This window comes from Arachis hypogaea, chromosome 3, assembly GCF_003086295.3.
Source record: "Arachis hypogaea cultivar Tifrunner chromosome 3, arahy.Tifrunner.gnm2.J5K5, whole genome shotgun sequence".
Lineage (NCBI taxonomy): Eukaryota > Viridiplantae > Streptophyta > Magnoliopsida > Fabales > Fabaceae > Arachis > Arachis hypogaea.
Window position 1 is genome coordinate 18,426,038 of NC_092038.1, and position 72,089 is coordinate 18,498,126.

The 72,089-nt window shown below is 32.6% G+C and overlaps 4 protein-coding genes, 2 non-coding genes and 1 pseudogene across 7 annotated transcripts; 3 read left to right on the forward strand and 4 right to left on the reverse strand.

The window, feature by feature from the left end:
* Positions 1-4,545: 4,545 nt before the first annotated feature.
* On the reverse strand, positions 4,546-6,792 carry LOC112773553 (uncharacterized). The gene is made up of 3 exons (XM_025818422.1): positions 6,617-6,792; positions 4,907-6,504; positions 4,546-4,817 (listed from the first exon to the last, which is right to left on the reverse strand). Exons 1-3 carry the CDS (start codon positions 6,790-6,792, stop codon positions 4,546-4,548), a joined length of 2,046 nt encoding a protein of 681 aa, XP_025674207.1.
* A 5,316-nt stretch (positions 6,793-12,108) lies between these two features.
* On the forward strand, positions 12,109-12,198 carry TRNAY-GUA (transfer RNA tyrosine (anticodon GUA)). The gene is given in 2 exon segments: positions 12,109-12,145; positions 12,163-12,198. It is a non-coding gene; the product is annotated as a tRNA-Tyr (tRNA).
* An 18,334-nt stretch (positions 12,199-30,532) lies between these two features.
* On the reverse strand, positions 30,533-30,713 carry LOC112793606 (small nucleolar RNA U3; annotated as a pseudogene).
* Positions 30,714-38,540: 7,827 nt separating this feature from the next.
* Positions 38,541-40,356, forward strand: LOC112789695 (protein VASCULATURE COMPLEXITY AND CONNECTIVITY). The gene is made up of 3 exons (XM_025831709.2): positions 38,541-38,863; positions 38,992-39,197; positions 39,967-40,356. The coding sequence occupies exons 1-3, from the start codon at positions 38,765-38,767 to the stop codon at positions 40,142-40,144; spliced, it is 483 nt and encodes a 160-aa protein (XP_025687494.1). The 5' UTR covers positions 38,541-38,764; the 3' UTR covers positions 40,145-40,356.
* Positions 40,357-50,663: 10,307 nt separating this feature from the next.
* Positions 50,664-50,771, forward strand: LOC112792820 (small nucleolar RNA R71). Its single transcript, XR_003197542.1, has one exon. It is a non-coding gene; the product is annotated as a small nucleolar RNA R71 (small nucleolar RNA).
* An 8,637-nt stretch (positions 50,772-59,408) lies between these two features.
* LOC112789696 (formin-like protein 10) lies at positions 59,409-65,156 on the reverse strand. Its single transcript, XM_025831711.3, has 6 exons — positions 64,413-65,156; positions 63,234-63,663; positions 62,295-62,859; positions 61,690-61,883; positions 61,149-61,384; positions 59,409-60,813 (listed from the first exon to the last, which is right to left on the reverse strand). Exons 1-6 carry the CDS (start codon positions 64,548-64,550, stop codon positions 59,857-59,859), a joined length of 2,520 nt encoding a protein of 839 aa, XP_025687496.1. The 5' UTR covers positions 64,551-65,156; the 3' UTR covers positions 59,409-59,856.
* Positions 65,157-67,812: 2,656 nt separating this feature from the next.
* Positions 67,813-71,192, reverse strand: LOC112789697 (beta-amylase). 2 transcript variants are annotated; one of them, XM_025831712.3, is made up of 7 exons: positions 71,010-71,192; positions 70,143-70,541; positions 69,514-69,678; positions 69,041-69,304; positions 68,588-68,797; positions 68,267-68,506; positions 67,813-68,180 (listed from the first exon to the last, which is right to left on the reverse strand). In XM_025831712.3, exons 1-7 carry the CDS (start codon positions 71,175-71,177, stop codon positions 68,028-68,030), a joined length of 1,599 nt encoding a protein of 532 aa, XP_025687497.1. In that variant the 5' UTR covers positions 71,178-71,192; the 3' UTR covers positions 67,813-68,027. The 2 variants fall into 2 exon arrangements, with proteins under 2 accessions (XP_025687497.1, XP_072088580.1); XM_072232479.1 differs by having other exon boundaries at positions 71,066-71,162.
* Between the last annotated feature and the right edge of the window lie 897 nt (positions 71,193-72,089).

The following is a 72,089-nucleotide window of genomic DNA, read 5'->3' on the forward strand; positions in this document are numbered from 1 at the left end:
TTGTGGTTAAAAAATCTGGTTTTAAAATTTGATGTCAAAAATATAACCAGGTTTTAAATTTGGATATTTTAAAACCAGATTTAAAATCAAATTTTTAATTTCGAAATTAAAAAACTAGATTTAACATCTGGTTAAAAAATACAGACCAGATTTAAATATTAAAGCCGCTATAAAATAGGTTTTTGTTTCTTCAAACCCGTTTTAAACCAGTGTCTCCTTTTAATCCGATTCCAGTTTGGTTTCACGAACACCAAAATTGGTTCTAAAGTGGATCCTGTTTGGATTTTTGAAAATCCAAACCATGACAACCCCTACCCAAATATTATGATACTGAATTTTTCTATTTAACTACTTCTCTAATGCTCGATTTGCTAAGGTGTCATAAATTTCTCATTTTACTTACACAAATATTTGTTGAGGATGAATAGTTTTTGCCATATCGTCTTTGACACCACAGAGTTTGTCTCCTTTATTAGCACCTTTGAAAGTTGATAACAAACTTTGAATTGATTATTTAATTTCATTTATTTATTATTATTCAGCAACAAAATTGCTATATAATGTCTTAAATGTTGTTTGAAACTTGATTGATATAATTGGTATAGTCATTGTGCACTATTTGGTATTCCATTGTTGTTTTATTGCTGATTCTCTAATGACCTTGTGTTGTGTAAAGGAATAATCAAATGCCAAAGAAACTTCGGTACACCATTAGTAATGTAGCCAGAATTGTAGCTGGCCCTAATAGTCAAACTCACGTTAATCCGGTGAGTTATTTAATGCAAGAGTTATTTAAAATGTTCATTTGCCTTTTAGTGTATACACCTTTTTAAAAAATAATTTGTGGGAAAATCAAATAAAATAAAATGATGTTCTAACTGCTTTGGTTTTAGCAAATGGATGGAACGCATGATACGGGAGCAGATACTTCAATTGCACAGCGACGTGCAAGAGCCCCTCCACCTCCGCGTTCAGGCCACGGTGCTCGACAATCCCGTGTTAACGCTGTACCCTTTCGACCACCTCGCAATGAAACACGGCTGGATTCGTTAGGTGACATTGGGGACGCTCGAGCTCCGACAAATAGAAAGCATCCACCGGATTCACATGAAGGTGTAGATGACCATTCAGAAGACGCAGACTATGACCCGGAGGCGGATGAGATCGAGTCATTTGATGACCATCTAGACAACATGTTTGCCGCACATGAAGTTGAACGTCAAGGCAATGCAAACAGAAAAAAAGGACACTGATTATTGGCTTGTTGATGTCATAGGTATTCTTCTGATGCTTGCTTCTTAATAAATGTAATGATTCTTTTCATGCATTATATTCTCTTAGTAAAATAGCATTTGAAGTTTGTTCATTGCTGTTAGAAAATGGTGTGATCTCTTCTATGGAGATGACTGTTAAGGAGGCATTAACACTTCTTCCTGGAAAGAAGATCGTTCTACACCATAACAGAGAGTTGCAACAAGTTGGTCAGGCAGCGGGCTTATTGAGCGGGTTCTTGGAAACATTGGGGTCTGATTTTCAACAGTTACCGATTTGTGCAAAGAGTTGGAAGACAATGAGCAAGGCTTCCAAGGAGCATGCGTATGACCAGGTTAAGGTAATGTTTACTCTTTTGTTTGATAAAGTAAGGCGCTACCAATGCTCGGTGTAAATTGCTGTTTTTTGACATATTAAATGAACAATAGAAGGAAAGATTAAGATGCACACACATGATATCGACCATACAAATTTTTATAGAATATTCGATAAATTTCTAAGAAATTTTTTGTATAGTTTAAATTGCAGTATATAATTATACAACTTAATCCCCAATTAATCTGATCCTTAGTATATAGCAATGTAACTAATAACTGTAGTAATAATACTAACAATAATAATGATAAAACTTATAAACCTCATGAGAATGTTAAAGCTGCTCGTATTGCTATTAATTAAAGAGTGACTAGCTATTATTTATGATTTTCGGTTAGATGAAAATGTCTGGGGAAAATAAATTTGGACCACATTTGCACAAGTTGCTTATGTTAGCATCCAACGTTTGATATTTTGAATGTTTATGTGGTTTTAATTTTGTCTTGAGAGATTATTTCATTGTTTCCTTTTTATGGGGATGCTGTTTTTTTGGTGATGCAAGTCTCCTTTAGTAGGTGGATTTCTTTGGTTTTCTATTTTATTTGTTTTAGTCTGGTAAATTAGAGAAGGATAGTGCATGTTGGGTTTCTTGTAGTTGACTACTGTGGATTTTGTTGTCAAGATTTGTTGATTTCATAAAGTATGTCTTTTGATAATACATAAGTCTGTTTGAGGTGGTTAATTATTATATGTTGTCTTTTGATCTGAACTTCTTGTAGCGAGTCTTCCACTATGAGGACGATAAAAGAGGGTGGATAAAGCGGGGAATTGTACAAAGAATAGGAAGCTGCTGAAGGAATTCAAGAAATCATTTGTTCCATAAGGTTTATGACGAAGAACTAACTTTTGAGGAAAACATCAGGCGCAAGCCAGCAAGAATAGAGGCAAATCACTGGAAAAAGTTTCTTAAATATCGGTTGGACGATGACACAAAGGTAACAAATATTTAGTTGAAATGTCATTGTATGCGATTTTAAATGGTAATGAATTACTCCTAACTATGCTGAATTTATTTTGATAGTGGAAAAACTACTACCCAAAAGTTCATCACCTTATCATTTTTTTGTTTCCTGAAGTTGTACCCTCAAAACTGATTTGGCAAATCATTAACAGAGTCTTAATTTATCCCGATAACATTTATTTTTCTTCGTTTTGTGTGTAGGAGAAGTGTAGAATAAATGCCGTTAATCGTTCAAAGCAACAATACACACACACAGGAGGTTCTAAAACGATGGCAAGAAAGAGACACAAAGAAGTAATTAATTTAACTTTAGTTTAAGAATATTGACGTGTCTCTGGTAATACAGTGTTGTCTTTAATAAAAATGTGTGTTGATGATGGTTATAGGAGCAACGACAGGGAAGGCCTATTGGGAGAGGAGAAGGATGGACCATGAGTCATAAAAAAAGAATGGAAATTATATGAATGAAGAAGCGCGTTTGGTTGGGGTAAATTATGTTCATTACTTTTTTCAAATTTCCCTTTGAAATTACTATCATTGAATTTAGATTAGTGTAAATCTGGACCTCACATGTTTGCAGGAAGCAATTGAACTTATTGAGAGCCAAGACCCCTCTAGCAAGGAATTTTCACAGAATGATTCCCTTACACAAGTGCTTGGCAAGGACCACCCAGGAAGAGTTCATGGACTCGGTATTGGTACATGTTCGAGTCGGTGTTTTCGTAACATTCCAGAGCAGTCGGACTACGGTGTACAGATTGAGGAGTATCAGATGGAGATTTTGAAACTCAAGGCGGAGGCAGCAGAACTCAAGGCGGAGGCAGCAGAACTCAAGACAGCAGCAGCAGAAAAAAAGGCAAAGAGACAAAGAATGAAGACAGAGGCAGCTGAAGGGAAGGCAAAAATACAGACAATGGAGACAGAGGCAGCTGAAGGGAAGGCAAAAATACAGACAATGGGAAATTTGTTGACATACGTAATCCAGCAGCAAGGAGGTAATTTGCCACCTGAAATAGCTGCGGATTTGGATTCGTTGAGAGGTGCACCAACCTCATCCCATTCAAGATGATGTGTGGGCACTAATGATTTAACTTATCAGTGTAGGAAGCGGAATACCCTTTTATTATTTACTTTCATTATGACTTTTGAGATATTTATTTGTAGTTTTTTATTTTGTTGGTTTTATTTGTAATTTACAGTAATGGATGCACTGGATGCAAATTATCATTATAATCAAGGTTGCGAGAACCGGACCGGTCAATAAACCGGTGAGGTCACTGGTTCAATGGTTTACTGGTTCGACCGGGGTTCAACCGGGGTTCAACCGGTTTAATTAAATATTAAATAAAATTATTAAAAAACTTAAAATAATCTTAAGTACATAAATTCAATGATCTCTAACTTAATAAAATTTAATATTTCACATAATAAATTATCCATTACTTAATATTAGAGGTTCACAAACAACTTCAAACATCAAAGTTTATAAGTAAACAAAAAATAAAAGTACATAATGACAAACCCATAATGTTCTACATTCAAAAGATACAATTACTAGCAAGTTTTCAACTAATCAAAGGTGCAACTCATCAAAAATCATAATTATCATTAAGTGTTCCAACATCTCCATCATAAACAGGTAATCCAAAGCCACCATCATCAGAAGTACCACCAAAAGAAGCTGTATTTGAAGAATCAGCAACATTAGGAAAATCCACATCAAGTTCCACATCTCCTCCATCTAATAAAATAAAATAGAAAACCAAGAAAAAATTAAAGTTACAACTTTACATCAGATATTGAGAGGAAATGAAACAAGTTTTGCTATTTCAATCACCTGTAGGATATGAAGGCATAGCATTATCCGTATAAATTAAATTTTCAATGCCTTCGATGTCTCCATTAGTAAATTCAGGATCACCTTCATCCGGCATTACTCAAAAATCTACTGTGTCAATGCTTTGAATGTCAATTGGATCATAATTCTTCTTCTTCCGATGCATTCTAGATTGAAGGCGTAGATTATAAGTGACATAAACAATGTCACTTAGCCTTTGATGCTCTAATCGGTTCCTCCTCTTTGAATGGATTTGTTCAAAGAGGCTCCAGTTCCTCTCGCAGCCGGATGATGAAGATGTTTGATGAAGAAGACGAATTGCCATTTTTTGCAAGTTAGGAGCACTCCCACCATGTAGCCTCCACCATTCACCTACCAGAATATGTAATTCAACCATCAATTCTCATTCAATATTTAAAAAACATTCAAAGTAAATTAAACATAGAAATATAAATACTTACTAGGTTCAAGTCTCTTAATTGCTTTCAATGCACTTTCCCTTCCAAAACTTCCTTTTCGATCTCGATACAACTGTATCTCTTGCATTGCAGCAACCGAGTCATCGCAAAGAGTTTCAATATCAAATAAATCAAGCAAAGACCTCAAGATATTTGCCTTCTCAACAAACCCCTCACTATAGAAGTAATCTGGATTCAAAAAGTATGCTGCTGAATGGAGGTCACGCTTCAAATGCTTATCCCACCGCATTTTCAAGATACTTGTATAAGGTGTGTATGCAGATTTCCTATTTCTAAACATTGTCTTGATATTAATTTTGGCTCTTTGCATGCCCGCATACACAATACCCAGAGAAGGTTTCTCATCAGCATCAACAAGCCTCAATAACTTAATTAGAGGACCAACAAGCATAACAGTAGTAAAACAATCCTCCCAAAACTTACTATCCAAGATAATTGAACTAACCATCTTCCCATTGACACTCTTGGATAATTTATGAGAAGTGAAATATTTGTCAATCACCAATGCTTGCAAGTCTTGTTTATGATCATATATACTTTTCAAAGTAATGAAAACAGTAGCAAAACGTGTTACTCCTGGTCGAACAATTTCTTTCCAATCTTTTCTTTTTCTAAGCCATGACAAGAAAATCATATGACTGTAAACAAAGACAGTCACTTTTGAAGCACGAGAGGCAAGGTCAGCTATGTGAGGAAGACTTGCTATGTCTTTCAAGATAAGATTGATGCAATGAGCAGCACAAGGAGACCAAAAAATATTTGGATACTTTTCATGAATGAGTTTTCCAGCAGATACATAATTCGCAGCATTATCAGTAACCACATGCACAATGTTACTAGACCCAACCCACTCAATAACCTCAGCAAACAATTTAAACAAGGTATCAGCAGTTTTTATCATATCAGAAGCATCAACAGACTTAACAAATGACATACCAGCAGGACAATAAACTAGAAAATTAATTAACGTACGCTGCCTTTGATCAGTCCAGCCATCTGCCATCAGTGTACAACCAGTCCTTTTCCACGAGCTTCTATAACCTTCAACAAGCAACTGACACTCCTTCTTAAGATCGGCCAGCAAATGAACTCTCATTTCATCATACGACGGTCCCTTGAAACCAGGTCCAATTGCAGCAACGCCGTCCAAGGCAGGTTGAAAGTAAGGCGATTGAATTGCATTGAATGGAATCCGTGCATCAATGATCCATCTTGCAAGCCCCAACTTAACCTTGTGTTTAACTTCTTTACTGGCCATGACACTTTTCAAAGCTGGTTGAGAGCCTGGCGTAGTCCTTTCCTTAAAATAACTTCCAATTGGAGTAGCAGCAATCACTTTTCTCTTTCCTTTGTCTCCCATTGTTGCAGGAGCCGGAGGTTGTACAGGATTAGGCGCTTCACCCTCTTCTTCCGCTTGTATTTCACTTTCCACATCATAACAATCATCTGTATATTTTCTTTTTTCTGCCTTATTTTTTTTGTTTTCCTCCAGAAGCCTTTTGAATTGAAGTTCAACATCTTCAGTTACTTTGTTACAAACTTTAATTTGTCCAGGGATCTTTGCAAGATGATATTTCATTCTATATATCCCCCCTCCATTGTAAGTATTCAAGCAGAAAATACATGTATATTGAGCCATGTTATTTTTGTCATACTTTACTGTAAAATACTGCCAAGCTGGATCGGATTTACCTCTGGATGAACCATTGAACCGCAAAAAAATCGGACAGTTTTTCCGGTTCGCCGGTTAACCGCCGGTTCGACCGGTTTTTTGGCCAATTTTTTGTCAGGCGGTTATTAGCGTTACCCGGACCGGTTCCCGGTTTTTCCGGTTGAACCGGCCGGACCGGTCCGGTTTTCAAAACCATGATTATAATGATTCACCTTTGCAAAATTAATTATGTTTTGTATCGTGTGTTGTTTTTGGATTGGTTGTTGCTTATTTTAATAAATTCACGCAATTGAGTGGATGAACATATAAAGAATAAAAGAGGTGTCATATTTTATTATAAATTCTGGTTTTTTTTAGAAAAAAAGTTTTACTCGACATTTGGCAGTGGTTTTAAATCCGCTGCTATATTCATAATAGGATTAGTAAATGTATGGCATTTTGCAGCGGTTGACAACTGCTGCAATCTCCCTTAAATCATATTTTCACGATTTAGTAGCGGATGAAACCGCTGCAAAATAATTCCGCTGCAAAATAATTTCACTGCAAAATACCATCTAACAGCGGTTGTACCAGCGGTTACTAAAAACCGCTGCTAAGGGTTTAGCCGCACACTATCTTTTAGCGAATTTATCAACCGCTACTAGACGTTTTGCAGTAGTTAAAAATTGCTACAAATTCTACACATAACCGCTGCTATCTGCCGGATGTGGTGTAGTGCCTGCAGCACCGTACCGCACACAAATATTACTTCCTTTTTTTCGCATTATTACTACTAATAGTTAGAGGGACATCGTGCCTAGGTTGGGAAATAAATTGTCGGTAAGTAATTATTGTATATGAAAAAATTGCTAACATATATGTAGAAGAATGATAGTTTGGAACATGAATATTTGAACGTAAGCTGATATCGTATTAAAATTAAAATTTAGGGTAAAGTATTAAATTGGTTCCCTATATTTAGACGTAATTTTATTTTGATTCTTAAGGTTTAAAGTGTCCTATTTGAATCCAAAAAAGTTTCATTTAGCATCAATTTAGACCCATAGTAGGGCTAAAGTTAAATAATTAACGGAATATCCTACATAACAACCGTAAAAGACAAAATTGATAATCTGGAGAACAAGTACCAGCTTCAGAGACACAAAATCAACCGTTGATGCATCAATACATTTATTTATCATTATCTTTAGTTCTATAAAAAAATATTTTATTTATATTATAAGAAAAATAATAAATAAATGTATTGATGCATCAACGGTTGATTTTGTGCGTCTGAAACTTGTACTTGTTCTCCAGATTATCGATTTTATTCTTGTACTATTGTTATGTAGGATATTCCGTTAATTATTTAACTTTGACCTCACTGTGGGACTAAATTGATGCTAAATGAAACTTTTTTGGATTCAAATAGAACACTTTAAACCTTAAGGATTAAAACAGAATTATGCCCAAACATAAATGATCAATTTAATACTTTACCCTAAAATTTAATAAATCTAATTTTATTTTAAAAATTAGCTTATGAAATGAAAAAAAATCCAAGTGCAAATTCTTATTCCCTTAAGGTCCAAATCGTAATTTTGACTTATTGCTTTTAATATTTAAAGAATAATACTAGGATGAAGAGTAAAATTTTGATGAAAAGTGAATATTACTTTTTAAGTAAATAAAATTTTATAAAAAAATATTTATCATGTACAATGCACGTTTTTTTTAAATATAGTAAAAAATTTTATTCTTTATCTAATTTTATTCTTCACCAAATTTTTTTTATTTAATACCACCGTATATAAATCCTAAACAAAATAACTAATGTAAGTATACTTATTTAAATATATATGTATACAGTTTACAAAATAGACAAAAAATTAATAAATTTTCCTCCTAACAATAATATATCTCTTTTAAGTACAAACGTTTCACTTAACTATGATGTGATTTAATTTAGAATAATAAACCAGCACATGATTGGGTATATATACTGCTATAAGTATATTGATGATGAAATCTGCATAAATTGTTGATAAACATGACAATATGCAACTGTATGATAATAAAATTAATTCAGCATCCATGAACTCGTGACTGCTATCAAGCTAAGATTGTGATGAAAATGATGAAATGATCAAAATAGCATCGCATACTTAATTCACAAACTTGCATAATGAGTTCTGAATTTAAGATCTCATATACATATTATCCAAAATCTCATTACAAATAAATCATTCCTAACAGTTTGTTCACGTAACAGCTTTATAACCATGCTAAAGGCAATCCAGTGAGTCAATGCAAAATAATGCATCATGCTACAATTCAAGAAAGAATAAAAAGAAAATTACTAATAAGTATAGTGCAGTTATCTTCATATAAAATTTTTAGTAAAAAATAGTTAGATAATTTAATATATTTAATTAAATTATTATTTAATAATTCTCAGTTATTAACTTCATGTGAAGATAATTGTATTTAAATATTCACCAACAAATATTACGTATGTTATTTTGACTCTAGGAAAAAAATTTTTAATAGAAAGTGTAACTATTTTAATTTTTCTATGCATTGACCAAATATATCAGAAAATAAAGAAAACTTCATTTTTATTCTCTTAACAAACACTTCTAAAACATTTTTTTAGCTAAATCAACTTCATTGTTGCACTAATTTTATTTTTATTAATCACTAATATATATATATATATATATATATATATATATATATATATATATATATATAGCCTACTCGACCTTGAGCCTATTAATCGAAATTTGAATATTCTAAAATGGAGAAATATATAAAATGATAAAATGAAAAATAAAGTAATAAAATATATATATTCATATTTAAATACCCTATATAAAAAATATATATCTAATCCTACTATCATATATATACAAATTAGTGGTTATTAAATGAACCAACATGCGGATCAGAATCTGAAAACCGAACGCTAACTAAAATACATTATCCTCCTTTATATTCATTCAATATCTGAGTGAACAGAGATTTTTCTTTGTGGGAAGGGGTTCGTTCAAGGTTTTCCCGTGAACCCATATAATCAAACAACGACAAACTCATCCTTCTACCTACATAATAACTCAATCAAATCATTGACTCCATGAAATGCTTCTATGGTAATGAATTTGATATATATTCCTTGTATTCGGTGGATCAATAATTATACTCGATTGAATACTATATATCTTACTTTTATTTATTTTTCTATCATCACCATCACACATTTCTGTGAGAGATCAGAATACTTAATTATGGGATTGATTCCGGGAAGGGCCGGGGAAGAAAAAAGCTTATGGTGGAAATTAAAGTATGTATATGTGAGCTTGATTTTTATTATAATATATATAAGCTTTTAATTAGGATCATACGATTTTTTATATATGGATCCACGTTCATGATTGTGTTGGATAACCAGCATATAGATTATGCCCGCTATGATGCAACTTGTAACCTTTAACGAATTAATAAAGTTGGAATACTATTTTTAGGAGGAGAATGCAGATTAGATCGGATATGACTAAAATTTCGATTCGATGCGCACTAAAATCATTGGATTGGATCGGATCCAATATCCAATTTAATCCACACATTTATAAATTAGATCAGATTTCGAATATATCCGCAAAACATATAAATATTTTAAAAAAGTTATTTTTATTAAAAAATATTAATAAAAGTCTTTTTTTTTATTCTTTTAAACATATTTATTCTTAAAATATTATTAAATATACTTTCTTAAATAATAAAAATAAAATAACACAAAAATATATGATAATTATTAGTTGAAAAAAAACATAAAAAAATATTTATTTATTTATTTTTGCGAATATAGATCAGATATGTGAATACTTACATGAAATTCACAATCCAATCCTATTAATATGTAAATTAGATTGATATCCATAATTTTTAGATTGAATTCAGATAAATACTACAAATATACATATTGAATCCAATCTATAAACCCTAACTATTTTATTGATAAATGGTAAGAATTACATGTGATAAGTATCTTAAAAAATTGTATTTAATACTTAAATATTAATACCGTTTTTTAGGATACTTATAAATAAGAGGACCTCTTGATCGTAATGAAAAAAATAGAAAAAAAAAATCTACAAATACTTATATCAAAATGAAATTATGGAATTACTACGATATATATTACAGAGTAAATGTTCTTTTTTTGTTTTTGAGTATTTGTTCGAAGAACAAAGTATTGTTTTATTATTTGAAATTTTTAATTCCCATCCATTTAAAAACCAAGTTTGAGTGCCCTTTATTATTGATCTAAATAGTTCCGACACATATGTAGATTATTGTTTATAAGGACCGATTAAATTTTTTACTTAATTAGATAGTTTAAAATCGATTGAAAATTTTTAAATTATGGAAAGACACTTTTCCTTTTTGATAAATGACCAAAAACCAGCGAAATTAAAAGAATGTTTACTCCATGTAATAACATAATCAATAATTAATTTGAGTTGATTGAGTGATTAGCTTATTTGTTCAAAAGTTTGAATTTTGTTTTTTGTATAGAGTAATTCATTATCTAGTGACATATTCTTAAATAAAATCCAAATTCGTAACAAATTAATTTTTAATCTATCAAACAAAAGGATATTATAGAAAAAAAATAACAAATATAATTAAATTATATATATATATATATATATATATATATATATATATAATCCGCATTCTCTCTACTTTTTTTTCACCATAATTCTCGTTATTAACATGGTCCAATTCACATGCATGCATAAAAAGTCCTAAGATCGAGAGATAAAGATCATATATTTTTGGGTTAATTAAAGGCAGAAGTTTGCATGTGACAAAGACCATACGAAAGGGTTGACAAAACCACAACCCTAAAAAGAGGGAACAATAATATAATGAGGATGAGATTAGTCTATGTATAAGGTCAGAATTTTTAACCTTTTTCCCTTAGCATTATGAAAAACCGAACCCATTTGTCAGGTCAAAGTGGACCCATCTGACAACACGTGAGGCCCATATATTACCACTTCTATGTCAAACAAGCTTATTTTTAAGGATTGAAGAGTTTCTTATCCAACTATAGGTTAATACTTAATACAAAGCTGATGCCATTTCATTATTGTAGTATTATATCCTAATGATTTTTCATTTTTCTCATCACTACTGATGTTCTTTTCATTTGTAAAGTTAAATATAATTATTTACGAAAAAAAACTATAATCTGATTAATATAATATCACACGATACATAATTTTTGTATTGTATGTTTATATAAATTTATATAAAAAAAAGGAATAGCATTATCAAAATTGGAATGAAAATATCTATTTTTTTATTTATGTTATCAGGGTGTTTAAAAATTATGAGACATGACTGACAATTTCGTAATCAATATAGTATATATAGTTAACATAAGAAACTAAATTTTGGATCTGACTATTTAATTGGAAACATAATATAAAAATAAAGGCTAATTGTGCTACATTAACAAAAACCGACCTTAGCTCAGTTGGTAGAGCGGAGGACTGTAGTGGGAAATTCACAGATAATCCTTAGGTCGCTGGTTCGAATCCGGCAGGTCGGATTTTTTAATTTTTGATTTTTTTTAGATGTTTTATTTCAACTATTTGTCTATAGATGTTCACTTTTATATATTTTTACTTGTTTTTACATGATAAAAAGTTACTAGTAGAAAAAAATTTATTTTATAATCAAATCTTACTTAATAGAAAATTAAATATTTAAATGTGTTTTATTTTTTTTCTTTATCTTTTTCAGTTTTCATGTGATCCAAGTTAAACAGATAAAATTTTTTCTAAAAGTACAATAGTCTAGTTGGGCGTGTCTCATCCAGAACAATTGCTGTTTTTTTTTTCTTCATAAAGTGATGTATTGTTATACTAATTAATAATTTTTTCTATCTATTCCCTTCCTGATATTTAAACTTCTTCATTCCTATTCAGATCTCTTGATAGATGCTTATTGTAGCTGAAATGCAGTTGAAATTCCTTATTATTTCATTTGTTGTTATCACGTCATTTAGCACTTTGTTAATTTACTGTTTCATTGAACTTTATTGTTACTTTTTCATACATAATTGGATAAATATACCTCTATCAGTGAAATTTTTTACTGCAATACCCTTCTAAAAAGGTGTCTATGCTTGTGTATGATATTACCAAAAAATTGATAGTAATCAGAAAAATTCTGTATTCATAGATAAAAAGAACGTTAAAAAATTATATTTTCACTAATTAATCAACAAAATAATTAATTTTCATTCTCTTAGAATTCTATTACTTGTCATAAACTTGAAGACTTACTTGTGATCAAATTCTATTCTAAGAATAACATTGCAATTGTTAACAAACACCAATACTTCAGGATGATTAGCTTTAAATACATCCCCAGCAGGTTTGAATTCATACTCAATATAATTTTTGAAACAATCAAGTGGTAACACTGTAAGTGTATATAGATGAACACTTCCAAAACTGTTAAGTTGTTGATAACGGCTCAGAAGTTAGTTACACTCAATTAGTTACACACATTCTCAATTAGTTACACTCACTTAACTATCTATAACCACTTACTCAAGGCACATTTACACTCTATAAGTAGCTGCACTGTAACTCACTGAATCACTTTTTGTTTCATTCTTTCAATACAATTGTTTCTCAACAACATCTTCTCCAACCTTCTTCTCTCTCTCTGAGTGTTCTCTTCTTTCTTCATTCTTATCCAAGAATCTGATACCTCACATGGTATCAGAACTTTTTCGGTTCTGATCCTTGGAATCAGGTCGGATTTTTTAATTTTTTATTAGTTTTGTTAGATGTTTTATTTCAACTATTTGTTTATAGATGTTCATATTTATATATTTTCAGTTATTTTCACATGATGAAAAGTTGCTAGTAGAAAAAAAATCATTTTATAATCAAATCTTACTTAATAGAGAATTAAATATTTAAATGTGTTTCTCTATTTTTTTTTCTTTATCTTTTTCAGTTTTCATATGATCCAAGTTCAACAGATAAATTTTTTTCTAAAAGTACAATAGTCTAGTTGGGACGTGTCTCATCCAAAGCAATTGCTATTTTTTTTATAAAATGATGTATTGTTATACTAATTAATAATTTTCTCTATCTATTCCCTTCCTGATTATTAAACATCTTCTTTTCTTTTCAGATCTCTTGATGGATGCTTAATGTAGCTGAAATGCAGCTGAAATTCCTTATTATTTCATTTGTTGTTATCACGTCATTTAGCACTTTGTTAATTTACTATTCCATTGAACTTTACTGTTACTTCTTCATACATAATTGGATAAATATACCTCTATCAGTGAAATGTTTTACTGCAATATCTATCTAAAAGAGGTGTCTGTGCTTGTATATGATATTACCAGAAAATTGATAGTAATCAAGAAAATCCTGCATTCATAGATAAAAAGAACGTTAAGCAGAGGATATTTTAACTAATTAATCAACAAAATAATTAATTTTCATTCTCTTAGGATTCCATTACATGTCATAAACTTGAAGACTTACTTGTGATCGAATTCTATTCTAAGAATAACATTGTAATTGTTAACAAACACCAATATTTCAGGATGATTAGCTTTAAATGCATCCCTAGCAGGTTTGAATTCATAGTCAATGTAATTTTTGAAACAATCAAGTAGTAACATTGTAAGTGTATATAGATGAACACTTCCAAAACTGTTAAGTTGTTGATGACGGCTCAGAAGTTAGTTACACTCAATTAGTTACACACACTCTCAATTATTTACACTTACTTAACTATCTGTAACCACTTACTCAAGGCACATTTACACTCTATAAGTAGCTGCACTATAACTCACTGAATCACTTTTCTTTTTCTTCTTTCAATACAACTGTTTCTCAACAGCATCTTCTCCAACATTCTTCTCTCTCTCTCTCTCTCTGAGTGTTCTCTTCTTTCTTCCTTATTATCTAAGAATCTGATACCTCACAGGGTATCAGAGCTTTTTCGGTTCTGATCTATGGTATCAGGTCGGATTTTTTATTTTTTATTAGTTTTGTTAGATATTTTATTTCAACTATTTGTTTATAGATGTTCATGTTTATATATTTTCAGTTGTTTTCACATGATGAAAAGTTGCTTGTAGGGAAAAAAATTATTTTATAATCAAATCTTACTTAATAGAGAATTAAATATTTAAATGTGTTTTCTCATACCAGGTTAAATGTGTTTTTCTATTTTTTTTCTTTATCTTTTTCAGTTTTCATGTGATCCAAGTCCAACAGATAAAATTTTTTTCTAAAAGTACAATTGTTTAGTTGGGGCGTGTCTTATCCAGAGCAATCGCTGTTTTTTTTCTTCATAAAGTGATGTATTGTTATACTAATTAATAATTTTCTCTATCTATTCCCTTCTTGATTATTAAACTTATTCTTTCCTTTTCAGATCTCTTGATGGATGTTTATTGTAGCTGAAATACAGCTAAAATTTCTTATTATTTCATTTGTTGTTATCACGTCATTTAGCACTTTATTAATTTACTGTTTTATTAAACATCGTTGTTACTTCTTCATATATAATTGGATAAATATACCTCTATAAGTGAAATTTTTTACCGCAATATCCTTCTAAAAGAGGTGTTTGTGCTTGTGTATGATATTACCAGAAAATTGATAGTAATCAGGAAAATCCTGCATTCATAGATAAAAAGAACGTTAAGCAGATGATATTTTCACTAATTAATCAACAAAATAATTAATTTTTATTCTCTTAGGATTCTATTACTTGTCATAAACTTGAAGCTTGTGATCGACTTCTATTCTAAGAATACATTGCAATTGTTAACAAACACCAATACTTCAGGATGATTAGCTTTAAATGCATCCCTAGCAGGTTTAAATTCATACTCAATGTAATTCTTGTATCAAGTGGTAACACTGTAAGTGTATATAGATGAACACTTCCAAAACTGTTAAGTTGTTATTGATAGCTCAGCAGTTAGTTACACTCAATTAGTTACACACACTCTCAATTAGTTACACTCACATAACTATCTGTAACCACTTACTCAAGGTACATTTATACTCTATAAGTATATACACTGTAACTCAAATCACTTTTCCTTTCCTTCTTTCAATACAACTGTTTCTCAATAGCATCTTCTCCAACCTTCTTCTCTCCCTCTCTTTCTCTGAGTGTTTTCTTCTTTCTTCCTTCTTATCCAAGAATCTGATACCTCACATGGTATCAGAGCTTTTTCGATTCTGATCCATGGAACAAACTGTCACTTCCACACCACAAAATTGCTCAGCTGTATCGATGGCTTCAATCGCAAATTTTTCTGCAACAATCAAGTTAGATGAAGACAATTACAAATTCTGGAAGCATCAGGCCCTAGCTTGCATCAAAGCAAATTGACTGCAATGCCACATCACAGCAGGTTCAATACCGAAGAAGCACAACTCAATGGAAGATCAAGCAGTAGATAAAGTGTCACAATAATTTGAGGATTAGGAGCAAATAGACAAATGTCTTGTAGCTTGGATGTTGTCTGCTATGAATGAATTTTCTGTGAACAAAGCAGTTGAATATGAATATGCATATGAAATTTGGGAAGTTCTTGAAGAGCATTTCACAGCCAGGATGAAATCCAAGATTAAATTGCTAAAGGCTCAGCTAAAAATAATCAAAAAACATTGTTCATCAGCCTCAGAGTACATTACAAAGATTAATAAGGTAGCAAATTCACTTTCTGCTCTTGGAGCTACGTTGACAAAGGAAGAACACTTCAAAAGTACACTTGGAGGGCTAGATGTAGAATTCAGTGCCTTCGTTACCATGGTTAATGCAAGATCCGATCACATGTTCATTAATGAACTAGAATCACAGTTACTAGCATAAGAAGAGGTAAATGACAGATTCCACAAAGCAGACCTAAACATGGTGCATGCAAACTTAGTGCACAAGAAACCAAATGTGAACAAAGAAGAAGTGGAGTACCAACCTGAAGCAACCTATAAAAGCTATTCAAGAGACTACGGTAGAGGACAAAATGGTTGAAGAGGCAGAGGTAGAAGCTTCTTCAGAGGAGGAAGATCGTGGTGGCAAAATGGCAGACCCCAATGTCAACTATGTGGTAGGACACGCCATATGGTGTGGCAGTGCTACCATAGGTTCAACCAGCATTACCAGAATCCACAGCTTCAGCACCCAAATAATGGACCTCCACCACCAAATGATAGATTTCACCAGCAAAACCAACAAACTCTGAGCCTCTATTAACCCCAAAATCCACAAATATACAGATCACAAAACTAACAAACCCAGCAAATAAGCTAAAACCCCAAGCACTTCTCACTGTTTCAGGCACAAACTCAGATCCAGGATGGTATCCCACTCAGGAGCATTCCATCACATCACCTTTGACCAGATGAACTTGATCAATAGCTCAGAATATCAGGAACCTGAACAGGTGTTTGGAGGTAACGAAAAAGGTATGAGCATTGCTAATATTGGAAGGTCTATCATTCATACTTCTATGTCAAACAAGTTTTTTAAACTCCAGAATTTGCTTCATGTCCCCACAATTTCAAAAAATCTAGTCAATGTATCGAAGTTTGCATTAGATAATGGGGTGTTTTTTGAGTTCAGGCTTACTTATGTGTTGTAAAATGCCAAGAATTCAAGAAGATTCTGTTGGAAGGCAGGCTTAGGAATAGATTGTATAGATTTGACAATATTCAGATTCAAAGGCCAATCTAAAATGTTGAAAAAGCAAAGATCGCCAATGTTAAAAAGAGTATTTGTGCAAATTTTAGTGTCAAAAGCTTAGCAAATGAAAAAGAGAAAGAACAAGAAGTTTGGTATCACAAACCAAAAGAAAAAGAAGAAAAAGAAGACTATAGTAGTGTAACAAGTAGTAGTGCAGTAAGTAATAGTAGTGCAACAAGTGAAAATAAGAATGCATGGTGTAATTCCTCAAAAGAGAAGAAAATAATAAATAGCAGCAGTAGTGTAACTAGCATAGCAACAAGAGCAACAAGCACCAGTAGTGTAAGTAATGGAAATAAGAATCTCTATAGAGGCACAAATGTAAATGAAAACTTTGATGCAATTTCTTCTCAATTCAAAAAAATTCATCTTTCAAGCACTCATGCTCATACTGTCAAACATTTTCTCTTTAAACTGTACTGCTACAACTTCAAATAATTGTGCATCTGATTCTGGCACCATAACAAATAATGGTTGGTATTACAACTCTAAATAATTCTGCATATGATCCTTGTGTTATGATGACCAACTCAAATGCTACAGTAAATATCTCTATTAACAACCCAACTAGTCCCTTCAATCATAATTCACCAAACACCAGCACTACCTCTCCAACTACCAAAATTGCAGTACCAACCACACACACCAACACCACCAACACCTTAGACCTTTGGCACAATCGACTTGGCCATCCCTCCACCAAAATCACCAAAATTATTCTAGCCAAACTTAATATTCACCCACCTCAAACCACTACCTCTGCCACTATAACATGTGAACCTTACTGCACAAGTAAAATACACCAACTCCCATTTTCTCACTCACAAACATAACACACAACACCCTTATAACTCATCTACTCAGACCTTTGGGGGCCTTATCCAATTCCAAGTAGGTCTGGCTATAGATACTATGCATGCTTCATAAATGTATATAGCCGATACACATGCACTTAATTGCTCCAAAAAAAGACCCAAACCTTCTCAGCCTTTTGCCAATTTAAAGTCATTATTGAGAACAAAAATGGCCACAAAATAAAAGCCCTACAAATAGACAATGGTGGGAAATACCTCTCCAAACCCTTCAACCAGTTTCTTACAAACCAAGGAATCCAACATCGCCTCACTTGTCCACACACACACCAACAAAATAGGTGTCTTAAACGTAAACACAAGCACCCAACTGAAACCTGCCTCACTCTACAGTCTTAAGTCTCACTACCTCTCTTCTTTTGGGATGAAGCTGTCCTCATTGCAACTTTCTTGATAAATCGCTTACCAACCCAAGTTCTCAACCTCAAAACTCCCCTAGAAACCCTCTTCAATACCATGCCAGATTACCTTCACCTAAAATTCTTTGGCTGTACATGTTACCGTCTGCTAAAATCTTATAACACACAAATTTGACCACAAATCCCAAAAGTGCATCTTTATAGGTTATAGCTCAAATAGAAAAGGCTACAAATGCCTATCTCCATCTGGCGGGATATATATGTCTAGAAATGTGATTTTTTGGGAGCATGAGTTCCCTTGCCTAACTCTGTTCCACACCTCATCACCAACACTAACCAGGCCAACCCTTAACCCACCCTCAACCTTTAAATTCTATCAACATTCTCACCTTTAACCCCCACCTATCACCTCTCCCTCACCCACATGCATAGACATACATGATACACCTTCCACTAATATCAATGCTATATCTAATTCATCACTGAATGCATATGTTAAAGTCACTAATATCGACAGTGCTACTAACATTATTGACGCTGCAGATTCCTATGATAATGTACCTTCAAAGGTAGCAATTGAACCTGGCAGTCAATCAGCAGAGGCTGTGTCTTCACCACCCATCCTTTAGAACCATCATACAATGCAAACACGAAGCAAAAATGGCAAGCCAAAAGTATATACTACTACCTTAGCCACAACCAATGTCGAACGTGCGAACCAGTGCCTCCCGAGGTCTATAGAACAAGCCCTTGCTACCCCACACTGGAGAGAAGCCATGGAAAAAGAATACTCGGCCTTGCTAAAGAACAACACCTGGTGCTTAGTTGATCATCTAACCCACTCAGTTTTTATTGGTTGTAAGTGGGTATTCATAGTAAAAAAGAATCCAGATGGTAGCATCTAAAAGTATAAGGCTAGGCTTGTAGCAAAGGGTTTTCACCAAAAGCAAGGAATCAATTATGATCAAATATTCAGCCCTGTAGTGAAACCTGCAACGGTTAGGACCATGCTTAGCATTGCACTTGCAAAGGGATGGAAAATTCATTAATTTGACTTCAATAATGCATTCTTGAATGGTGATCTCTTTGAAGATGTATTCATGCAACAGCTAGAAGGTTTTGTGTCTTCCAATAACTAACAAGTGTGCAAGCTCCAAAGATTGTTCTTTGGACTCAAACAAGCTCCCAAGGACATGTTTCACAAAGTTAAGTGTTGCTCTCCACCAGTTCGGCTTCACAAGAACGAAATCTGATGCATCCATTTTCACCATACTAAAAAGAAACCTTAGCCACCGATATCCTTATCTACTTAGATGATATACTGGTCACTGGTACCTCTAAAAGTGACATCACAGCTCTCATGGCACAACTACACAACACTTTTTCATTGAAAGATCTTGGTGAAATGTACTACTTCCTTGGGATTGAAGTCAGCTCAAGCTCCATAGGGACAGTCATATTGAAACAAACCAAATACATCATAGAATTGCTAAAGAAATCTGATATGATAAATGATAAACCCGTGCCAACCCCCATGAACTCATCACTAAACCTCTCTACCTTTGGTGACAGCACATTCAACAATCATATCTTGTATCGATTCATTGTTGGTGGCCTTCAATATGCCAGAATCACCAGACCAGAAATCTCCTTCTCAGTGAATAAAGTGGCTTAATTTCTTCACTCTCCACTAGAATTACATTGAAAATCTATCAAACGAATTCTCAGGTACCTTGCAGGCACCATACGGCACGGCTTGAGGTTCAGTAAATTCATCAATTTTAGAATATATGGATTCTGTGACTCTGACTGGGCCAGTGATGTTGATGACCGAAAGTCGACAAATGGCTTTGCTATTTACTTAGGTTCGAACCTGGTATCTTGGGCTAGCAGAAAAAAAACTGCAGCATCAAAAAGTAGCACTGAAGCAGAATTTAGAGGCATTTCAAATGCTGTCACTAAAATTGTTTGGTTGCAAAATCTCCTAGCTGAACTCAAAATTTCCTGCTCTATCAAACCTATAATCTATTGTGATAATCAGAGTGTTGTTCTATTATCAGCCAACCTAATTTTGCATAATAAGTCCAAATATTTTGTACTAAGTCAATCCTTTGTTAGAGAATTTGTCACCAAAAAGGAGATCTTTGTTCAATACATTCTAGCGCAAGATCAACTGGTAAACACATTGACAAAGCCTCTCTCAGCAACAGCTTTTCTCAAGTTTAGGGACTTGTTAAGAGTATTTGAAGTAGAACTCTGATGTAAAGGCCCTTGGTTTCAGGGGCATGTAAGTGTTATAGATGAATACTTCTAAAATTATTAAGTTGTTGATGACAGCTCAGTAGTTAGTTACACTCAATTAGTTACACACACTCTCAATTAGTTACACTCATTCAACTATCTGTAACCACTTACTCAAGGCACATTTACACTCTATAAGTAGCTGCAGTGTAACTCATTGAATCACTTTTCTTTTCCTTCTTTTAATATAATCGTTTTTCAATAGCATCTTCTCCAACATTCGTCTCTCTCTCTCTCTGAGTGTTCTCTTCTTTCTTCTTTCTTATCCAAGAATCTGACATCTTACAAATACACAACTTGACTGTTGATAACCTTACTTTCTAAATGCATTCCCAACAAGTTTAAATTTATACTCAATGTAATTCTTGAAAAAATCAAGTAGTAACACACAACTTAATTATTGTAACCCCTGCAATAAACCACCATAATACATGATTACTTGTCACAACAAAATTAACGATAAAGTTATAGTTAAAACTTATTCTAAACATTCTAAATAAAATTAAATTATATTAACTATTAAAAATATTTTTAAACAATTTAAAAAATGTTAAAGACAAAAATATACTAATAAAACATGTGAGAATCGTTAAGAGTCAAAGGTGTTGTTATGTTCTTATTATAACAAGTTGTATATGTATCATGTATCGTTATTAAAATTTGTTAAATGTATATTACAGTAATAGTAATACATATGAAATTAATCAAAATAATAAGTATTTTAATAAATCCGATATTTTGTTATTTTAAAAAGAATTATTTTATCTTATGATTTTTTTAATCTTAATTATCTTATAATAATATTTGTTAGAAAAATATTAAAAATTTGGATGAAAATAATAAAATAATTAATTTATCTAATGAGAATAATTTTTAAAATTTTTACCGTAATAAAAATTTGTTAAAAATTAAAATATTCCATCTAAAATTCATTGGGACTGATTTAAATATTTAGTTATTTACCCAGTGTTTTATAATCTCACACCAAATTTGATCTTGCCTAGAAGTAATATTTTAATTTATAATCTATTCTTAATAAATATATAGCAACTACACCACGTTGGCAAAAATATCTCCAATAATGCATCATAGGAGATGTCCTAATATCTATGTAGATGGTTTACCATTTTACAATTTGACAACTATCGCCACAAAAAGGTTTATCTGCACCGACAATAGCTGCAGTTTTGGGAGTGCCAAGAAATTAAACCATTTGGTAGTGATTGAAAGGTATCGAGAGCTGGTAGAGAGAGGATGAAAAGAGAGAGAGAGAAAGCTTAGAGCAGAGAGAACAAAGAAAGAGAGAGAGAATGCAGAAAATTGAGAATGATTGAATTACTTGTATAACAGAAATTAGTTACATCACTTACTATTTGTATTCATTTGGTGGGTGACTCAGCAATAACTAACTTTCTAACTGTGTACCAAAATTGTTAACTTAGCTCTAACTAACTGTTTATACTGAGTACCTAACAGTAATTTGATAAGACATGCATAAAATGAATCATTTTATACACAAAGCAAATAATTTGGGAGGAACTTTTCGTTCACAAAAAATTGATCAAACAAATTAATATCATGGATCAAAGAAAAGAAAAAGTGGAACGTCAATTTAGAAAAGAGTTTAATTTGTTCAAATTCTGACCAGACAGAAGATCACAAGAGCTGTGGTTTAAAAGTGAGACACATATAAAATAAGAGTCTTATTAGAGTTATGATTTAGAGTTATGGCTGGTTTGACTTGTCTAGCTATGGTTGATTGGTCATTTTAACTTTTTAAGACTATTCTCACAGGGACAAGGCCAACATTTTATGGTTGAACTTTCTGTGATGTATTGTTATGTGATGTGCTTGAAATGGAACATACTTTTCTAGAAAACATACATAGCACACTACACCATGCACGGTGATTAGTAAATAAAAATGATTAAATATTAACAGAATAATAGAAATTATTGTATAATATAAATTTAATTTGTTTAGATTAAAAAATAAATATATTCAAATAACCAAATAATAATAACTTAATTAGTCAGTTACTAAAAGACAAACCTAACTTCTTAAATACAAATATATATATTAATTTAGCTTTGATCTTGCATATAATAATTGCTTACTTTAAAAAAAAAAAAACCTTCTACCATAAATATTATAGTTTCAACTTTGCAATTATACTAACAAAAAAAAATATTTCAATAATTACTTAATAGAAAAATAGATATTTTTTATATACCTATACATAAAGTGAATTTTAATTGTTTGATTCAAAATTTTTTTTCTACAATTTTTTTTATCTTGCTCTCATAATTTCAGTTAAAGTTGATTCCTTCGAATTATAATACTTATAAATTCTTTAACTACTGAGCTATAATATTTTTTGTATTATATAAAAATTAGTCAATAAAAAATGTGAGTTGACGGACATGAAATATACTTTAAATTTTAAATTTTAAATATATTGATATTAGTTTATTATTATTATTTTTTTGTATTATTTTTGCTTCACTTTTACAATTTTTCAGATTCGAGGTAAAAGGTTTTTTTTTTTTTTAACGGATACAATGATATGTAACAAGCTTTTTTATGTAAACTGACACCACCAGTTTTTGTTTTCGGTCATGGAACTGGCACCACTATTTGTCAGCTGAATTGAAGTATGGTATTTTTCTTTTGTTAATTTTTATGGTTAAGAACTATCTTTTCTTTTTTTTGGTCAGGTGATTGAGAACTATCTAGTAACTCTGTAATTGTGGTGCTATATATGGGCTGATTTTGGTCAGGCATTTGTTGGGTTTGAGAGCAAAGCTAGTTTCTTAACCAAAAAGAAAACTTGAAGACGATCCAAACCCCATGAGTTAAAGGCTCCTGTCGTTTTTCACTTTTTCTCTTGTTAAAACAATATCCAGATTCTTACTCTTAACCACCCCCCTAACCAAAAAAAAAAAAAAAAGAAACTAGATGAACAAGTTAATTTTTCAATCAAGTCTTTTTTACCCCAAAAAATAGGACACATTCTTCTGTTATTATATGGAACCTTTATGTAATTTTGTTATAATTTGTGTGTTGCTTTCACATGATTAGTGTTAGTTTTTTGGTTGTTTCTACATAATTTCTACTTTAATTTCATAAAATTTTATTTCATATGAATTATGTTAAGATTTAAAAATAGATACATTTAGATACCAAAAAAAAAGACACAAAAAAATAGATATACATTTTACATATTAAAGAAGAAGAAAAAGAAAAAACTGATGCGCAAAGGAGTAGAAGAAAAGGAAAGAAAAAAAAAAGAAAAAAGAAAACCTGCTAAGAAGAAGAACAAAGAATGGAGAGGTAAAAAATCTTTTTAAAAATTTAACTATAAAATTATTTATTTACTTAGTATTTATCAAAAACTCCTAAATCTTGTCTATTAAAACAAAAATCTTGAATCTTTATATGCAACTTAAATTTCATAAAATTTAGTCTTAAAGTAGTCTCTAAATTTGCACTTGAGTCTCAAAGTAATTTCTGAAGTTAATAATTACTTAAATTCGCCCCCGAACTTATACTCCAGGATTCATAATAGTCCCCAAACTTGTACTCCAAAACTCATAATAGTCTCTCAAGCATTTTCCGTTCATCAAAATCTTAAAACGACGTCGTTTTGAACACAAAAAAAAAAAGAAAAAAGAAATGTAGCATAAAACCCCAATCCAAAAAAAAAGAAAGATCGCCTAGCGTACCCAGCCCCTCCTCCCAATTCTCAATCTGTTCCCTTCCCTATCCCCAACTCCTTTTCCTCTCCCAACCTTTCCCTTTTCCTTCTCCATCCCCAATCCGTCCCTTTTCCCTCCTTTAATCCTTTCCCTTTCTCTTTTTCTTCTGCTTCCCCAACGCCCTTCTCCTTTCCCTTCCTTTTCTGTTCTCCCAACCTGAGATTCTTTCCCTTTCCTTTCTCTTTTCTAATCTGATACATTCCTTTTTTCAACCATACTTTCACACTCATAAGAGCTCTTCTTAACTTTCGCTGTCGCTGCCTTTCGCCGACTTCCGTTTCACTGCCGCTGCTGCTCGTCAGCCTCCATATCCGTCCGATCTCCCTCTTCTCTCCTTTAGTACGGTTCTTTCTCTTGGGCATAGTAATTTCTTTTTTTTTTAAGTTTTTTAGTTATTCAATTATTGTTCTTTAATGTTCTGGGTGATTGTTGCTGCTCATCCTATTTTAATATAACAACAATGGTTAATTTTAGTTATTTTCTATTCTGTAATTATTACTGATTTTTTTATTGTTACTATTTTTTGCTCTTATTGCTGTTTAAATTGATTGATGCATGCTATTTAAGTTGATTAAACTTTTTTTATTAATACTGATTTTTTTGTGATATTTTGTAGTGTTAGTTTTTATTTTTGTGACCTTTTGAAAAAGAAGAAGAAAAACAGAGTTAAAGAAGATTAGAAGAAGAACAATAATAGAGTTGAAGAAGAAGAAGAGAATTGTTTTTTTTATAATATAAAACTACGCTTACGCTTCTTTTTTTTATTCAAAACAACGTCGCTTTTTTTTTTCTTCTTTTTTTTTTATTTTTTTGTTCAAAACGACGTCGTTTTAAGGTTCCGATGAACGGAAAATGCTTGAGGGACTATTACGAGTCCCGGAGTAATTATTAACTTCAGGAATTACTTTGAGGACGAATTTGAGTAATTATTAACTTCAGAAATTACTTTGATATTCGAGTGCAAGTTTAGGGACTACTTTGAGACTTAACTCAATTCCATATGTTATTTAAGTTAAATAGATATACAAAAATTTTTCATAAACATGAAAATATATATATATATATATATATATATATATATATATATATATATATATATATATATATTCAACCATCGAATTTTAAGAATCTATGAATACTTAAAAGTAAGTTGTTGGTGAGGTAATATATTAACTTCCTTATTTGGATGAAGTACATTTTAGGTAGTAATAAGCACAATGAGGACTATTTTGAGACTTAACTCAATTTTATATGTTATTTAAGTTAAATAGATATACAAAATTTTCCATAAACATAATATATATATATATATATATATATATATATATATATATATATATATATATATATATATATATTACTTCTTCAACCATCAAATTTTAAGAATCTATGAATACCTAAAAGTAAGTTGTTGGTGAAGTAATATATTAACTTCCTTATTTGAATGAAGTACATTCTAAGTAGTAAGCATAATGAACAAGTACTTACAAAAAGGCACTTGAACACTTAAGTTATATCTAAAAAATTTTATACAATGAAGTATATCTCAAAAAAAAAGTTGAACTTATCTTTCTTTCTAATTTTTTCTCCTCTTATACTGTGTTTCATATGATGATATTTGTTAAGAATCTTCTACTGAACATAGGTGATAATACTAAATATTTATCAGTTGCAAGTAACATAAAGGAAATTTGAGTTATAATGAAATTAGATTGTTTTCTTGAACTTTATCTTAGAGAGTTGGACAACAGCGAAATTATAATGTCCGAATCAAAATGCAACTTCACTAACAATTAAGGTGTTAGAAAGATAAGAAAGAATAGTAAAAAAAAATATTTGTATGTATTCAAGTGGTATAAAATGATATAATATATAAATGTATTTATAAGTATTAAAAAATCAAAATAATAAAAATATAATATCCTATAATAAATATACAAATATGCTAAATAATTTTAGTAAATGCTAATTAATTCTAATATATTATAACATTCCCTTCAAATTAAAATAATGAAATAAGAAAAAGCTACGGGAACTAAAAAAATGGAGTGCAAACGGAACTATCGAAACGAAGTGTAGATAGAACTGTCAGAAGAAAGCGTAAACGAAACTACCAGAAGAGTAGTGAACTGTTGAAAAGATGGCAAATTGCTAAAAAAATGCCGAAAAAGTGAGACACTGTCAAAAAGATAGCAAACTACCAGAAAACTGTCAAATAGCTGGTGAACTGTAGAGAGATGACAAATTGCCAAAGGATAGAGAACTATCGAAAGATGACGAAAAACATCTAATTTCTCCATAACAATAGGTAAATATCCCCACAAAGATGAAAAATAGTAAGATCAGAGCGGAAAAAAATAATGAAAATGGAGGGCAAAATCAAAAAGACACCAAAAAACCCATAAATAGGAGACACATAAGCAAGACTGACTCAGACTTAGTCGAAGTGTAGGTCAACAACGTAGCGGATTGGGCCAAGGCATAGGTTACAAGTTGGTTTGGAGCATGCGTGGGTTATAACAGTTGAGATGTTAAGCAAATTGGAGAGTCCATATTGAATTTGAACACCTGATAAAGTGAGATGGAGATAGCTGAAAAGGGGTGGTGTGTGGAGGCTCTGACAGCGGCGAGATTGTGTCCATTGGTGGTGTTAAAATATGTCGGAAAAATGACCAAAAAATGAGAAAGAACGTCATGGATGGAGATGAAGGTGATTGATGGTAGAACCCACAGTGACAGCGAGTACCAGTGCATCTAACAGCAGGTGAGGATGAAGTTTGACTTGTTCAACTCGGGACGAAGCAACAGAGAAGAAGAGCTAGCTTTGGGGTGATTAAGCATAAAAAATGTGGCAAAAGATAAGAAGAAAGAAGCATGGCAAAAAAGAAGTCCATGGTAAAGAAACAATAAAATCTGTGTTCCACCGAAAAAGAGAGAATAACCTAAGTTCTTCAAGAAGGATGTCATGACTCTAATACCATATTAGAAAGGTAAGAGAGAATAATAGAAAAAAAATTTGTGTATAATAAGCCAAACGCCATTATCACATCCACCGCTCGCACCTCCACATGCAGATAGAAACTCCTTGTCTACCTCCAATAGTCGTGCTTCTTCCAGTCGCATTTTGAATTTCTGACATTTTGATCTATCATCAATCGTCCCATTCTCTCCACGAAGTCCTTTAGAGTCGAACGAACAAACTCCACCATTTGCCATTGTTTAACGTGCCACCATACGCCGCCTAAAGTTGTTGCCGTTGCCCACCACCATCTCCATCTCCATCTCCGTCTTCATCATTTTCCAAATCCAATCTGAACTGTCTGTTTTGTATGCTAGATCAACGGTCTAGATCAAGGCTTCCTTTTCTGACCCCACCTCTGGATCTGACCTGCTTCTTTATCCGTGGCTGTTGACATCACTTTAGACTGAGTCAACATACTGATATAATATCCTATAATAAATATACAGATATAAATATTAATTAATCTTAATATATTCTAACCTAAAAAATTTTAATTTTATTTTAAAATGAACTGGGTCTTTGTTGGATTTGTACATTTATATCTGATTTCACCAACTCACTTATATATGTTTTTAGGGTTTTAGTTACGTAGCACCTCCAGAATAACACTAACATGACATGTCTATGGATTTTGGATATTGAAGTTTGTTGAGATGTGCTATGTTTTGATCATGGCTACACACCTCTAACACCTGAAGTTGCACTTAAGATAAGATTAATGTGAACAAGTTATGCTTAACATTGTAATAATGTTTATAAAAAGTTCACTTATTTGAAAAAATATTTTATAAAAAATACATAAAATTTAAATTTTTAATATAGTTAATATGCATTTATTAAAAAAATTTTAAAACTAATAATTTTAAAACGTATCTTGACTAAACTCACATTTTAAAACCCGCCCTTCAATTAAATAAAACACTAATAATTACTTAACCCCAGAGGAATGAGGGGGGAAAAACGAAGCCAAAAAGAAAACTTCTGGTGAAGTGAGATGGAAAGACTAATGTTGGGACTTTGGTTATTAGATGTATTGTCACGTCGGAGAAATTTGCAACACTATTTATACTAGTATCTTTTTGTTACAAAAGATTCATTTTTGAAAAAAATATTTATTTTTTATTATTTTTAAAAATATTATGTTAGTAAATAAAAATTATTTTATATTTGAATAAACTTTTTTAAAATTAAATATTGTTGGTTTTTATAAAAAATAAATACTTTGTTTTTTAATAAAATTATTTTTTTAAAAAGATATATCTAAACATATTTAAAATTTAATAAAAATACTTTATTTTTAATAAAAAAAATTTTGTTCAAATAAGTCCATTCAAACTAATACGCTTGATTTTTTGAGTCTACCAAACAAAGAAAAATACATTTTTAAAAAAATCAACTATACTTGTTACAAACTGGAACTAATTAATTACAAAAATATATATACATTAAAAATTAATCACCATCTTGTATATTTTTAATATATTATATTATAAGATATGTTATATATAAATAGTTAACTTTTTACGTATTCATAATAATTAGGTGAGTTCTACCCAACCCCCTCTATTTCAACATGTAATTTACCCCTCGTGACGTGACATGCTTTAATTGGATGCTTAGTTTTAGTTTGAGTTAATTTAACTCAATAAGAGTTAATATGTTAACTAAAGTAGGGTAATTTTGTAATTAAATATTTTTATAAGAGAGATAAATATATAATTTCTATAAACATTAAAAAATAAAGTTATATTTTTATCATTGTGTAGAAATTCAATTTACCCAGTCCCATTTCTCTCTGAAATTGAAAGAAAAAATCAACTCATTGGGTGTTCCATATTTTGATGAACCAGGAAATAAGGGTGTGTTTGGCAACCACGTTCAAAGAGAAAAAGTACGTTTAGATATCTTGAAAGCTGTAATTTTTTGTTTGGCAAATTTTTAATTCATGAACGCAGAAGTGATTTTGCATTCAAAACCACGTTTTCAAGAAGCAACAATTTTAAGCTTCTGCGTTTCACCAACGGACTTTTAGCCATTAATACTCAATCTTTATTTATTTTTTACCAATTTTATCCTTTATGCATACTATTGTATTATTTATATTATTTTTGTTTATATGAACTATCTTTTTCTATTATTTACTATTTTTTTTATTAATTATTTATTTGATATTATACACTTTTATAATTATAATTTTTTGTATTATTTTTATTTTTTTTAATATAATATATTGATCCTATTAAGAAAGTAAATTAAACAAAAAATTAATTGTAAATAATAATAATAAAAATTATAACATACTAAAAAAGTACTAAGAGTACTAAAATTATACTGTATAAAAAATATCATAAATTTTTTTTATTTATTTCAATTACTACCAAAATAAATATTGAATTTTTTTATTATTTTTAGTACTCTCTAAAATTTATATTTTGTTAGTTTTAATTAAAAGTATATTTTGCCAATTTTTATATATTATTTTTATCTTAGTGTATAAATATTAATTTTATTATAGAATTAATTAATAACATCTATTCAAATATCTAAATTAAAATAATATACAAAAATTATTTAAGTTGATGTCTATTTTAGTAATTTTGTATCTAAAAGTGATTTTGAATAGTGTAATCTAAACAACATTTATTTTACTATAATTCATTTTGATATAAATATTGCCAAACATAAATCACTTAATACAAACTTACTTTTCATCAAAATCAAGTTTGCAAAATTAATTTTATTAAAACTCCCATTTGCAAACTGTAATCCAAACACACACTAAGTATTTAGAAAAAATAACTAATTAAATGGCCAGGAAAAAAATATTTGAGTCTGTCCGTGAGACCATCTCGACCTGTAGCGTGAACGATCCTCCACCGTTCAGATGGCATGCGCTTTGGAACAATTAATCACGCTCTGACCTCACGGTCATAGTTCAACCAAAGTCTTCTTAGAACTCAAGGATACAGATGTACGAGCCTATAGAACAGATCTTGTTCAAGTAAGGTCGTGTTCTGTGTTTTGTGTTCTTTGTGTTTAGTTATAAAAACTGCTTTTGTTTGGTGAACCTAGCCCAGACTAAGTTTACGTTTGCGAAATTCAGAAAATCTTAAAATTTAAGAACGTGAAATCGATTATAATGGCTTTTTATGATGATAGTGTAGAAGGGGAAGACGAAAAAGAAAATGAAAATAATGATGATGATGATGATGATGATGATGGTGATGGTGATGATGATATGGGATTTCTGGATGGCATTGAAATTAAATTTGGAGGTATTTAATTACATAATCACCCACTTTGGGCTATAATTTAATTACCAATAATTTAACCATAGTTAACATAGCAACCAATTAAAAGACGACATGTCACAGAGGGTAAATTACATGTTATTATAGGAAGGGTAGGCTAGAATTTACCTAATAATTATGGTTGAATTAAATATTCAAAACAGAATCAGGCACAAATTATTATTATTTTTAACTTCTTTTTATCATTATAACCCAATTCAGCATTCCGCAAGCCATGAATATGATACGATGGACTCGCAATGAATAAAAAATTAAAAGAGTTAGGTTTCTTTAGCACTGAATTTTGGCTCTTAATTAAAAGCACATAATAATGCAATAGTTCTGATGCATATGACAATAACGCAAAAGAAGCAACAAAATTGAAAAGCCTTCTTTATGTATATGTACTTAGGTGAAGATACTTTATGAGTTTAATTTGTCATGTATATGCAAATGAGTGGATTCTGCTCTTGTTTCCCTTATAATGGGCACTAATTTATTTATTCAACTTTTTAGGTTCTTCTTTTATATTTTTCGGTGAGAAAAAAAATTTCTTATTAGGGGCTGGCTGTGCTGCTTTAGACTAGGGACCATGCATTGTTTTTCTGTCTAATTTTCTGTCTTTGAAACTAGATTACCAATAATAAAGAAAGATTTAAAAACTTTCCTTTTTATTTAAAAAAAAAACAGTAAATTATAATTTAATTTATGATAGAAAATGTATAAAGAATTAATTTTTATATTAACTAATATTAGTTAACTTTTTTATTTAATATTATTTTTTTAAATTAACTAATATTAACTAACTTGTTTTATTTAATATTAAAATTATTAGTTAACTATAATTATTTATGATTTAAAATTTAGGATTTAGAATTTAAAATTTAAAAATTAAGATTTAGAATTTAAGATTTATTATTTAAAATTTGGATTAATCTCTACATACAAGTGTTTTGTGTTTACAAGTTTTATAAGTTTGAAGAGAACGAAACCCCATAAACGCGCTGCTTATGTTACGAGCCTCTTTAACAAACTTTTAAATCAATCCAAATCAATTAACGCGTGAATATATAACTTTCATTTTTCAAAAGATTTCATTTCCTTTTTCGAGTTTCTTGCCAAATTTGTTCGATCTCCTTTGTGCGTTTTCTCTTTGCCTTCGATCTCTTTCTATTTTTTTCGATTTTCATGATTTCTGAAATCAAACTTTGAAATTGTTTTGAAAATAATGAAATTTCAGAAATACACCCAAAGGATTACAGAAATACACCCAAAGGATTACAGAAATACACCCAAATAGTTACAGAAATAAACCAAACGATTACAGAAATACACCCAAAGGATTACAAAAATACACCCAAAGGATTTAAGAAATACACCCAATATCAGGGGAAGACAATATATTTCTTCTTGAAATCTTTTAATCTTTTGCTGGTTAAGGATGAGACACATGACAGAGACAATCTAAAAAAAACCTAGAAGAACAGTAAAATAGTACCTTGAATAATGTTTCTTCATTTTTTCTGATGATTTTTTATAGAGATTTGTATCTTTTCTTCTTGATTTCTTCTACTCTTCGCAGAATCGTAATTTATTTCCAATGTCGCTTGAAGTTTGACAGTTTGCGTTTTGATTGAGGAAGAAGAGGAAGAGTGCGGCATAATAAACGTATTGTAAGGCGCGTGCGTTGAACGCTCAATTTAAAAGAATGGTGCACGTGTTTTTTTTTTAGACTTTGGCCAATTTGTATAGTTTTATAAACCAAAAATGTTTGTATTTGTAGCAGACTTCTTAAAATTTAGAATTCAAAGTGTAGCGGCAAGTGTTTGACTATAATGAGAGACAAATTTGTAATAAAAATATTTACAAAATGGACTATAATTGGATAAAAAATTTGATTCCTAATGAGAATCTTTGTGATAATCCCCTTTGATAATCTTAAATTGGAGCATATGGGTATCATCATTTATCTCTAATTGTACACATCTCCTTTGGTACCAATTTCAAACCCTGGGATACGAATTCCTATATAGTTTCATTTATTTATTTATTCCCACCATCATATAATGGGATTCACATGCATGCTAGTCACAAGTCACAACGGTGAATTGGTTCATGTTTGATTTTTTCGATTGATTGGTTAATGCTTCATTGATTTAAGTAATCTAGTATTTAGTTCCCTGACCAAGATTTCATTTCGAGTACGTCTTACACAAACCAAGATTCACCTGATTCTGAAATTAAGAATTTGGGATTTTGCAAAAGATATTTCTTAAGATTATTTATAGTTAAAAAACTATTTAAAAAAAATGCATTATAAAGGTGTAGAAAATTTTAAAATTTTTATTTTTGATAAAAGAAATTTATATTGATTATTGTTTATACCTGATTTCAAGGACATTAGTCCAGTCCAATTTTTTTTTATTTTTTACGGTATTCTATAGTTTGACAAGTCAAAGACTAATTTGCTGTAGTGAGATTCATATAAAGATTTGTCGTTGGCCAATAAATTGCTGCATACACAAAATATGATTCAAATCTTCCAACACTTATTTAGGTAGACTAATAAATTAATCACTAGATCAACCCAACTTAATTTGGTAAAGAATAACTTTTAATTTGGACAACTACCTACAACTTGGCCCAACAAAGTTCATGTGATTTCGCCTACATAGATGGATTAGATCGACTAAGATATATATCACTACAACACATATTCCACTCGACTTAGAAAATAAGTTAAATGCTTCTTTACTACTTCGGTTATCATCATTAAGTTGATAACCACCTCGGATATGAGGTAACTTTTTATTTTATAAAATAATAACCATTCATAATCATTTAAAGTTATTTTTAAAAAATAACTAAATTATTTTTACTATTTTATAAATATATCAATAATCAAATATTTTTTTAATCTAATTCTATTCAAATTTATTAAAATTCTTATTAAATTAAGTATCGAATTTTTTTGTAGGTACTCTATCACTGTTTAGAGAAAAACATTGTAATAACTTCTGTCTAAGCAAATAAGTCAGAACCATCACTCAAAAATATTTGGATCTCACGTCCAAATTTAAATTCTTATTCAGGGAACACTTTGAAATAATTATCTTTTTTTTTTGGTTTTCTACGGTATTTCCCAACTCGACAAGTTAAGGATTAATCCGCCGCGGTACTGAGCTCCATTTAAGGGTTTGTCGCTGGCCAATGGGTTGCTGCATGCACAAGGCGGAATTTTTTTTTGGTGACTTAAAAGAAATAAACAAAAACTAAGAACGAGAAAAAAAAACAAGAAACTGCTTAAGAAAGGCAGTCCCGCTGAATACTACTCTCAAATTCTTTCCAAGGCAACGGAAGCTCCACTTGGGGAGAAAGGGTTCTCATTGGGTCTTTGCCATGATGTCTGCTACTGTATTTGCATATCTCAAGATCAACCGAAGATCAGCACGCCATTTCCAAGACATGATATCTCGAATTTTTAACACCAAAGGATCAATAAACCCAGAGCAATCTTGTAAATTATTGACAATAGTAAGAGCCTCCACACAATCTGTCTCACATATAATGTCTCTTTGTCCCGAGTCCCATGCTAAAAGAAAGCCTCTCCAACTAGCAAACAACTCTCCTTGCAAAATGCTACGACTCTCAATTGTTCCCAAACAGCCTCGTTGCCACCTTCCCTTCCAATCTCTGCTAACACAAGCAAAACCAACTCGAGCACCACTGCCAGGATAGCTAGCATCACAATTAATCTTAAAGATACCCACTGAAAGGGGAATCCAAGAGCCACTAATGGTTGAGGGGATAGACAGTCGTTGCAACTCAAAAATATTTCGGAGCTCCTTTTCCAAGGACAAAGCCATACCAATCACCTTGTCTGTGGTCCAATGGTTGTGAGGATGAAAGATCTCGTTATTCCTCGAACGCCAAATCCACAAGAGACCAGAAAAGAATCTAAAGGGGCGTGTTTGCTATTATGTAAGAACCAACTCATCAAATCTACTGGTTGATCGGAGATCCCTAAAGCTTGCCAAACAAGTTGGGCTTTTGGACAATCCCGAATACAATGTAATACCGATTCCTGACTTGAGAAACATCGTGGACAGCTATCCGTGTGCGAAATGCCCCTCCTAAAATGAAATGCAGCAGTAGGAAGAGCATCCCGAAGAAATAACCAGGCCAAAATTTTGTGCTTTTCCGGAACATATTGACGCCAAAGCCAAAGCCAATTACCCCTATCCTCCCAACTAAACATCTTCTTACTGAGCCACAAATAACCACTATGAGCATCATAAACCTTTGAAACCGCACCAGTCCAACACCAACCGACCTCTGAACCAGCTTGAACATCTGGGTTGTAAGAGTTAATGTTGCTCTACAGAGACTGATTTAGAGGAGAATAGATATTCTCAAGGTTCCACTGTCCAGATGACCAAAGGTCCAAGATCCTGAGATCCGAATCAGAAATGTGAACATAATCCATCTCCTAACACAGTCGCCCCTCTCTTCTCCATTTAGAAAACCAAAAGTTCTGTTCCAAATCCCCAATGCACCAAATAAAACCTTCCTTCAGGATATCTCAAGCTCGACATATACTCTTCCAAACATAAGATCCCCTTTCTCGAGACCGACTAAGACAATCATCCTTAGAAGAATGGTATTTCTCCGTCAACAGTTGAACCCATAGCTTATCGGGATGGTGAAAAAATTGCCAAACAAGTTTTCCAAGAAGAGCAATATTGGCACAAAAAGGATCTCTAATTCCCAGACCTCCAAACTTCTTAGGGGTGACCAACACTTTCCAGTTAACTAGATTCAGGCCTCTACCATCAGCTTGACCCTTCCATAGAAAGTTTCGCATCATGGATTCTATCTTATTAGTTACCCCTTTAGGGAAGAGAGATACTTGCATACGATAAGTAGGAAGCGCAGTCACTACCGAGTTGAGCAAACAGAGTCTACCTGCCTTATTAAGCAATTTCCCTTTCCAGCTGGCTAGCCTTCCCCGAATCTTGTCCAGAACATCATTGAAAGTTGCGCGTGTCACCCGAGAGTGATTAAGGTTCACCCCTAAATACTTGCCCAAGTTCTGGACAAATCTGATGGAGGAGACTCCAGTGAAAATCTCTTTTCTTGTTGCTGAAACATTCCTAGAGCATAGCGCTTTAGATTTCTCCACATTAACATTCATCCCAGAGGCTCTGCAGAAATTTTCCAAAGCTACCATTACAGTTTGAACTTGCTGTTTTCCAGCTTTACAGAAAAGAAGCAAATCATCGGCAAACATCAAATGAGAAATTCTTGGACCCCCTCTAGAAACCGCAACCGGCTTCCACAAGCCCTTATCAACTTGCTGATTAATAGAACAAGACAATCTCTCCATACACAACACAAACAGATACGGTGATATAGGATCTCCTTGCCTAAGACCCCTACTCGGAGTGAAGCTATTTAATCTATTCCCATTCTAGAGGATAGACAGTGAGGAAGCAGTGACACAACGCATAATCAGATTGACTATCGGAGGAGGAAAGCCAAAACTCACCAGGGTTTGTTTCAGGAATCCCCAATCCACTCTATCGTACGCTTTCTCCAGATCAATCTTAAAGGCCAAGGTGCCTTTCTTTGACTTTGTCTTCTTCATGAAATGGAGAACCTCTTGTGCTACAATGATGTTGTCTGGGGTTCCTCTCCCCGGGATAAACCCTCCTTGAAGGGGCCTAATAATCTCTTTGAGATGGGGACGAAATCTATTGACCAGGACCTTCGTTATAACTTTTTAAACCACATTACAGAGACTAATTGGTCGGAAATCCTTCATGAAAATCGGGTTTTCTTTAATATGTACTGTAAAAATATTTTTGGGTAAAGTACTATTTTCATTTTCAATATCTGGGCGGATTTTACTTTAATACCTAACATTTCAAACGTTCTATTTTAATCCCAAAAAATATTAAACAAGTTCAATGTGGTCCTATCATTAAAATTGATACTAATAGTTAACGGAATAAGTGACTTGGACTTGGACGTTAATAATGTTACTAGTCAAGTGATAATGCTACTAGTTAAGTGATATTTTCTTTTATGTGTTAACCAAAACTTTTTTTGTAATACTTTTTTAGACTTTGTTAGGTAGACAATGGTTTTTGTGAACAATGGATTCTAAAATTGGCCCAATAAAGTAAAAACACACTATACCCCAAATTACCCATAAATTTTAATATTAAATAACCATCCGCACACCTAGTGAATTGAATATCTAATATATTCATTGTTTATATTGTTTAGTATTTTCATTATCTACCTATACTTTTTCTACTTTTTTTCTTTAATTTTTTTTGTACAAAATTTCAAATTCTAACAATCAATCATCAACATTTCAAAATTAAAGAAAAAACTTTTATATTAGTGATCGTTGGTGGATCAATTTTATTTATGTACTGAAATCAAATGCTATTGACTTTTCAATATGCGAATTATTTATGTTAAATTTAATAGTGAGACAATATTAGATCTGCTTAAAACTTTTTTGGGATCGGAATAAGACATTTTAAAATTTTTAAAACTAAAATAAAGACGTTAGAAATGTTAAGAACCAAATTAAGATTCGATAAGAACCAAATTAAGATTCGACCCATACTTACAAAATCAAAATAATACTTTATCCAATTTTAAAAGGCAATTACTTTCATGAAGATGTCAAAAACATCTTCTTTTGATGATTCTTATTTTAAAAGTGTAACTTATTTATTTTACAATATTTTAAATAAAAATAATATTTTTACTTCAAATAAAATCAAGTCCTACAATTTATCGTCTAATGATTAAAATGATATATTTTCACATGATGACAATTATTAAATCTTTCGTTGGAGTAGCACCATTTTAAAATATATAACATGTCTTGTCCTATAATATCTTACTATAAGACAAATGAAATTGTTACTTCCAGCAAGATTTTGATTTCATGCAATTATATTTGGCTGAAATAAACGATTCATCAATTCACATTAAAAGTCAAAGTATGCAGAAACCTAAATACCTTTAGACTTTAGTGACTTTACAGTGAGCTGGCTCATAGTTCATACGGAGCTTTCCGTTCACCCTAATCATCAAAGGAATCCAAAGAGTGGAGAAAAAAAGCAGAGAAGGAGCCAGAAAACCAAATTTTAAAGTTTGTACTATGTGAAAACTAGAAACTTATAAAAAAGCTTTTAATAATATTAATACATCAATATTTTAATAAATTTTAACTGTTAATTTTAATTATATATATTATATATTTTTTATAAATAAAATCAAGAGTTAAAAATTACTAAAACACCAATATATCATCAATACATTTTAAAGTTTTTCAAGCTTATAGTCTCAAGTATAAAAATCAGTAATATTATTTGACCATAAAAAATTATATCTTAATCTGTCATTATTCAACAATAAACTCAAAGAAAAAGACAAAAAAAAGGAATTTTAATATTAAAAAAAAATCGTACAAAAATTCAAAAGTGATCAAATAAATATCGACACGAATTACAATGAATCAATAAACAATACAGATACAATAATAGAACTTACAAAAGAGGAATTAGACATTTTCCTTTAGCCTCCACTTTTCTCACCTCCTACATACCACACTCAATTATTCTACAAACTTTTTATAATCATTATTTATATATGTATACTTCTACTACATCCTCCTTCCCACTGGTGTTTCTCATCTTAGAAGTGGTTAATTAAAGCAAAGCAACAACACAAGAACTTTCCCTCACATGGCTAGAGTAGGAGGAATTTGTCTGTGTCTTCTCATTCTAATCATGGATGTTGGAGCTGGGATTCTCGGCTTTGAGGCTGAAATAGCACAAAACAAGGTACATATATATATATATGCTTGCACGTTGCACCTAAATAACTCTAAACTATTTTTGCTTTTCTTTTCTGAAAGCACATTTAAGATACAACTTGATACTAGTAATAATAAGAAGAAATAAATGAACAGGTTAAGCACATGAGAGTGTGGATCTTTGAGTGTAGAGAGCCAAGCCATAAGGCGTTTATGATGGGGTTGGGTGCTGCAGTGCTTTTGGGGCTATCACATGCCATAGCCAATTTGTTAGGTGGATGCAACTGCCTTTGCTCTCACCATGACTATGATAAGGCTTCCTCTACTATCCAACTCTCAACACTTTGCCTCATTTTAACTTGGTAATGTTTCTCTCTTCCTATATGCTTCTACTTTTTTTTCCAGACCAAAAACAACTCCTTCACTATTTGCTTTATATTTTGGGTACTTAAGCCGTATTTAGGATATTAAAGGGTAAAATACACACATATATATTTATTTATATTATATAATAAAAAAATGATAGGAGATTATCAGAATTTATTACTTTTGATTATTAATATTTAAAAGTATATTGTTGAATTATTAGAATAAAAAAATTAAACTAAAAATATTAAATTAATGACTAAGTAATGGTTAAAAATAATAAATTCTAATAGTTCTTAATATTTTTCATATAATAGTACATTAAACAAATAGAATATCTATAAAAATAAATGTACATTTTTTCTTCTTCTAAGATTTAAGTTATATTACATTATGTTTAGTATTATTATATATATTTAATAAAAGGGAAATACTCAAATGAAGATGTCATTATGAATCTTTAGTTGATTAATTAAACATATTTAGTTAAATATATCAATTTATCTAATAGTCCACAATGCTATCTTTATGTAAAAATGTCAAGAGAGTATCCACCTTAATATAATGTGATATCAATCACCTTAATAAATATGGGGTGTCACTTTAGTGTAAACATGTTTTTTGTTAAGCGTATGCAACTGAACTCAAAGCATAATTTGTTCCCTTTAAGACATGATTTGGGTTGTAAGCAAATTTCAGATCCAAATATTTTATAGATATTTATACCATTTTTCTTTTTTGATATGTGGAGTTGATCATGATTAGGGTTGTGTTGGCCGTTGGAATGTCTATGCTGGTGATAGGGGCTATGTCAAACAACAGATCAGACGGTTCATGTGGCTTCTCACACCATCATTTCCTTTCAATTGGAGGAATTCTATGTTTTGTTCATGGCCTATTCAGTGTTGCATATTACGTTTCTGCCACTGCCTCTAGTGTTTAATTAGTGACTAAGAAAAACATCTGGAACTCACTCATGCTTTAGTGCTTTTTGTAGTAGTTTGGCTCTTTCTTCTTTTCTTTTTTTACACTTTTTTTTTTTTAAATTAAAGTGTAGCTTTAGAGAAAATGTATCTTGACTTTAATGCTTAGTGTACTAAAAAAAGGGGAACATGGAAGGTAACCATTTTGTATATGACCAAATTATCCTCTGCATTTGATGTGTTTTTTTATTTTATAGTTAAATTTAGTTGAACTATAAAATAAGAATTAATTTAGTTGATAGTTGTTGTCAATCGATTTGTTGGTTTGTAATCAAAACTGACCAATTACACTCTTAGTGAGACCATATAAAGAAGAGTAGAACGATGATGTAGTCCTAGACAAAATAATTGTCAACAAAATCAAAACAGGATGTAGCAATGCAGTGAGAATCGAAAATTGGAAGTATAAACACGTGGTGGGGGAGGAGAAAGATGATGACAGAGAAGAGTGAGGCAAAACGAAAAAGCAAGATGAGATGAAAAAGGAGTATCATAATGATGAACATAGAATATCTGAGTGAGGATAAGAATAGAGGATAAAGAACTTGACTATTTGATGGCAAAAAAAGACGGAGTGGGTACAAACATTATAAAGAATGAATGCTATGCTAGGGTTAAAAAAAAAAAGAAATGAGAGCTAGATTAAAATGAGGGGTGTGCTACGGTGAGGAAGCAATTTTTTTTCTCACCTGTTGAACGTACGTGACAAACATATAAACGAACGCGTGTGGTGTGTATTTTGAAAGACAAAATCTGAAAGCGGTTAAATCTGTGTTGCTTGTTGATCGAAAATGATTAATCAAATAAAATTGATTAATGGTTAATATTAATTAAAGTTGTGGCCTTTTTTTATTGGACCTAGAATGTTTTTGTTAATGGGTTGGTCTTCAGCTGATTGTTGCTAGTTTTGGCCATGAAAATGTGATAGTTATTTATTTCATGTGAAAATTAGGCTTAAAAAAAATAACTGAATGTAAATTAAAAATATGAATTTAGTTTGATAAAAAAATTTTCACACATAACAATGTAGGAAGTGTTATTGAAATTAAAAATTAAATAGATTGAATTTAAATTAATAATTTGATGGGATTCAATTTGATAAAAATAAACGTACCGATATTATTTTTATCGTATAATTAATTATGTTCATTTGTAAATAATTATTTTTTGAAAATAATTATTTTTTGTAATATACATAAGAAAAAAAATCAAATCTTTTATCTTTATAGTAATATAAATATGGAATTTTTATTATGTTAACATAACGCTCATACATTAAATTTAAAAATTATTTACTTAGGTGTTGTCACTAGAAATTTTTAAAATTTTATTTATAAATTATAAATTATTATTTTCTTAGATTGTTACTTTTTAAATTTCTAAATATGCTTTATTAGGTTATTAGATATTTAGTTTTTAATATGATTAAACTAATTTAAAAAATTATTTATAAATTATTCACTTAGATTGGTATTTTTAAAATTTTTAAATTATAGTTACATTTTATTTTTATTATATAATTATTAATCTTTTATTTAAAGAAAAAACAAATAAATTATAATTTTCGAAGAAATTAAGTTCACATAATAACTAATATGGATTTAAACCAACGTATCAATATGCACAAACTTTTGGAATCGTCAACCTCATAATATGGATTTAGTTTTGTGAGTTTTGACACTCTCAATGTTCTTGAATTTGATTACACCTAATTGGTTGGTAAGTTTATTGTTTTAGAAAAAATAAATTCATTAATAAATTTATTTATTTTATCGATTTTTTTCTTAGCAAACTTATTGACAACAAACTCTTTTAATTATTTTAAATTATTTGCTTAGGTTGTTACTTTTTTTAATTTTAAGTTATTTGTATTTTATTCTTTTAAATTATAATTTATTATTTATTTAGGTTGTTATTTTTTATTTTAAGTTATCTACTTAGGTTATTTTGCTTAGATTGTTATTTTTTAAAGGTTTAATTACTCTGTTAGTCCCTATAGTTTTACCAAATTTTTAATTAGGTCCCTATACTTTTTTCTTTTCAATTGGGTCCCTACACTGTTTTTAATTTTGTAATTACGTCCTTTTCATGTTAAAAATATTAAACTTAACATAATATTTTTACCAAAATACATGCGGTTAAAGATTTAATTATAAATATCTTCAATTTGAGAAGAAATATTCAGTTAACTCTAATATTTTTTACACTAGAAAGGACTTAATTACAAAATTAAAGCAATGTAGGGACCCAATTGAAAGAAAAAAAAAGTATAAGGATCTAATTAAAAATTTGGTGAAACTACAGGGACCAACAAAGTAATTAAACCTTTAAAAAATAACGACCTAAGCAAAATAACCTAAGCAAATAACTTAAAATAAAAAAAATAACAACCTAAATAAATAATAAATTATAATTTAAAAGAATAAAATACAAATAACTTAAAATTTAAAACGTAACAACCTAAGCAATTAACTTAAAATGATAAAAAGAGTTTGTTGTCAATAAGTTTGCTAAGAAAAAAATTGATAAAATAAATAAATTTATCAATAAATTTATTTTTTCTAAAACAATAAACTTACCAACCAATTAGGTGTAATCATATTCAAGAGTACAGAAAGTGTCAAAATTCACAAAACTAAATCCATATTATAAGATACTTGATGATTCCAGAAATATGTGCATATCGATACGTTGGTTTAAATCCATATTAGTTATTATGTGAACTTAGTTTCTTCGGAAATTATAATTTATTTTTTTTTCTTTAAATAAAAGAGTAATAATTATATAATAAGAATAAAATGTAACTATAATTTAAAAATTTAAAAAATACCAATCTAAGTAAATAATTTATAAATAATTTTTTAAATTAGTTTAATTATATTTAAAACTAAATATCTAATAACCTAATAACGCATATTTAAAAAATCAAAAAGTGACAATCTAAGAAAATAATAATTTATAATTTATAAATAAAATTTTAAAAATTTTTAGTGACAACACCTAAGCAAATAATTTTTAAACTTAATGTATTAGTGTCATGTTAACATAATAAAAACTTTCTATTTGTATTATTATAAAGATAAAAGATTTGATTTTTTTTGTTATGTATATTACAAAAAATAATTATTTCCAAAACAAAAAAATAATTATTTACAAATGAACATAATTAATTATACAATTATAATAATATCAGTACATTTATTTTTATCAAATTAAATCTCATTAAATTATTAATTTAAATTCAATCTATTTAATTTTTAATTTCAATAACATTTTTTACATTGTTCTGTGTGAAACATTTTTTTATCAAACTAAATTTATATTTTTAATTTATATTCAGTTATTTTTTTCTCAAGCATAACTTTTATGTGAAACAAATAAATTATCACATTTTCATGGCCAAAACCAACAACAATCAACTGAAGACCAACCAGTTAACAAAAATATTCGAAGTCCAGTAAAAAAAGTCCACAACTTTAATTAACAACATTAACTATTAATCAATTTTATTTGATTAATCCTTTTTTATCAACACGTAACACAGATTTGACCATTTACAGATTTTGTCTTTCTTCATCAAAACACACACCACACGCGTTCATTTATACGTTTGTCCATATACGTTCAACAAGTGAAGAAAAAAAATTGCTTCCTCACCGTAGCACATCCCTTAAAATGAAGAATCAACTTAAACCTCTTTTTAAACAATATGTATCTTTTTATAAAAAAAATCTCTTTTTTTTGGTTGGTAAAAATTCTTTTCTTTCTCTTGGTAACACACAGTCAACTGCTATAGGAGGACTGTAGTTGTCACTCCTATCTTAATAGTGGTGGCCCTCCACTCTCCCTCCTCTCCTTCAAACCACTACTTTTAAAAGTTTTCACTTTTCACCTATTTCTTTTTCTTTTTTTCTCTTCCTACCTCATTTCTATTCTTCAATTTTATCCTTTTCTTTCTATTTTTTTCTTCTTCTGTTTTCATTTTTCTTATCTCTGTCTATGTTTTCAATCTTGTTTTTAAAGATCTAATTTTTAATAACCTTCTAATAGTTAATATTCTTTTCTTTTGTGGAGTCCCCTTTTATGGGTGTTTTAGTTATGGCAGATTTGAAAGATCGAAATTTGGAGAAAAATTTTCTATCAATGAAGACATTTATAAATCAGAAAAAGGTTTAGATCTACTCTGAGGAGAAGATAAAATATCCAACTGTATTGCAGCATGACTGGTGGACGAAATTGTGATCAATACTTTTCACAACTTAATTAATCCCCGGTGATGAACCCAAAAACTTGGTGTTCAATACCATGGCATAAACACAACTTCGCACAACTGACCAGCAAGTGTACTGGGTCGTCCAAGTAATAAACCTTACGCGAGTAAAGGTCGATCCCACAGAGATTGTTGGTATGAAGCAAGCTATGGTCACCTTGTAAATCTTAGTCAGGCAAACTCAAATGGGTATGGGTGATATACGAATAAAACATAAAGATAAAGATAGAGATACTTATGTAATTCATTGGTGAGAATTTCAGATAAGCGTATGAAGATGCTTGTCCCTTCCGTCTCTCTGCTTTCCTACTGTCTTCATCCAATCCTTCTTACTCATTTCCATGGCAAGCTGTATGCAAGGGTTTCACCGTTGTCAGTGGCTACCTCCCATCCTCTCAGTGGAAATGTTCAACGCACCCTGTCACGACACGGCTATCCATCTGTCGGTTCTCAATCAGGCCGGAATAGAATCCAGTGATTCTTTTGCGTCTGTCACTAACGCCCCGCCCTCAGGAGTTTGAAGCTCGTCACAGTCATTCAATCATCGAATCCTACTCAGAATACCACAGACAAGGTTTAGACCTTCCGGATTCTCTTGAATGCCGCCATCAGTTCTAGCTTATACCACGAAGATTCCGGTTAGAGAATCCAAGAGATATCCACCCAATCTAAGGTAGAACGGAGGTGGTTGTCAGGCACACGTTCATAGGTGAGAATGATGATGAGTGTCACGGATCATCACATTCATCAAGTTGAAGAACAAGTGATATCTTAGAACAAGAACAAGCGGAATTGAATAGAAGAACAATAGTAATTGCATTAATACTCGAGGTACAGCAGAGCTCCACACCTTAATCTATGGTGTGTAGAAACTCCACCGTTGAAAATACATAAGAACAAGGTCTAGGCATGGCCGAATGGCCAGCCTCCCAAAGTGATCAAAAGATCTAAAGATCAAAAGATTCCAAAGATCAGAAGATTTAAAATACAATAGTAAAAGGTCCTATATATAGAGAACTAGTAGCCTAGGGTTTACAGAGATGAGTAAATGACATAAAAATCCACTTCCGGGCCCACTTGGTGTGTGCTTGGGCTGAGCATTGAAGCATTTTCGTGTAGAGACTCTTCTTGGAGTTAAACGCCAGCTTTGGTGCCAGTTTGGGCGTTTAACTCCCATCCTTGTGCCAGTTCCGGCGTTTAACGCTGGAAATTCTGAAGGTGACTTTGAACGCCGATTTGGGCCATCAAATCTTGGGCAAAATATGGACTATCATATATTTCTGGAAAGCCCAGGATGTCTACTTTCCAACGCCGTTGAGAGCGCGCCAATTGGGCTTCTGTAGCTCCAAAAAATCCACTTCGAGTGCAGGAAGGTCAGAATCCAACAGCATCTGCAGTCCTTTTTAGTCTCTGAATCAGATTTTTGCTCAGGTCCCTCAATTTCAGCCAGAAAATACCTGAAATCACAGAAAAACACACAAACTCATAGTAAAGTCCAGAAAAGTGAATTTTAACTAAAAACTAATAAAAATATACTAAAAACTAACTAGATCATACTAAAAACATACTAAAAACAATGCCAAAAAGCGTACAAATTATCCGCTCATCACAATACCAAACTTAAATTGTTGCTTGTCCCCAAGCAACTGAAAATCAAATAAGATAAAAAGAAGAGAATATGCAATGAATTCCAAAAACATCTACGAAGATCAGTATTAATTAGATGAGCGGGGCTTTTAGCTTTTTGCCTCTGAACAGTTTTGGCATCTCACTCTATCCTTTGAAATTCAGAATGATTGGCTTCTTTAGGAACTCAGAATCCAGATAGTGTCATTGATTCTCCTAGTTAAGTATGATGATTCTTGAACACAGCTACTTATTGAGTCTTGGCCGTGGCCCAAAGCACTCTGTCTTCCAGTATTACCACCGGATACATACATGCCACAGACACATAATTGGGTGAACCTTTTCAGATTGTGACTCAGCTTTGCTAGAGTCCCCAATTAGAGGTGTCCAGGGTTCTTAAGCACACTCTTTTTGCCTTGGATCATAATTTTATTTCTTTCTTTTTCTTTCTTTTTCTTTCTTTTTCTCTTTCTTTTTCTTTCTCTCTTTTTTTTCGAATAATTTTTTTTTGTATTCACTGCTTTTTCTTGCTTCAAGAATCATTTTTATGATTTTTCAGATCCTCAGTAACATGTCTCCTTTTTCATCATTCTTTCAAGAGCCAAAATTCATGAACCACAAATTCAAAAGACATATGCACTGTTTAAGCATACATTCAGAAGACAAAAGTAATGCCACCACATCAAAGTAATTAAATTGTTATAAAATTCAAAATTCATGCAATTCTTCTCTTTTTCAATTAAGAACATTTTTCATTTAAGAGAGGTGATGGATTCATAGGACATTCATAACTTTAAGGCATAGACACTAAGACACTAATGATCACAAGACACAAACATAGATAAACATAAGCATAATTTTCGAAAAACAAAAAATAAAGAACAAGGAAATTAAAGAACGGGTCCACCTTAGTGATGGCGGCTTGTTCTTCCTCTTGAAGATCCTATGGAGTGCTTGAACTCCTCAATGTCTCTTCCTTGTCTTTGTTGCTCCTCTCTCATGATTCTTTGATCTTCTCTAATTTCATGGAGGAGGATGGAGTGTTCTTGGTGCTCCACCCTTAGTTGTCCCATGTTGGAACTCAATTCTCCTAGGGAGGTGTTTAGTTGCTCCCAATAGTTTTGTGGAGGAAAGTGCATCCCTTGAGGCATCTCAGGGATTTGATGATGAGAGGGGTCTCTTGTTTGCTCCATCCTCTTCTTAGTGATGGGCTTGTCCTCATCAATGGGGATGTCTCCCTCTATGTCAACTCCAACTGAATAACAGAGGTGACAAATGAGATGAGGAAAGGCTAACCTTGCCATGGTAGAGGACTTGTCCGCCACCTTATAAAGTTCTTGGGATATCACCTCATGAACTTCTATTTCTTCTCCAATCATGATGCTATGAATCATGATAGCCCGGTCTATAGTAACTTCAGACCGGTTGCTAGTGGGAATGATTGAGCGTTGGATAAACTCCAACCATCCCCTAGCCACGGGTTTGAGGTCATGCCTTCTCAATTGAACTGGCTTTTCTCTTGAATCTCTCTTCCATTGGGCGCCCTCTTCACAAATGACTGTGAGGACTTGGTCCAACCTTTGATCAAAGTTGGCCCTTCTAGTGTAAGGGTGTTCATCTCCTTGCATCATAGGTAAGTTGAATGCCAACCTTACATTTTCCGGACTAAAATCCAAGCATTTCCCCCGAACCATAGTAAGTCAATTCTTTGGATCCGGGTTCACACTTTGATCATGGTTCTTGGTGATCCATGCATTGGCATAGAACTCTTGAACCATTAAGATTCCGACTTGTTGAATGGGGTTGGTAAGAACTTCCCAACCTCTTCTTCGGATCTCATGTCGGATCTCCGGATATTCACTCTTTTTGAGTTTGAAAGGGACCTCGGGGATCACCTTCTTCAAGGCCACAACTTCATAGAAGTGGTCTTGATGCACCCTTGAGATGAATCTCTCCATCTCCCATGACTCGGAGGTGGAAGCTTTTGCCTTCCCTTTCCTCTTTCTAGAGGTTTCTCCGGCCTTGGATGCCATAAATGGTTATGGAAAAACAAAAGGCAATGCTTTTACCACACCAAACTTAAAAGGTTTGCTCGTCCTCGAGCAAAAGAAGAAAGAAGAGAGTAGAAGAAGAAGAAATAGAGGATATGGAGATGGCCTTGTGGATTGGCCAAAGGGGGGAGAAGTAGTGTTTAGGTTGTGTGAAAATGAAGGAGTGAAGAAGGGTTTATATAGGAGTGGGGGGTTATGGTTCGGTCATGTATGGGTGGGTTTGGAAGGGAAAGTGGTTTGAATTTGAATGGTGAGGTAGGTGGGGTTTTATGAAGGATGAATGTGAGTGGTGAAGAAAAAGATGGGATTTGATAGGTGAAGGGTTTTTGGGGAAGAGGTGTTGAGGTGATTGGTGAATGGGTGAAGAAGAGAGAGAGTAGTGGGGTAGGTGGGGATTCTGTGGGGTCCACAGATCCTGAGGTGTCAAGGAAAAGTCATCCCTGCACCAAGTGGCGAGCAAAATTGCTCTTTGTGCCAATTCTGGCGTTAAACGCCGGGCTGGTGCCCCTTTCTGGCGTTTAACGCCAACTTCTTGCCCTTTTCTGGCGTTTAACGCCAGTCTGGTGCCCCTTTCTGGCGTTAAACGCCCAGAATGGTGCCAGACTGGGCGTTAAACGCCCATCTGCTAGCCTTACTGGCGTTTAAATGCCAGCAGGATCTTCCTCCAGGGTGTGCTATTTTTCTTTCTGTTTTTCATTCTGTTTTTGCTTTTTCAATTGATTTTGTGACTTCTCATGATCATCAACCTACAGAAAACATAAAATAATAAAATATAACATTGGGTTGCCTCCCAACAAGCACTTCTTTAATGTCAGTAGCTTGACATAGGGCTCTCATAGAGCCTCACAGATGCTCAGAGCAACGTTGGAACCTCCCAACACCAAACTTAGAGTTTGAATGTGGGGGTTCAACACCAAACTTAGAAGTTGGTTGTGGCCTCCCAACACCAAACTTAGAGGTTGAATGTGGGGGCTCTGTTTGGCTCTGTTTTGAGAGAAGCTCTTCATGCTTCTTCTCCATGATGACAGAGGGATATCCTTGAGCTTTAAACACCAAGGATTTTTCATTCACTTGAATGATCAATTCTCCTCTATCAACATCAATCACAACCCTTGCTGTGGCTAGGAAGGGTCTGCCAAGGATGATGGATTCATCTATGCACTTCCCAGTCTCTAGGACTATGAAATCAGCAGGGATGTAATGGTCTTCAACTTTTACCAGAACATCCTCTACAAGTCCATAAGCTTGTTTTCTTGAATTGTCTGCCATCTCTAGTGAGATTTTTGCAGCTTGCACCTCAAAGATCCCTAGCTTCTCCATTACAGAGAGAGGCATGAGGTTTACACTTGACCCTAGGTCACACAAGGCCTTCTTGAAGGTCATGGTGCCTATGGTACAAGGTATTGAAAACTTCCCAGGATCCTGTCTCTTTTGAGGCAGTTTCTGCCTAGACAAGTCATCCAGTTCTTTGGTGAGTAAAGGGGGTTCATCCTCCCAAGTCTCATTTCCAAATAACTTGTCATTTAGCTTCATGATTGCTCCAAGGTATTTAGCAACTTGCTCTTCAGTGACATACTCATCCTCTTCAGAGGAAAAATACTCATCAGAGCTCATGAATGGCAGAAGTAAGTCCAATGGAATCTCTATGGTCTCATTTTGAGCCTCAGATTCCCATGGTTCCTCATTGGGGAACTCATTGGAGGTCAGTGGACGTCCATTGAGGTCTTCCTCAGTGGCGTTCACTGCCTCTTCCTCCTCTCCAAATTCGGCCATGTTGATGGCTTTGCACTCTCCTTTTGGATTTTCTTCTGTATTGCTTGGAAGAGTACTAGGAGGGAGTTCAGTAATTTTCTTACTCAGCTGACCCACTTGTGCCTCAAAATTTCTAATGGAGGACCTTGTTTCAGTCATGAAACTTTGAGTGGTTTTGATTAGATCAGAGACCATGGTTGCTAAGTCAGAGGTGTTCTGCTTAGAACTCTCTGTCTGTTGCTGAGAAGATGATGGAAAAGGCTTGCTATTGCTAAACCTATTTCTTCCACCATTATTGTTGTTGAAACCTTGTTGAGGTCTCTGTTGATCCTTCCATGAGAGATTTGGATGATTTCTCCATGAAGAATTATAGGTGTTTCCATAGGGTTCTCCCATGTAATTCACCTCTTCCATTGAAGGGTTCTCAGGATCATAAGCTTCTTCTTCAGATGAAGCTTCCTTAGTACTGCTTGGTGCATTTTGCATTCCAGACAGACTTTGAGAAATCAAATTGACTTGCTGAGTCAATATCTTGTTCTGAGCTAGTATGACATTCAGAGTATCAATCTCAAGAACTCCTTTCTTCTGATTAGTCCCATTGTTCACAGGATTCTTTTCAGAAGTGTACATGAATTGGTTATTTGCAACCATTTCAATTAGTTCTTGAGCTTCTGTAGGTGTCTTCTTTAGATGAAGAGATCCTCCAGCGGAGCTATCCAAAGACATCTTGGACAGTTCAGACAGACCATCATAGAAAATACCTATGATGCTCCATTCAGAAAGCATATCAGAGGGACACTTTCTGATTAATTGTTTGTATCTTTCCCAAGCTTCATAGAGGGATTCTCCTTCCTTCTGTTTGAAGGTTTGGACTTCCACTCTAAGCTTACTCAATTTTTGAGGTGGAAAGAACTTTGCCAAGAAGGCATTGACTAGCTTTTCCCAAGAGTTCAGGCTTTCTTTAGGTTGTGAATCCAACCATGTCCTAGCTCTGTCTCTTACAGCAAAAGGGAATAGCATAAGTCTGTAGACCTCAGGGTTAACCCCATTAGTCTTGACAGTGTCACAGATTTGCAAGAACTCAGCTAAGAACTGATGAGGATCTTCCAATGGAAGTCCATGGAACTTGCAATTCTGTTGCATTAGAGAAACTAATTGAGGCTTAAGCTCAAAGTTGTTTGCTCCAATGGCAGGGATAGAGATGCTTCTCCCATAGAAGTCGGGAGTAGGTGCAGTAAAGTCACCCAGCACCCTCCTTGCATTGTTGGCATTGTTGTTGTTTTCGGCTGCCATGGGTTCTTCTTCTTTGAAGATTTCTGTTAGGTCCTCTACAGAGAATTGTGGCTTAGCTTCTCTTAGCTTTCGCTTCAAGGTCCTTTCAGGTTCAGGGTCAGCCTCAACAAGAATGCTTTTGTCTTTGCTCCTGCTCATAAGAAAGAGAAGAGAACAAGAAAATGTGGAATCCTCTATGTCACAGTATAGAGATTCCTTGAGGTGTCAGAGGAAAAGAAAAATGGAAGGCAGAAGTAGAAAATTCGAACTTATCAAGAAAGATGGAGTTCGAATTGTTCATTAAGGAATAGTGTTAGTCCATAAATAAAAGGATGTGAGAAGAGGGGAAGAAATTTTCGAAAATTAAGTAAAATATTTTAAAAACATTTTGAAAAACACTAATTGATTTTTCGAAAACCATGATTGAGAAAGAAGTAAAGTGATTTTTTTTTGAAAAAGATTTTGAAATTAGAAATCAAAAAGATTTGATTGAAAACTATTTTGAAAAAGATGTGGTTAAGAGGATATGATTGATTTTAAAAAGATGTGATTGAGAAGATATGATTTGAAAAATATTTTAAAAAAGATTTGATTTTAAAAATTAATGACTTGGCTATCAAGAAAAGATATGATTCAAACATTAAACCTTTCTCAACAGAAAAGGCAACATACTTGAAATGTTGAATCAAATCATTAATTGATAGCAAGTATTTTTGAAAATAGAAAGAAATTGATTTTGAAAAAGATTTGATTGAAAAGATATGATTTGAAAAAGATTTGATTTTGAAAAATTTTGAAAACTTGAAAAAAATTTGAGTTAAAAACAGAATCTTCCCTCTTGTGCCATCCTGGCGTTAAACGCCCAGAATGGTGCACATTCTGGCGTTTAACGCCCAAACTACTACCCTTTTGGGCGTTAAACGCCCAGCCAGGCACCCTGGCTGGCGTTTAAACGCCAGTCTGTCTTCTTCACTGGGCATTTTGAACGCCCAGCCTTTTTCTGTGCAATTCCTCTGCTGAATGTTCTGAATCTTCAATCCTCTGTATTATTGACTTGAGAAGATACAAATTAAAAATATTTTTGGATTTTTAATAATAAGGAATAATCAAAATGCAACTAAAATCAAATAACAATGCATGCAAGACACCAAACTTAGCAGTTTGTATACTGCTGACACTAACAATGAGAATGCATATGAGACACATAAACACTCAAGTCAAGAGAATTTAAAAATCAGAGCAATGAAATCATCAAGAACAACTTGAAGATTAACGAAGACACATGCATGAGTGTAGAAAGAATAGAAACATGCAATTGACACCAAACTTAACATGAAACACTAGACCCAAACAAGAAATATTTTTGGATTTTATGATTTTGTACTTTTTTTTTTTCGAAAATTAAGTGGAGAAGAAAATAAAGGTATCAAAATTCTTAATGAGAATTCCAGGAATCATGCAATGTTTAGTCTAAGACTCCGGTCCAGGAATTAGACATGGCTTCATAGCCAGCCAAGCTTTCAAAGAAAGCTTCGGTCCAAAACACTAGACATGGCCAATGGCCAGCCAAGCCTTAGCAGATCACTGCTCCAACAGCAAGATTGATAGAAATCAACATGCTCTTGTGATGATAAGTTGAAATCTCGGTCCAATAAAATTAGACATGGCTTCACAGCCAACCAGACTTCAACAGATCATCATGAAACTCTAGGATTCATTCTTAAAAACTCTGAAAAAAATACCTAATCTAAGCAACAAGAAGAACCGTCAGTTGTCCAAACTCAACAATCCCCGGCAACGGCGCCAAAAACTTGGTGGACGAAATTGTGATCAATACTTTTCACAACTCAATTAATCCCCGGTGATGAACCCAAAAACTTGGTGTTCAATACCATGGCATAAACACAACTTCGCACAACTGACCAGCAAGTGTACTGGGTCGTCCAAGTAATAAACCTTACGCGAGTAAGGGTCGATCCCACAGAGATTGTTGGTATGAAGCAAGCTATGGTCACCTTGTAAATCTTAGTCAGGCAAACTCAAATGGGTATGGGTGATATACGAATAAAACATAAAGATAAAGATAGAGATACTTATGTAATTCATTGGTGGGAATTTCAGATAAGCGTATGAAGATGCTTGTCCCTTCCGTCTCTCTGCTTTCCTACTGTCTTCATCCAATCCTTCTTACTCCTTTCCATGGCAATCTGTATGCAAGGGTTTCACCGTTGTCAGTGGCTACCTCCCATCCTCTCAGTGGAAATGTTCAACGCACCCTGTCACGGCATGGCTATCCATCTGTCGGTTCTCAATCAGGCCGGAATAGAATCCAGTGATTCTTTTGTGTCTGTCACTAACGCCCCGCCCTCAGGAGTTTGAAGCTCGTCACAGTCATTCAATCATCAAATCCTACTCAGAATACCACAGACAAGGTTTAGACCTTCCGGATTCTCTTGAATGCCGCCATCAGTTCTAGCTTATACCACGAAGATTCCGGTTAGAGAATCCAAGAGATATCCACCCAATCTAAGGTAGAACGGAGGTGGTTGTCAGGCACACGTTCATAGGTGAGAATGATGATGAGTGTCACGGATCATCACATTCATCAAGTTGAAGAACAAGTGATATCTTAGAACAAGAACAAGCGGAATTGAATAGAAGAACAATAGTAATTGCATTAATACTCGAGGTACAGCAGAGCTCCACACCTTAATCTATGGTGTGTAGAAACTCCACCGTTGAAAATACATAAGAACAAGGTCTAGGCATGGCCGAATGGCCAGCCTCCCAAAGTGATCAAAAGATCTAAAGATCAAAAGATTCCAAAGATCAGAAGATTTAAAATACAATAGTAAAATGTCCTATATATAGAGAACTAGTAGCCTAGGGTTTACAGAGATGAGTAAATGACATAAAAATCCACATCCGGGCCCACTTGGTGTGTGCTTGGGCTGAGCATTGAAGCATTTTCGTGTAGAGACTCTTCTTGGAGTTAAACGCCAGCTTTGGTGCCAGTTTGGGCGTTTAACTCCCATCCTTGTGCCAGTTCCGGCGTTTAACGCTGGAAATTCTGAAGGTGACTTTGAACGCCGATTTGGGCCATCAAATCTTGGGCAAAATATGGACTATCATATATTTCTGGAAAGCCCAGGATGTCTACTTTCCAACGCCGTTGAGAGCGCGCCAATTGGGCTTTTGTAGCTCCAAAAAATCCACTTCGAGTGCAGGGAGGTCAGAATCCAACAGCATCTGCAGTCCTTTTTAGTCTCTGAATCAGATTTTTGCTCAGGTCCCTCAATTTCAGCCAGAAAATACCTGAAATCACAGAAAAACACACAAACTCATAGTAAAGTCCAGAAAAGTGAATTTTAACTAAAAACTAATAAAAATATACTAAAAACTAACTAGATCATACTAAAAACATACTAAAAACAATGCCAAAAAGCGTACAAATTATCCGCTCATCACAATACCAAACTTAAATTGTTGCTTGTCCCCAAGCAACTGAAAATCAAATAAGATAAAAAGAAGAGAATATGCAATGAATTCCAAAAACATCTACGAAGATCAGTATTAATTAGATGAGCGGGGCTTTTAGCTTTTTGCCTCTGAACAGTTTTGGCATCTCACTCTATCCTTTGAAATTCAGAATGATTGGCTTCTTTAGGAACTCAGAATCCAGATAGTGTCATTGATTCTCCTAGTTAAGTATGATGATTCTTGAACACAGCTACTTATTGAGTCTTGGCCGTGGCCCAAAGCACTCTGTCTTCCAGTATTACCACCGGATACATACATGCCACAGACACATAATTGGGTGAACCTTTTCAGATTGTGACTCAGCTTTGCTAGAGTCCCCAATTAGAGGTGTCCAGGGTTCTTAAGCACACTCTTTTTGCCTTGGATCATAACTTTATTTCTTTCCTTTTCTTTCTTTTTCTTTCTTTTTCTCTTTCTTTTTCTTTCTCTCTTTTTTTCGAATATTTTTTTTGTATTCACTGCTTTTTCTTGCTTCAAGAATCATTTTTATGATTTTTCAGATCCTCAGTAACATGTCTCCTTTTTCATCATTCTTTCAAGAGCCAAAATTCATGAACCACAAATTCAAAAGACATATGCACTGTTTAAGCATACATTCAGAAGACAAAAGTAATGCCACCACATCAAAGTAATTAAACTGTTATAAAATTCAAAATTCATGCAATTCTTCTCTTTTTCAATTAAGAACATTTTTCATTTAAGAGAGGTGATGGATTCATAGGACATTCATAACTTTAAGGCATAGACACTAAGACACTAATGATCACAAGACACAAACATAGATAAACATAAGCATAATTTTCGAAAAACAGAAAATAAATAACAAGGAAATTAAAGAACGGGTCCACCTTAGTGATAGCGGCTTGTTCTTCCTCTTGAAGATCCTATGAAGTGCTTGAGCTCCTCAATGTCTCTTCCTTGTCTTTGTTGCTCCTCTCTCATGATTCTTTGATCTTCTCTAATTTCATGGAGGAGGATGGAGTGTTCTTGGTGCTCCACCCTTAGTTGTCCCATGTTGGAACTCAATTCTCCTAGGGAGGTGTTTAGTTGCTCCCAATAGTTTTGTGGAGGAAAGTGCATCCCTTGAGGCATCTCAGGGATTTGATGATGAGAGGGGTCTCTTGTTTGCTCCATCCTCTTCTTATGGTTGGGCATCTGAATTTAAGGAATTTTAAACCACACTAGAATTATCCACTCCTTCCAGTTGAGGATAAACAATTAGGGCTTTCTCAGTCAACCCTGATGATAACTGAACTATTTTCCCCTAATTTTCTTCTTGACAAGCTTCTAATATATGGTCATACTTGCCACAATCAAAGCATATCAAGTGCAATTCTTCGTATTCAACTCTAAAGTCTCATCCCAATGCCTGAATTGCTAGTACCAACTTTTGTCAGAGATCAATTTTGATGCACAAGCGCACAAACTTTTCTCTAGAGTGAATGGAAGTGTTTTGGTCTATCTTCAACATTATACCAATTTTTCCTCTTGCTCTCCAGAGAAATGTTTTAGTATACAATTCTATTGAAATTTCCAAAATTCTCACCCACACTGCTAATTTTTGTACTGGCTTTTCAGACGGTTGAAATAAGGGTCTCCAACGCTGCACCAAAAGATAATGATCTGCTAGTTACTAAGATCCTTCAAATAGTGTATGTCGGTAATCTCCTTCATCCGTAAACTGAACAAAAAAAAATTTCCAGTGATACCTCTCCATTCCAAGACCAAACTTTATTCACCCAAGACTCTATTGCCCAAATAACCAAGGGTTTTCTAAGTGATTTAACGATTAGTGAGAAATTCCATGGTCTACACTAATTCTCGTACTCTTCGTATGACACCTCCACTATAGGTTTTGAATTGAACGGAATCTGTACCTCATACAGCATATCCTTAGTCTCACATTAGTTATAATCTTTAGCCACTAGTTGGTAGATATCTTCCTGTGATAGCACCATTCCAATTCCATCTTAAAGCAAACTATCCTTATACAAGCACGCCCCAGTGCAAAAATCTGTTTTGTTCACAACTGCAATTGGTATATACTCTTCGGTGACCAAATCCATCACAACTTTCGTAGAGTTTTTTTCTCCACCTATATATTCTCAGCATCCCTAGCCTCTATAGGCTCAGTCTCTACATCTAGAAAGACTTCATCTTCATTTGGTTTGGCCTTCTTGATGCTTCATAGAAAAGGTCTTTCTCTTGGGAAGAATGCTCCTTTAACGCAATTGTCGGGTTACTTCCCATTCTTTCTTTCTAAAGAGAATCAGAGAAGAAGCACGGGAAGAGAACCAGCGCCTGGACGCGTGACGGTAGAGAGAAGGCAGCGGGTGAATAACATCGATGGAGGAGCAGTGGAACCCTTGTCCAGTGACGAGGGTGCAGCAAGCATATGGAGAGAACCCAAGCCTAGGCCCCGCAATGCTGGAGAGAAAGCAAACTTATGCATAGAGACGATGAGAGAGAAGAGTGCAAGCCCAACAACGACAGTAAGACTGAACCCTAGCAATGGCGACACAGAAAACCCTAGCAGAATATTATAGTTTACTCTTCTAATATTACATTACCTTCTATGTTATAAATTATTTATCATAAACACAACTTACAAATTAATATATTTAATTAATTGAGTATTATACTACTATAGCATCTTTTTCTTTTTACAAAGCATCTAATAATTTCTCAGTTATCACACGTCCTTATTTCTATAACAAAATTTTCATACAAATCAACTCCAAAACATTTTTTCCTTTGTTAATTAGTGTTTAATTTTATATAAAATATTTTACTCAGTCATCTAAGCCATTCACACGTAGAGTTGGAAAAACATATCCTACCTGTGGATATTTAATCCGAACTAACCCGTTCGAAGAAGATAGTCTACCCGACTCGCTGCGGGTAGGGTAGAGAATTGTGCGGGTTTGCCTGTGGGTCCCGCACTCCTATATATAGTGAAAGAAGTGGGTGTTGAACCCACAACCTCCACTTTATAAAAATTTGTAGGGTTAAGTACGATTTTGGTCCCTAACATAGAGGCCAAAAATTTATTTCGTTTCTGGCCTTTTGTCACTACAAAATGGTCTCAAAGGTTTCAGTTTATTTTAAAATCGTCCTTCGAACGAAAATACCCTTCCTCATTCTTCCTCAAAATCAACCAAATGCAAAAGCTGAACCAGAAGCTGAAGCAGAACAGAAGCAACACCAATGACCAGAAACAAAGAACAACAATGGAATCAAAAGAACAACAACAACAAAAGCAGCTACAAGCGCAAGAACAACAACAACAAAAGAACAATAAGAACCCAGAACTCAAAAAATCATCATCATCATCATCAAAACTCAAAACCTGAGAACCCAGAACCCAAAAAAATATCCAGAACTCAGAACTCAGAAAAAATAATGGATAATGAAATCAAAAGAACAATAACAAAATAACAGAAACCAAAAAAATTGATAATCAGAAGCAGAAACAGCAGAACCAGAAAAAACTAAAAAACAACAAGGAGCAGCGACCAAGCGAGGTGGAAGAGCAGAAACGTCGAGCCAGGAAGAGGAGCAGCAGCGAGATCTGGTGGTGAGATCCAGCGGAGACGACGAGGACCGAATGATGAGGAGCAGCGGCGTCGGCGGCGAGGACCTCTCCCCTTCCCTTCCCCCTCTTCTTCTCAAACCCCCTTTCTCCCTTCGCGTTTTTTCTTTCCCATTTTTTCCTTTACATGTTTTCTTTCTTTTTTAATTTTTTAAATTTTTTTATTAAGTGTAATTTGGTAATAAAAATAAAAAATTTGGTAAAAATGACAATTTTAAAACAAACTAAAACCTTCAGGACCATTTTGTTGCTAAAAAAAGTCGAAAACAAAATAAATTTTCGGCCTCTACGTTAGAGACCAAAATCGTACTTAACCCAAATTTGTAATAACTATTAAGCTAGCTGTTTAATTTACTAACATAATACATTTATTTCTTTTATAAAGTTAGCCTAAAATAAAAATAAAATTCATATTGAGATATCACATATTACACTAAGTGAATTCAAAAATTCTAACGCCATTTCTTAAATTAGGTTTACTCAATTTTTTATTAATATGTATGAAATTTAAAATGATTAAATTTTATATTTGTTTGAAAAAATTTAATTTTCTGCAGGTAAGATAGGATTTAGAACCTTAGAGTGTGGGTATAGTTAGGATTGAGAGATTCTTAACACGTGGGTAGGATAGGATAAAATTTTAAAAAAAATTTCAATTTGCGGGTAAGATTATGGTAGAGTTCAAACCCTACCCTATCTATCCATTGCCAGCCCTATTCACACAAGTAATGTAAAAGGTAATTATTTTTTCTCACATATTGTTATGTAATTAGATACACGTATAAAATATTTTACATTTATAATATCAGAATTACATTTTTGTTAATTATATGTATATTTTCTTCTCCGTTAAATGTTAAAATGAAACCCCACAGTGCTCAAACAATTTTTATAAGGAACACTGCTACAGAAAATAGACATTACAAAACTAAAATTGATCAGGATATTCACCTTAACAAACAATGACAAAATACTGCCCCTTTCTTAAATTAAAAACTTTATATCACATAGAAATTCCGTTTTATATCAACTCAAGGGCTTCTGTTTCCTTGCCATGAGTTTGAGGCAGTATTGAGTCGTGTTTGGTACTTCACTACAAAATGGGGTTGAAATTTCATCGATTATATCTAATTTATGAAAATTTCCTTCCTATTCTCCTCTTCATATCAAACACACTCTAAACAACTCTCGGTCAAAAATAAAAAAGAAAAAAAACAAAAACATCATCAAGAACTATCTCTCCCAAAGCTTAACTATTAGTAAGAGGTACATAATTGATATTAAAGTCTTTATCATCAAAAGATCTAGAATTTGATCTTTACCATTCTCATTCTTTTAAGTTAAATAAATAAATAAAAGAATATCAGCAGAGATATGAATGGACCTGTGCATTGTTCATGTTTCAAGCAAAGAAGCTCTTGCATGAAGAATTGTATCAGATATAAAAGTACCCACTTCTAGTTAAATTTTTGGGAGAGATAGTTCTTGACAGAAAGTAGCACAATCCACTTTCAAACCAAAACCAGTTGCACCTGCACATATATATATATAACTAGATACACACCAAAGTTATGGAGAAATTTTGTTATTATCGTCGTCATCGTCGTAGTCATCATCAGAGCTAGAATCATCATCCACTCTCCTCTGGACAATAGCAGGAAACAATCTCCTATGAAGTTCAGAAGGCCCTGAATTTTGCTGTTGAGCTTCCGTGGTAGAAGATGGCGTCACTGATGGTGAAGACTCTTTAACATTACTATTATTATTGTTATTATCATTATGATGATGATTATTATTGTTATTATTATTAATCTTTGAAGCAGCATTAATCTTTGCCTCTTTAACGTTTGTTTCCTTCACCTCCTTGCACACCTTATCCAATATGAACAAGAAATCGCGGACAACGGCGAACAATCTAAGCCCTTCTTCTTTCCCTGAATTACCGTGAAAATAATCTGCAGTTCCCTTAACAAGTTCCGTTATCCTCTTCTCCTCCTCAATCAACCAAGCCACTTCCGATGTCGCCTTCTCCAGAAACCTCTCCATGCAAGATCGGAACTCGCCGTCTTCTTGAACGTTCTTCATCTCGGTGTCAAGAAACTCTCGAGTCTTGGAAAGCGAGTGGCTGAGTTTCGCCACCGTAGAACTGATCAAATCGCCGTCTATTAACGCCGCCATTCTCACGTCCAATAGCTCAGTGCTTAGGCCTGAAACTACTTCAATGCCGAGGCTTCGGTAGTTTTCTTCAGAAGAATCCTCTGTTTCCAAGTTTGGCATGCTTCCGCTTTCTTTCGCCGTTCTTAGAGCTCTAACTCCCTCGGATCGAATGATTTCTTGAACAACGAAGTGCAGCAGCGTCGTCTTCCCATCTGTTCCTTTCACGTCTGATAGCTTCAAGAGTGTGTCCAGCTTGAATGCTTGCGCGCCGCCGCGGTACGTTCCGTCGTTCATTCGGTTGCCGGTTTTAAGAACTGCTTCTAGAAGCTTCAAGAATAGCCTACTTTTTACAAGTTTCTTGCAAGCAACCTGCCATTCAGATGCAAGAATCATAAGATAAGCATGTAGAAACTGAAAACAAAAATTCAAACCAATCTATCTTGACCTAAAAACAATCTAAATGTTATTCAGTCTTATCATAAAAGCATGAAGTGCAATGCTTAATTTCTAGCCTTCGAATTGAAAGTAATAATCAAATTCACAAACTTCTCTAACTCAGAAATCTTAATTTATAAACATCACATTTCATTCCACTTGAATTCTGCTTATAGCTATTATACTTTATAATAAAGCTAAGAAGATAAAATTAAAATAAAAATTGAAATTCAAAATGAAAGAAAAGAATCTTAAGTAGTCAAGTTCACCTCTAATGTTGTGAAATACTCCCTCATAGTTGAGGACTCTTCTTGAAGGGTACACATGAAAATCAAACATTCAATGCGTCTGAAAGCAAATGGAATATCAACCAAGACTTTGAGAAACTTCTCTGCAGGGCCAAGATCAGAAAGGGGTCCTGTATATAACCTAAGCTTCAATTCTTCGTCGGATGTCGGCGCCATCTTCACCAGTGTCTGCATGAGCTCAATAGGAAGCTCATTACCTGATTCAACCAACATATTATTATAATTAGTTTTTTGCTATGAGCTATAGATCATTATAGTTTATTGTAATAAACTCTACTTTATTGTGTTGAGTTCCTTTGTTAAGAAAAAGTCATAATGGTTTAATGATAAACATAAATTCTTTTGATGTTTATTTTTATATTTTTAATGCTAAATCAATTCAGAAGGGAATTCCTTATGCATTTAACTTTTAACACTCCATCCGTTTCAAAATTCCGTTTACTTGAAAGCAATGATAAATTCTGAGGTATACTTAGGTCTCATTCGAAAGAAGTTGATTCACCTTCTTTAATGGCATCAACAACTTCCTCTGTTGTCACATTCAAAGCTTTCAAAAGAATTGACAAATTCTGTGCTTTTTTCTTGTCAATAATCTGAACAAGTTGTGCTGTATCAATTTGTGGTGAATCCTTTTTGCGTTCATTTTTGTTATGGTTTGCGCAACCAAATAGAAACTCCATCTGTTCCTCATTGAATCTGGTAAGTTGCCATGAAGATAAGTACGATCATATTAGTACACATGACAAATGAGTATCACATGATATCAATTATTTATATTGAGATAGAAATGATTAACATTTGGACCTTAATATTACATCAATGGTCAAAATTAAAGCATAAACTCACATGACTTCTTTAAGTGATTAAAATTTCTCATTCAATAGATTTTTAATCACTTAGCCTGCACTTAGATTCTATTTTCAAAACAACAACATAGAAACAATATATTTTTGTTTTTTTTAATTCATTTTAATTTTAATATTTACGCAGTTGTCCAATTATATCCATTTTTTTTAAATGATCATTCATGCGGTCTATACAAAAGGTAACTATTTTTGTAGAAGTGAATCAAAATTAAATTATTTCAAACTGAGTAATGTTACTTACACGAATGAACCTCCGCTGATTTTGTGCCACACCATTGCTTGATCAGATTTTGCATTAACCTTGTCCCAGAAAAATGGCTTTAGTTTAGGCTTTGCAGGATCAGGGACCTCAGTAAAGCTATCTACTCTAGCAACATTTCTAAATCTTTTAGACAACGGTCTTGAAGGAACAGGTGGAGGATGACTTGTTCCTCGTCCTCCTCTTAAAGGCGGCGGCGGTGGCGCCCGAGGGCCCTGACCGGGTAGCCTTGGAGGCGGTGGTGGTGGCGGACCGTGGCCCCGTGGGGGGACCGGCGGTGGAGGGGCCCGTGGGGCCGGGGGAGGTAGTGGAGCTGATCGAGTTGGTGGCGGTGGTGGTGGTTGTGGTGGGCCTGGTGCAAATTCAACTACATGTTCCACAACTTGTAATGGTGCTGTTGTCTCAACTTCTGAGGTAGTGTTGCTACCTTCATTCTTAGCATCATCATCAGAAGTTTTCTTTTCATTGTTATCTGTAACAGATTCTTCTTCCTTATTATGCTTGTTAAGTTCAGTATTATCTCCCAAACGAACAATCTTTGGTGAACCTAAATAATTAGATTGAATGAAGAACTTAAATATTCGATCTCAATAATAGTAAAATATATACTACATAATAAGAAATTTGTACATATATGTCGGAATAAACTAATCTTGTAACGTTAGTTACAAGAAGAAATTTTAGAAAATAAACTATTACATGCAGAACTGGTGTATAAATCAAGTATCATACCTCTTTCTTTTTTACTGAGAAACTGCAATGTGAGATACTCTAATATTATGAAATGGTGCAAATGATATCTTTTACTAAATTGCAATGTGACTCTAATAAAATATGAATCAAAGTTGGAAAGTAATGGAGGATAAATGATGATTTAACCCTTTTCCTAAAAGCTAATTAATTAAGCATAAGGTTTCATACCGCCAGCATAATCCTTTGAGGTTAATATTAGTATATCTTCTTTTTCCTCTTTGTTGGTTTTGACCTGTCTATAGCAAAAGGACACCCCAAGTGCCATTAGAATTCCTGATACAGCAGCAGCACCATGAACCGTCGTTTTTGGTTGTCTGTCATCTTCATTTTTATTAGGTGGAGGAGAAGTTACAGGATCACTACTCTCTGTTAGAGATCTAGAAGCGGCAAGGAGCCGATGAGATCGTCGCGGTGGCGATGACTGTGGTTGTGGTGTTGGTGGATCAATAGTTTGGTTTGATTTTGTTGCTTTGTTTGTGTTGTTTTGTCTGAAAAGTATTGGCCTAATGTCATTGCTCTCTTCTTTTGCATGTAAGTCCAACTCTTTGCCTTCAATGTTCTTTGTCAATTCTTTTCTATGTTTTGGCACTATCTCGGCCTGCATAAACCATTAAAAATATAAAAAAAAAAGTTAAATTTTCAAGTATTTCTTAAAAGAAAAATTCAAAATTTTTCACTAATAATAATAATAATAATAATAATTTTATTATGTGTTTTAAAATACATATTAGCTAAATTCTATATGTATAAAGAAAAATGCCAATGATAGTTATAGACTCAAATTAATGTGATCAGTTTTTACACTTAATAAAATCTAATGATAGAGAAGATATAAGACATAAGTGTGTAAAGATGATTTCAGATTCAAAATACTATAATGAATTAGTTGTACAAAAGTAAAATACTTATTCTAAAATTAATCATGTTTCAAAACTCCAACTAAGTTGTCATATAATTAATAGCACATAACATGGACAAATACTCTGATGTTAGTAAGTGAGATTTTACAGAGCAGAAAGGTCTCACAATTTATTGTATGAATAATCACCATCTATAACAAGACATACTATCATGTTTTTGAAGAACATAATACCCCTAAAAATCATGTTGTGAAGGAAATTGACATCATAGCATGCAGGGAAAATAAAAAACAGAGCTTCCTAATACAAGACCTAGTTGGCATGAAATTAGCCAAATACTAAAACATCAAAATTCAATATTGTTCTTAATTAAACACATGAAATATATAGTCTAATGCAATATTCATGATGATGAATAGCAAGGAATTAAAAATCATGCATGATATGATGATGAATAAAGAAATTAAAGAGAGAAACAATTCAAAACCTGTTGTGTTGTGTGTACAAGTAACGATGATGGAGAAAAATCATCGTCCTCGCCCCTCTTCCCCTCTGAGCCCCCTTGTGCCAATGCGCAAAGTAGAATGACATAAATTACGGCATAGCCAGGTCTTGTCAACTCCATTTTTTCTTCCAAATTCACCAATCCAAAACATGTAAAACTTTTTTCTCATTATTATCTCTCATTGGACGTGAAAAAAAAAAATTATACAACAAACTTGCGCTTTCTCAAATACGCTTTAGGCTTTACAGTTTCCAAAGAAATATATGTATGTATCAATTAATTATCTCCAACCTTCGTAGATTACTCAAGATTCTCCAAAAACCCACGAAGGTTGGATCATAGAAACATAAGATAGAAAAGGTTATTGGAATGTGACTATACAATAATGTATAATCACATGGACATGAAACGAGTGTTAGAATTTGATGAAGCAGAATAAGGATGAAGAAGATATATATGTATGATTAATAATATAAAGTCTAGCTGGGGGAAAGAAGTTAAACCAATTGAATGAATGTAAACCAATTCATGCAATGGTATGAATGTGATTTTTGTGTTTTGTCGGTTGATAATTGAAAAACCAAATGTTAATTTGCTATTCAAGTGCAAAAATTTGGATGGTTGAAGATTTTGTTCATTCGAGGATTTCTGGTGTTTTGGAAGGAGCTGGGCCAAGGGGCATCAAAGGAGAGAGAGAGAGAGGGGGGGAGGGAGGAATGAAGAAGAAAAAGACAACTATGTATTCATAGTGTTAAAAGTCAAAAGAGAAATATTCACAAAAAAAATAACAAATAAAAATGGGATGACAGTCATGACGCTATGACAGCTATGTTTTTTATTCATCTTTTGCTTTCCTACCCTCCATAATGTGTGTAATTTTTGTCTAGATTATTAATATTATGGCTGTTAAGGAAAATCATCATCATTATTATTATTATTATTATTGGATAATGAAGATAGATATTATATGAATATATAAACATACTGTTGTAAGAGTATAAACATATTAAAATAATAAAAGCATTTAATTTTTCTTTTATTTCAATGTAATATTTGAATAAGTATTTGATAAAGGTATCAAATATTCTCTTAATCTAATAACATATAATAAATTAAAAGGAACTATATTTAGACACAAAAAAAGGAACTATATTTGTATTTTTTGTATTAAAAATATTTTCTAAATCAGATATTAAATGTTTGTATATTTTATATATTTTTTAGCAAATTGATTATTGATCAGTAAAATAATTAAAATTTTATAGTACAATAATCAAATATTTTATAAATAAAAAAATTAATCACTACTATACTTTTATAGTTTTATCCATATTTTAATTATAAATATAAATCTAATTTGATTATAATATTTATAGAATTTAATTATAAATATAAATATGTATATATATGATCAATCCATATTTTAATATACTATATGATCAATCCATATTTTAATATAGACATGTCGTAGTTGATTCTTTTTTTTTTTTCATGTAACATATTTTATTTGGTATACCATCAAGTATGGATGTACATTTATTATTATTATTATTATTATTATTATTATTATTATTATTATTATTATTATTATTATTATTATTATATATTCACATTTATAGTTAAAGAAAAATAATAGGGAATTAATTTTTTTTAAGTCAGTATCAACTAATTTTTTAAAATATTTTATTTATTTTACTTTATAAATCTTAAATCATAAATTTTAAATTATATAATTAAATTATAAAATTAATTAATATTGACTAATTAAAAATTAATTTTCTATATTTTTCATAGTTAAACTTAATAAATAACACAATCCATATTTGTAATTAAATTTTCAAAATAATATAATCAAATTATATTATATTTATTATTAAAATATGAATATAGAGTACATAAGTACATGAATTTCAATATTTTTAAAATTTTAATTATCGTGTTGTAAAAGGTTTAGATATTTTAGTGATTGAATACTAAAAGAATATTTAAAATAATATATATAAATATTAATATAGTTAAATACACATAATAATTGATTTTTACAATTAATATATTAAATTAAAAAATATTAGAGGGTAATTTTTTTTATTTTTAACTAAAAGTTAATTAATAATATTTAAAAATATACATCAAATTATATTATTAAATTATTAGACTAAAAAAATTAAATAAATAACTAAAAATACTAGCAAAAATAAATAAAGAGGAGTATTAGAAAGTCAGCAAGTTTTGTATTTTGTAATCATTAATTAATCATTAATAATATTTTTAATGGTATAAAATTATATCCAATAATAAAAAATTATTTTTTTTATGGCTAAATGGTGGTCAAATTGTTAAAAAAATACTGGTGCTGGACTTTTCCATAAATAATTCTGCTACTTAGCATTAAGCCCTTAATTTCCTTTCCCTTGCCACCGTGTGTGTTCCGTTATTCGTTCCATTCTATATTGTGGTGCCTTCATCTCCCGCAACAGACCAACAGTGCAACGGCCTCCTTCTCTCGCACCTCACACTTTTCCTCTTCCATCTCTCCAATGCCGAACCATGCTTCAGTCCCTCACCAACTCCTAGTCCCTCTCACACGCCAAACATCTCCACTGCCACGTCATCACCTGTGGCACCCTCCTCTACAACACCTATCTCAGAACAAACCTCGCTGCTTGCCAATTGCTATGCTTCGCGTGCTCAAATGAGAGAAGCACACCACGTGTTCGACGATATTTCGCTGCAGAACTCCTTTCTGTGGAACTCAATAGTAATTAATAAGGGCTAATGCTTGTAACGGTTTTGCGTCGAGGACCCTTTTTATGTACACGAGATGTTGATTTTTGGTGTCAAGGCTGATAATTTCACCTACCCTTCTGTTCTCAAGGCGTGTGATAATCTTTCTTTGGTGAGATGCATACAAATTAAAGGTTCATGCTTTGGTGATGGTTAATAGGTTGGGGTCTGATACTTATTTAAGATGGAACTTTTCATTCTATATATAAGATTTTGAATAGGGTGGTGAAATTAAAATAATGCATTTCAGAGCTAAAGACTCAGCAACCAGCCAACCACAAATTCAAGCTCTAATCTGGGTGATGTTAGTTTAATTAAACCCGTCTCCTTTCCCTGAAGCTTTTGACCTCATTGTGGTGATTGACACTGCGTGTTTCCAGAACTTCAATTTCCTATTTAGATTCACTTGTGTCAATGAATCCATTGGCTAAATAAGTAAATATTCAATCACATTTTGGTAATACAGTTACAAGATTATAAAGTGCTTAACTATTCCTAAAAAATGCTCATATGAGATTGGAATATTATGAGGCTTCACTATTTTTAAGATGGAGATATGAGATATCTGTATTGTGAATTGTGATGGTAGCTGTTAATGTAGGTATAGCAAAATAGTTTATTAAATTCATAGATTCAAAATAACTCATACAATACAAGTACACACGGTATATATGTCTAAAGGCATAGACATTGCTACATTCTTGCATCACCATATTATTAGCGTTGCATATGCAGCTCAACAGCTGCTTTATTCATTATCATAACTAATTCTAGTTCCATCTGATTTTTGTGATCATATCTTAAATATTTAGTTCAGCCATCAACTTTCATGTCTGTCTCTGAGTCCCAGGGGAATGGCGGTATTGGTTTGGTTGCTTCAAGAATTTTCTCAAGGGGAATTTTCGGTCCTGATGGCTTCAGTGGAATTATGACATGATTATACTGGTTAGGATCTTCAACATAATCCTACAATTTGAAACCATTTTAAGAGGTTACGAGGCTGCATATTATGAAACTATTTTAAGATCATTTATGAAATGAAAGCATATCACCTGATCTGCATGCATCTTTAGCACGAATTTTTTGAATATAGCAAAATTTGATTTTTGCAGTAGTTCATCCGAAAGACGGAGATATGTTATCCCATACATGCTTAGTTTTGGGGGGCCATTTTTGTTGACACCGTTTGGTCTAGCATTCAGTATCATTTGGTTGTAAGCTGCAGCATCATACCTTGGCAGTGCATTTTCACCAGCAACTTCAATTTTTTCTCTCCAACCTCCACTCAATACCTGTGCAGAGATATTCATGTCAATTTGAACACAGCTACACATGTTTTTTACATTTGATATCATCGATGATGCATTTGTTACCTGCTGAACAAGTTCCTGCGGTGCGCTCTTTGCATCAGAGCTTTGTTCGGAGTCCCTCATCTCAAGACATGTGAAGTTCAAAATGGCATGATGACGAGTCAGCATCCTTGCAATAGGACGGTACCCATCTCTATCTTGAAGGTTGTAATATCCAGCAGTGAGCTCAGCAGCATGACTTTCAGATTTGTACCACCAATGAATTCCAGAGACCTGTTGTCAAGTCATGTTATCATGGTTAGAGGTTATACTAGGATTTTGTTTCTGTGCAGTATAAATTTTAAATAATTTTCGTTGACATTCAATCATGCATTGTTGCTTCGGAAATTGAATGGAAAACTTATAGTTGGTAATACTGTGAAACTTTTACTTAAAACTAAAAAATTAAACTGAGGTGAATAACAGTTGAACTGAAAAAATTAAGGGGAATGTTGATTGAGGTGTTGTGAAATTTACTTTAATTGCTATCGTGACATTGCAGCCCTGGAAAGCTTTGGTGGCTTCCTCTAGGATCTGATCACCATGGATCAGCAATTTGTTGGAATACCAAGTTAAGAAGAACTTCCCTTTCTCAGTGAGGTATGTTCCATTTGATTTGAAGAACTCAGTAGATTCTGGTACATCATTGTAAGACCCTGCATCATCTGGCAGTTCCCATTCAGCATGGCCAGCTTTAGCTGCAGCAGCTTTAAACTCTGCCTTCAAATATTTGTCATAGCACTGCATAGTTTCATATTTATGATGCTTTAATAAGTACATTAAAATATTTGAAAAAGCATTGCATAATTTCATATTTGTGATGATTTAAGTGCTACAATCCCATATTGGATGATAAACAATTTTGTTCTATGCTTTGAAAGTCGAAAATAACATAAATGCGCCAAAATCATCTAATCATGCTAAAATTTATACCATTTGATCAGACTCACCTGAAACTCCCCAATACCAGGAAATTCCCATCCTTGACTTTGTGGATAAGAAGGGAATCTAAGCTCTCCTGCTGGTCCAAGCCCAACTTCAATGTCTATAATTAGTCCAGATTCTATAAAATCTGACATGTTTTCCTTGAAACTCTTCATGTAATCACTGTATATCTGTAGTAACGCAATAAGTTCAAACATGTTGGAAATTTAATTAGCTGAACCATTATTCCTAAGCCTGTACAGTTGAAATTACTCTCCTAAAATATATAAACATAAATTGATCGTTGTACAATCAAGTAATCAACTCTATAGAAAACAACTAGTCAAATGAGTGACTAATAGTTTCAATTATACAACTTTTTCAAACACACTACCTTCTATTAACCTATTTCTCTTTTTTCCCGTATAAAATTTTGGAAATATAAAACCATAGGAATGAAACAGAAAATAAGAACAATAATATAATAGACCTTAATGCTTTAAATTAAAGGGCTTGCTCTATTTTATTTTTAAAGGACTTGAACCAAAAAATTTATGATAGAACAATGAAAGAGAACAATAAAAGAACTACTATATTTTCAACTTTCAAATATCAAGAAACATATTTGAGCTCATAAAAAATAGACATAGGTTACCTGGATGGCTGTTCTACCATGGAAAAGAGGGAGGTTATCTACGCCAATAGTGAGATACTCTATGTTCCTGTTACCTGATCTATTGGTGTAAAAGATATCAGGATCCGAATCTCCAATGTCAAGCACCCATTTTGGAATTGGGATATTGACAATATCTCCTACATTCCCTCCACATTGATGGAATGACATTATTGCCTGCAGTTTCAGGCCACATTCTTGAACCAGCTTGAACAAGCTCCTATATGTGCCCCAATCATATTGTTTTGGACCGTTCAGTTCTATGATCCCCCACCACACATCAACCATCACGCCATCAACGCCTGCTTCCTTTAGCTGCAATAGTTGTTTCTTTAGGCCTTCTGAGTCTTCAAACACATTATTCACATTCACAACTCCTAGCTGATGAAGAAGTTGTTTTTGGAAAGATAAACAACAAAAACAAGTTAATTGTTATAGCATAATGTTATAATGACTCATCCTCATAACGAGTATATCAACTCAGAGAGAGGCAGGAGAAGATAGATATAGCTAAGAGAGAAATAAGAGAGACAGGGGTGAGATTGAGTGGGAGTGTAGGAAAATACAACCATTCTATTTGTACACCAAAAACTAACCACTTATAGAATATATGTTCGAATACAAAATACACATTGAAAACAAGTTAAACAATACATGTATTTATACACAAATACATGGTGACTGATTTTTGGGGTGCACCAATCACTTTTGAGGAGCTTGAAAATGAGTAGAAAAGCGAGTAAGTGCAATTATTACTGCTATATATATATATATTGAATGTAAGTTTCAATAATATTTGTTGATATAATAAGAATATGTGATATGATTAAATAATGGTGAATGACTTACTGGGAGCATGACATAAACTGGAACATAATTTAGCAGCATGTTAGGATTAGAAGTACCCATTTTGCTGCTTTTTGTCCCTTTAAGAACTGAGTAGTGTGATGTATATAAAGATGGAGAATGTGTATGACTGTTACGTAGAAGGTACTTGTTGAGAGGGTGACGAACCATTAACCAAGCAGGTGCTTATATAGTGAGGAAAATAATAAAGAAGTAGCATTTGGTGGCTTCATTTCCTACCGTGTTGAGGGCCCATGGGGCCGTTATGACAATCCAATTTCTTTACTTTTGGTGAAGAAATGAGAAAGTAATTAGTTTGGAATATGAATTTGGACTTTGGACTCAACATTTTCTAGTCGTGCAATGTGATAATTTTTTTTTTTTTAACTCTCACTCTCAAATCACTATAATCACTATCATAATTATTATAATTAGAATTTTTGTCTCTGTCTAGAAAAAAAAATAATTTAAAAAAATATTTAAAAATAAAATAAAATAGAATAAAATAAAACATCTGAAATAAAAATAAGACGTTTTAAACACTAAAGATGAAATTAAAATTTTTCTATTTTTTTCTTCTCCCATTCTTTTGATGCTAACTTAGTGTTGTGCTTTTTAAGTTTGCCTTTCTTTTCTTCTGTATTTTTTTATTCTTGTTTCTCTTATTCTACATTTTCCCCCTCTTATTTGTGTTATTCTTTTTCCCATTTCTTTTCCTTCCTCCTTTTTTTCCTCTTAACAAATTTTTTACTTTTGTTATTTATAAAAACAGTTCAGTAATTTTAGACAAATTTTATGTTTTTATGAAAAAATTGTTTTTTTTTATGTATTTTTCTAAAAATTTCTATGCTAATTATAAAAAAGTTTTAAGTTGTTTGCATAAAATTTTTGTCCTAGTTTGAAAATATTTTTCTTTTATTTAAAAAAAATGAGATATAGTTACAAAAATATTGATAATCTAACATATCTATTAACCAAAATAAAGGGAGTGTTCAGTTTGTTGTTGATCCATGACCAAAAAAAAAAAGTTTGTTGTTGATCATCTCCGATGTACGTTAAGGTTGTTTCAAATGAACACAATTC

What these genes read in the sequence shown, in the direction of transcription:
- LOC112773553 (XM_025818422.1), bottom strand. Translation starts at nt 6,792, where the DNA reads ATGGTTTTGAAAACCGGACCGGTCCGGCCGGTTCAACCGGAAAAACCG. An exon ending in GTTCAATGGTTCATCCAGAG is followed by an intron (nt 6,505 to 6,616) that starts GTAAATCCGATC and finishes GGGGATATATAG; the next exon opens with AATGAAATATCATCTTGCAA. An exon ending in AATTAAGAGACTTGAACCTA is followed by an intron (nt 4,818 to 4,906) that starts GTAAGTATTTAT and finishes ATATTCTGGTAG; the next exon opens with GTGAATGGTGGAGGCTACAT.
- LOC112789695 (XM_025831709.2), top strand. Translation starts at nt 38,765, where the DNA reads ATGGCTAGAGTAGGAGGAATTTGTCTGTGTCTTCTCATTCTAATCATG. An exon ending in CTGAAATAGCACAAAACAAG is followed by an intron (nt 38,864 to 38,991) that starts GTACATATATAT and finishes ATAAATGAACAG; the next exon opens with GTTAAGCACATGAGAGTGTG. An exon ending in CTTTGCCTCATTTTAACTTG is followed by an intron (nt 39,198 to 39,966) that starts GTAATGTTTCTC and finishes GATCATGATTAG; the next exon opens with GGTTGTGTTGGCCGTTGGAA.
- LOC112789696 (XM_025831711.3), bottom strand. Translation starts at nt 64,550, where the DNA reads ATGGAGTTGACAAGACCTGGCTATGCCGTAATTTATGTCATTCTACTT. An exon ending in TTGTACACACAACACAACAG is followed by an intron (nt 63,664 to 64,412) that starts GTTTTGAATTGT and finishes TGGTTTATGCAG; the next exon opens with GCCGAGATAGTGCCAAAACA. An exon ending in ATCAGCGGAGGTTCATTCGT is followed by an intron (nt 61,884 to 62,294) that starts GTAAGTAACATT and finishes GCAACTTACCAG; the next exon opens with ATTCAATGAGGAACAGATGG.
- LOC112789697 (XM_025831712.3), bottom strand. Translation starts at nt 71,177, where the DNA reads ATGGTTCGTCACCCTCTCAACAAGTACCTTCTACGTAACAGTCATACA. An exon ending in ATGTCACGATAGCAATTAAA is followed by an intron (nt 68,798 to 69,040) that starts GTAAATTTCACA and finishes ACTTGACAACAG; the next exon opens with GTCTCTGGAATTCATTGGTG. An exon ending in TAAAGATGCATGCAGATCAG is followed by an intron (nt 68,181 to 68,266) that starts GTGATATGCTTT and finishes TTCAAATTGTAG; the next exon opens with GATTATGTTGAAGATCCTAA.